Consider the following 72,089-nt stretch of genomic DNA (forward strand, 5'->3'; position numbering starts at 1 on the left):
TCAGACTCAGCAACGCTACTACCGTCTCACCGATCAGCTAACATGGGAACCAGTGGCCGAGGTGTCACATGACCACTACAGCACTCCCCTGTCGCTTATATCGGTCTCGGGATCGAAGATATTTGTTGTCAAAGCAGACATTGCTGTAAACGTCGCCAAGAACTTGCTGATTATCAAAGAAGGTCACACCTTCGATACCAGCACGAATGTAATTGAAAAATTTGCAGCTGTTACCTATGTGCCTTCTCCTGTGAGAGTGATGGTGAGGGAAGGAACTATCTACATCATCGACGGGGATGGATGGATGCGGGGGTACAACAAAGAGAAGAGCCAGTGGGAGTTCCCTGTTCAGGTCGATCTGTCGGACATCCGATGGTGTCGGGCGTCCAGCATCGAAGGCCACTTCCCATGTCTGTCCCACGTTTCAACAGGAGCGGGGGGATGCGTTTGGGAGCTGTCAAGCTTTCAACATCACGCTACGGCACTGTTGGAGGTTGGAGTTGGAAACGGGGGAGGCCTCCACACCAGGATTCACATCCCGCCTCCGTATAAATACTTCGCTATCGCCACCGCTGGGAAAGTGTCCAACTCTGTTCTCAAATGTCTCAGTCGAAGTCACTTTGTGCATGATTAGATGTGAATCAGTGTCTGCAGCTCAGTGTCTTCCCGAGGCAACAGAGTTTACTGACTATAAAAGTCCAGTTTCCACCCTTGCCAAACGAGGCTGAAATTATGGAGTTATGTTGTGGTTGGACTAACGAGTCTACACATAGACCAAACAAAATCATGTAACGAAATCGACATACGGTTCATACAGATTTCGGTAGATTGCATGTGTACTGACAACAGATATTTTCCAAATCTTTTCCTGTTTTTAATCAAGGTGCTCTTTTGATTTGATGCAGTTTGAGAAGTAAGACCTGTTTTATTACATAACGGGTCTTTATTATTGATCAGATTGTCTTCATTGTCAACATTTTTTTTTAAGTTAATGAAAGTGATATGAGAGGTGGAATCTGATTGGTCACTAGGAGGGACATAGAAGGGACATAACTCGTAGTAGCCTCTGGTGGCGCTAGGATCGAGACCAGAAATTCCAGCCAAGTTTGGCAAGGATGGAAACTGGACTTTTACAGTCAGTTAACTCCCTTGCCTCGGGAAAATGGCAGCTCAGTAATGTGGTTCATATTGCATAAGATTGGCTATGTGCAATACTTGTATATACGGTGCTGGATGGCAAATATGCGTGTCTGGAAACTGATCATACATGTAATAGATCTTCAAGCTCCCCTCAGGAGGTTATGTTTCCAAAAATATGACAAACCGTATTCGACGTAATAAGGGCCCAGAGCGCTTTCAAAACTAGGAAAAGGGGGCTCTTATTAGAATATAATTTTGGTGAGAGAAAAAAACAGAGTTGAAAGATTGCAAATTTTGTGGTTTATGCTGACAGCCTGAAATGATACAAAAGAAGAATATGAGCGTATTATATACATGATAGATATATTTTCCAGAATTTAATTGCCCATAATTAACAGGTCTTGTGTACATTGATCAATGGGATCAAAGGTCCATATTACGTCGAATACGGTACTGTGAATCATGAAATTAATGTCTAACCAAATTAATACGAGTGCGACCCTAGCCTAAAGTTTGTAATGAAATTTCTGAACACTTTTTAACAAATGGCTACACTAAGACTGTAGATACAGTATTCCATGATAGATGATAGCCGGAAGAAGGAAGAAATTGTTTGCTTTCCTCACAGTCTGTCCTTGAAATGTGATCTTCCAATAAGGTACAGTAAACTACGGTTATAACGAACTCAAAGGGACCACTAATTCTAGTTTGTTATAACCGTAATTCGTTATAAGCATATATACAGCATAACTACAGCATATAGTCGGGACTAAAAAGTTAGTTCGTTATATCCGTTAGTTCGTTATAAGCGTGTTCGTTATAACCGTAGTTTACTGTATATTTAAATGAGCTAGGTCCGGTCAACTAAGATTATGGGGGCTCTAAGTGGTGTCACAAGTGTTTTGATTGTAGTGAGCAGTGTTATGTATTCACCAACTCCTGTACTGGACATTTTCACTACCTGGGTTAGCAGTGTTTTGTTTTAAAATTCATAAATTACTTGACATAGTGGCTGAAAACAAAGACGCCATCATACAAAAAGACCTTAAAAAATGGTACTTGTTGTTACCCTGCCTGGCTCTTGGCATTAAGGGGATAAAGCAAGGCCTGGTCGGCTCAGAGTCAGTATACTGTGTCTGAGTGAGGTGTTAAACTGCGGCATGGTATCTCAGTGACCTGGCACTATGAAATTGGCATCAGTCCGGACTAGTACAAGCAGACACGCACACACATGCATACACATCGCTGTATAAGTGCAATAAACTTGGACGCGATGTTAAACCCCATTTCACCTCACCTCACCTCACCTCACCTCACCTCGCCACGAAATTTACATAGGATTATAAGATATGGCTCCCAAACTATTATACAAGACCATTTACTTTGACCCTATTGCCAGTCATTTGTTAAAACTGAAATTGCTTTGGGTGAATTAGTCCTGCACCATGACTGTGGAATAGATTTATTTTATGAAAAATAAATATATCTAGAAACATATACAAAAGTCAAGTCTAGCCAGCTCTAGCTAGCTCTATTCCACATATGAAATCAGCATAGGGAATCCTTTTTTTTTCATTTTCAGAGTCAAGAAGGATATATCCATAAAATTGTGTCTACCTTGTCAAGAAGGATATTGTGTAATATAAGATTTCCTAGACTAAATGTTAGCCTATGGTTGAATTAACTTTGTATTATAAGCAATTCAGAACATTACCTGTGTTTGAAATAGCTGCTTGACCAGTGTCCAGCTCTGAATGTGTGTATATATACCAATGTTAGTGAAACATTCATTGCTAACACAGTACATATACCAGTGTTAGTGAAACATTCATTGCTAACACAGTTCATATACCAGTGTTAGTGAAACATTCATTGCTAACACAGTTCATATACCAGTGTTAGTGAAACATTCATTGCTAACACAGTACATATACCAGTGTTAGTGAAACATTCATTGCTAACACAGTACATATACCAATGTTAGTGAATCATTCATTGCTAACACAGTACATATACCAGTGTTAGTGAAACATAAATGCTGTAGATTTTTCCAGAAATGTTGCACTTTCAAACTTTGTTATAATGTATATTCTTCATTGTTAATATGGCCATCTACTTGTTTGTAAATCTATTTTTGGTATGTAGACATTATCTAATATACCTTTCTTTTTGCACGAAGTGATTTTGTTTCATGGTCAGTAGTCTTGGGCGGTGTTTGTATACATCCTGACCAAGTGGGTCACGTAATTTTCGTAAAAGGTGAGTTTGCTTGTCGTAAAAGGCGACTAACGCGATCGTCAGGCTCGCTGTCATCGATCCCAATTGCATGGATCGATGCTCATGATATCAATCACTGGATTGTCTGGTCCAGACTCGATTATTTTACAGACCGCTGTCATATAGCTGGAATATTGCTGAGTGCGGCGTTAAACAAAAAACCAACCAACGTGATTTGACAAAATTAAATGAGAGGCCTTTTTTTCATATGTATAGGTGTGTTGACTTCTATTGTGTACATAGTTTTAGATTGGCTTTATTTGAATATATAATCAAAAACACAGATTGATTTTGAGAATTAAAATAAACCAACCAGCCATGCAGGTTACAGATTACAAATTTCTTAATGAGTGACTGTGTGAGTTAGTCATAGCAGAGACCATAACATTTATTATATGGTCTCTGGTGATATTGCCCAATATCAAGTACGATTTCATAGTGTTTTCGTGTTAAGTATATGTATGATCTGATTACCGTATTCACTGTAATATACGTCACAGGCACTTATAAAATTCATTGGGGTTGGGGAGTGCTTATTAAAGCAATACACAAGTTAAATTTGTTTCCAGAGATCAAGCGAGGATGGATATACCAAAACACATTTGGTAATTGTCAGTTAGCAATTATATACCCCTTCAGTGATTTCGTTTTGTGTCCAATATAGGGGGCACGGGTGGCCCAGTCGTCTAAGGCGCCGCAATTCGCTCTGCAGAGTTGCGTCCCTTAGGCACGCCAGAAACCTATGATTGTGGGTTCGAATCCCGGTTCGCCCCGATTATGTTTCTAGGTTTGTCAGCACCATACCCGTGCTTGTGGGTTTCACCGAGGTGGTAAACGTCTGAGACCTGCATCACTTCGGGCTTTCCTCCCACATTAAGCTGACACGCCGCGATATAACTGGAATACTGTTAAAAGCGGTGTTAAACACAACTCACTCACTCACTCACTCACTTGTGTCCAATATATGTAATATATACAAGACTACATAGAATGTCATGTAACTTTTCAGTCTGATATGGGGTACTTATTTACATATAACTTACAGATCAGTCTAGAAGTTGGTAAAGGGGTTGATTATTGGAATTGGGCGTTTAATATGGTGAATACGGTATGTTATATGTGATGTGAGTTATGACAGACTTGTGAAGAAGAGATTTTATAAACTATAGAAGTTACAGATATGAACAGGTTTTATTCATCTTATTGTCATGAACACAAATGTTGTACAATGATCAAGCCTTTCACTGCCCTGCTATATGCTCTCTATGCACTTCACTGTCACATGCATCTTATGTTAGAGTAGTGATAGAAATTAACCTTGTGAGCCTAATAGCCTGAATGTCTGTAACATGGAACAACACCAAGATTCCAATTTCTACGATATGTGAAGGCAGACTAACATTATATCTTTAAGATAAAAATATTTTAAGATTTGATTTTGTTAATTGTATTTTGATATAAAAGCATGATAATAGGAGGGAACCAAGAGTCACTTCATTTTCAGAAACTATATTTCTAGACTTGCCAAACTATTGTAGATTTTTTATTGGATATATTTTCTGTAGGTGTTGAATGATGTTGAAAGGAGGCTGGGTGAGGCGGATGTTCCGGGGCTAGCAGGCTTGTGGCACTTTCTGTCATTGTGGCATAATTGCCAGGTTTGTGAAGTTTTCAAGAGTGGGAATGTCAGCTGCTAGCTCGGATGGAGTCATGATACTTGACCCATGATACGATACACCATCCATTTTTGTATCGTGATACACCACCGTTTTTGTATTATGATCATGATGATACACCATACGTTTTTGTTTCATGATACACCATATGTTTTTGTATCATGATACACCATACGTTTTTGTATCATGTTACACCATTCATTTTTGTATTATGATACACCATACGTTTTTGTATCATGATACACCATTCATTTTTGTATCATGATACACCATTCATTTTTGTATCATGATACACCATTCATTTTTGTATCATGATACACCATACGTTTTTGTATCATGATACACCATACGTTTTTGTTTCATGATACACCATACGTTTTTGTATCATGATACACCATACGTTTTGTATCATGATACACCATTCATTTTTGTATCACGATACACCATTAATTTTTGTATCATGATACACCATACGTTTTTGTTTCATGATACACCATACGTTTTTGTATCATGATACACCATACGTTTTGTATCATGATACAACATACGTTTTTGTATAACTAAAACAATACATTTTGTATCATGATACACCATTCATTTTTGTATCATGATACACCATACAAGTGTTAGCGTTGTCTAGTTCTGTTTTACAACGAAGAAATTCATAATCAATTAATGACATGCATAACACGCTATCATGAGGTTGATGAGGCTGATTGCAGTGCATGTTGTAGGGGTTTTTCAATGTGGGATGTCATACTAAAAGGGGGACAAGGTTTGGAAAAATTGGCAGCCCTGAAACAAATGTCTCAATTTCAGTACTACTGTATTGGATGTAATAAGAGCCCCGGGCGCTCTCAAAATTAGAAATAGGGGCCTATTATGAGATATTACTTTGGTGGGAAAAAAAGATAAATTTTGTGGTTTATGCTGACAGCCTGAAATGTTTATGTACGACAGATATTTTTTCAGAATTGGATTGCCCATAATTGAGGGTGCATATAACACACAATGGCGTATTATACGCGAATAAATAAGTCTTGTGTACATTGATCAATCGCAAGGGGTGCTAGTCAATATATTAGCAATATCGCCGTGGGCACTTATTAGAGCGGAGCGCTTATTACGTCGAATACAGTAATTACAAAGTCCTCACTAGCATAGCCCCTCTTTTAGTAAAGCAGTTTTTGTCCAATTAGATATAGATGGTTGATAATGCCTTTAGTACATTTATACCCTGATACGAAGGTACTGCAGATAGTACATGCAGAGAATCGTGATATTTGGACTTCCACCGACAGGCTACGCTTATGTAAGATAGAGCACAAAGACTGTACACATTGGAACAACATGCTTCACTTTGACTTATATATATATTTCTAAGAGATTATAGATTCCATGCACTGTGGCCAAGTTGTCTCACTGTAACGATTTGCGTCCCTTGGCTGTAGCAGGATCTGCTGGTTGTGGATTGTAATCCTAGATTCAATCCTTAGTTTCTCGGCACCAGACCTGGGCTTCCAGAATCCACAAATAGTGTCCTACTTTTGCAACCTGCATGACTTTGCAGGCCTGAAGGAAGAAAGTACCTGCCACACCCCCACCTCTTGAGGCCTGCGCCTACAGGCCTGCATTTGAATTTCCTCCGACTGTAGATTTAAGGATTGAGTTTGATCGGTATGAGTCAGCTTTATTTCAGGTGCAAACCTGACATTGTTTCATTTTGTTTTTGCTGTGAATGTCTATACACGGTGTGTTTTTAATTCTTACACTTTTGAAGATTTGTGTGTTTATGTAATCATATTTTACAATGTTTAAATATTTTTTTATACCACATGTCTATGTTCTGGTCAGGTGATTATTTATGAAATAATTTTTTTTTATGAAGGAATGTTTCAAAGAATAAGAGTGAGTGAGTATGGTTTTATGCCGCTTTAAGCAATATTCTGGCAATATCACAATCTCATTAAAATCTCGCTACCGGTAGACAAAGATCTGGAGACATCCCATTAGAGGTCACGTCAGAACGACCTTTCATCCGACTAATCAGAGCGTCACTTACCAGATTATGAAAGTGACAGTCGGAATGTGAGTTCTAATCATGCAACCTCTAAAACTTTAACACGGGGTATTCTGAACGATAGTTACAGGTTTAAGGACTGAACCCACACAATCTAGACCATCTATTAGCCATTCCCGAATGTTCTTTTGTACAGGTTTCAAATTTGAAATCAAGAATTTGTCAAAATTTGTTTCGAACAGTAGTCGTCAATTTGAAATTAGTGCCGTAAAGCACGAGAAAGCTGCCTTCTGATTGGTCATTCCTTTGGTCGGTCAAAGTTCGCACAAGGTCCGTCTGACGTGACCCGTAAAGGGATGTCCTCAGATCTTTGTTTAGCAGTAGCGAGAACTTAGATCTGATTTTAATGAGATTGGGCAATATCACGGCGGAGGATACCAGAAATGGGCTTCACACATATCCCCAATGTAGGGAATCAAACCTAGGTCTTTGGCATGAGAGGCATCAAGACACAAGAGGTAACAATAGCAGACAGCAACATGTTACGCTGGAGACGATAATGGAACTAGGACAATGCAGGAGAACAATATGGCTGTTTTGAATGACTAAAATGAAAATATGTGAATAATGCTGTGTAGTTCTACATGATCTGGATTATTACATAATTAATCAAAGGTTTTCGAAACTAAGATCATTAGGGTCAAACACAAACTGAAGCGATGAAGCTCCTAAGTCGAACAACATGCCTGAAGAGGAACATGGTTTAGAAAAACGTGTATTAAAACACATTAATACTGTATGTCAACAATGGCTCAATGACATTTCAATGGCTTATAACCTTTAAGAGACTCTAACAAATGTTAGTATAATTATTTTGGAACATGGAGTGAGTTGTATGCACACCAAATATCCTCATATTTGTAGAAGTGAAACGTTTAGTGTTAATCAGGCATTTATCACAAATATGTGCATGCATGTTGAGTTGAAGGAAAGACATTTTGTGTCACCATGGTTACTGCTACCATGGTAACTGTTGATAACATGTCGAATTATCAGGTTATTCATGATACTGATATTTTTTTTCTGTTGAATTGTATATAGGAAAAGAGAAAGGTATATTTCAGTGTTTTGTAGGCACATTATAATTATGTAGACACTGCCTTTTGAGAAAGCACAGATAGAAAAATGGCTCATGATTTAACTCTGTTATGATGTATGGAAGATTAGATTAATGTTCTTTCAATTGATGTTGATATATTGAAATGATATTTTAAATTTTTTAACATTGGGAATCCCACAATGATTGATATTTTGTATAAGCTTGTGGAATTGAATGTGAGGAAATTTTCTTAGCCAAAGTGAGTGAGTGAGTGAGTGAGTGAGTGAATTGGGTTTAACACAGCTTTTAACAGTATTCCAGTTATATCACGACGTGTCAGCTTAATGTGGGAGGAAAGCCCGAAGTGATGTAGGTCTCAGACGTTTACCACTTCGGTGAAACCCATGAGCACAGTATGGTGCTTACAAACTTTGAAATATAATTGGAGTGAACCGGGATTCGAACTCACAATCATATTTTTCTGGCGTGCCCAAGGAACGCAACTCTGCACAGCGAATCTTGGCGCCGACATGGCAAGATTAGGATTAAATTTCTTTTTTTAGTAGTAAATATAAATCTGAAATGTTATTGGTAAATATTAATTCAGAAAATGAAGATATTATGAAATATTAGCTATGTATTGTATCTAAAACATGTTGATTTATTCAATAGTGAGTAAGTGAGTGAGTGAGTATGGTTTTACGCAGGTTTTAGCAATATTCCAGCAATATCATGGCGGGTGACACCAGAAATTGGCTTCACACATTGTACCCATGTTGGTAATCGAACCCGGGTCTTTGGCATGACTAGCGAACGCTTTAACCACTAGGCTACCCGACCGACCCGATTTTTTCAATATCAGATCATATGTTTATGAATGCATGTGAGGATGTAAGTTCAACTAAATGTTTGGCTTTATAAGCCTGTTAAGACATTTGCTAGCCAATAAGTGTGGTTGGTTGAAAGAAAAATAACTAGATCTGTCAAGCTCAATTTTTTTTTTATTCAGCACGAATTTTGGGGCATTATTGGGGCATTATTGGGGTCAGCCGGGTCAGTAGGAAAACATTATTGGTAACAATATTGTTTGAAGTGCAGGAGGTTAATAAGTTTGTATATGTATATGTATTGGGATATGCTTCTGATAAGTCGTTGTTCTCTAAGACTGCAGGGGCCATAGACTACGTCCAGTTTATTACTTGCCCGTGAAGAGATCACCCGTTTAATAAACATACAGCTGTATTACACATTGTGTAATATCAAAACGCGTGCTTGTGTACTCTCGGAACACGTTTCAGGAACAAATATTGAAAGCTCTCAACATCCCTTGGCTTATTCAACGACATTGCGTGTGGAGTTGATAGATCACTGAGAGGAGCTTATGCACACACGATGACCCCAGCAACCTTGTTGCTAGGCTGACGTCACATGGCATTGTTTCGCCGATGGATCTTGCAACAAAATTCCACAAATTACGTCATCGGGTATTGTGACGTTATTGTAAACTTTGAGGTGCCAGGCCCGTTCCACAAGGCGATCGTATTGTAGCGCAACGATAGTCGTTAGTCTAAGTTAAAGTATGTGACTCGTTTCATAAAACTGGTATTACACGGGAGCGAGTTTAGTATTCTATATGTATGCATCGGTCAGTTACTATGTAGGAAGTTGAAACATAGTGACCCGAAGTGTGGAGAATTTGTGTATTGTATTGTATATTTTTAATGGAGTGATGGGGCATTAAAAAATACCGTATTCGACGTAATAAGCGCCCCGCTCTAATTGACATTGGCTGATATATTGGCTGGTGAACAATCCCAATTAGCACCCCTTCAGATTGATCAATGTACACAAGACAAATTTATTCGCTTATAATACGCACTCGTGTGCTATATGCACCCTGAATTATGGGCAATAAAATTCTGGAAAAATAATCTGTCGTACATCAACATTTCAGGCTGTCAGCATAACCATGAAATTTATCTTTCAACACTGTTTTTTTTCACCAAAATAATATTCTAATAAGAGCCCCCTATTTCTCATTTGAGAGCGCCCTGGGCGCTTATTACGTCGATTACAGTATGTTAAATCCAATCCTGAATCCAAAAATTTAAGAATGTACCCTTACTGTCTGTGTGTTAACGAAGTTCAAAAGAGTTTATGTTGGAGGTGTACTTATAATGTGTGGACCTGAAAATTAGTGGTATGGACAGGATTACTGTAAGGGACGTGCAGAGATATGCATGTTATGTTTAATTTATTGTTTTTTATGATACTCAACACTTGTTTGAAATTTACAATGTCTTGTGACGTTTTCTGTTCTATTTCATCCGATTTACTGTGCGTGTTTTTGATTCAGTGTATGATGTGTGTTTGGATCCATACCTAAACTCGGTTCATTCCTCGTAAAGTTTACACCATTCACATGTAGTATTTGTGTTTAGTATTTTGTATTCATCTTTTTGTATTTTTTAACTTTTTTTCCTTCTATCTATAAGTCAATGTGACTTGTACCAGTATGTTTTTTATTCAGTTACATCAATTAGAATTTTGTTTGTTTGTGTTAATGTTGTCAGTGTTAATGTAAGTTGACTTGGAATTGCCTTTTGTTGGTGTGTAGAGAAGCTATGAAACATGTTTCATTTGTTACGGAGGTCAAGGTCTGCAGTGAACAAGGAGTTGTAATCTGTACGCGATACACCACCTCTCTTCCAGAATCGTTTACATTTTTAAGCGATTTTGTATTATGGAAAGTTGTTAAAATAATGTCTGTAACATATTGAAATTATTAGATATTTATACAATTTTGGGTAGGCATATCCTTTTAAAAAAACAGGAGACTTATATCAGGAGTCTGGTAAATGTAGGTATCTAAATTATTATATATCACGACTGTAAGGCAACAAATAGACATCCTAGTCAAGTTAGTTGAGCTGAAGTTTAAGAAGTGACGAAGCTGAAAATTGTAATCATGAGAATTATGTTTGCTACAGTGAATGGGAAATTGATGAATTGCATAATATAATTGGTATATCTTAGAAAGTGAATTAATTGTCATCAATCAAATTTCATCAACAGTCTTATTGTTTCCGGATGAAATGTGAGTGTGATGCTAAATGCTGAAAGGATTCATTCATACCAACAGTGTGGTTTTGATTTTATTGTTGTAACAGGCACACATGATTGTGAAAATGTTTTTTTTATTAATACATGGAGATTAAAAACACTATTCATGATTGCTTAGATGAATAGGAAGTTATGTGAAAGTACATGTTAAAGTCGTGTAGCCATGTGCTTATTGAAATACATCTGACATAACAGAGAGATGTATCCAGTCATGCTTGTATCATTGACCTCCAGGGAAGGCAGTTGTGTCCTCGTTCTATAAACCACTGGTATTCCTGTGATATGACAGTAATATTGCTGTCTGTAACATAACTGTTAAAGTATGCTACAGTATAGCAGAGATCTTGCTGTCTGCAGTATAAAAGTATGCTATAGTATAGCAGAGATCTTGCTGTCTTCAGTATAAAAGTATGCTATAGTATAGCAGAGATCTTGCTGTCTGCAGTGTAAAAGTATGCTTCAGTATAGCAGAAATCTTGCTGTCTGCAGTGTAAAAGTATGCTACAGTATAGCTTTAGTATAGCAGAGATCTTGCTGTCTGCAGTGTAAAAGTATGCTACAGTATAGCAGAGATCTTGCTGTCTGCAGTATAAAAGTATGCTATAGTATAGCTATAGTATAGCAGAGATCTTGCTGTCTTCAGTATAAAAGTATGCTATAGTATAGCAGAGATCTTGCTGTCTGCAGTGTAAAAGAATGCTACAGTATAGCAGAGATCTTGCTGTCTGCAGTGTAAAAGTATGCTACAGTATAGCAGAGATCTTGCTGTCTGCAGTGTAAAAGTATGCTACAGTATAGCTATAGTATAGCAGAGATCTTGCTGTCTGCAGTGTAAAAGTATGCTACAGTATAGCAGAGATCTTGCTGTCTGCAGTGTAAAAGTATGCTACAGTATAGCAGAGATCTTGCTGTCTGCAGTGTAAAAGTATGCTACAGTATAGCAGAGATCTTGCTGTCTGCAGTGTAAAAGTATGCTATAGTATAGCAGAGATCTTGCTGTCTGAAGTGTAAAAGTATGCTATAGTATAGCTATAGTATAGCAGAGATCTTGCTGTCTGAAGTGTAAAAGTATGCTATAGTATAGCAGAGATCTTGCTGTCTGCAGTGTAAAAGTATGCTATAGTATAGCAGAGATCTTGCTGTCTGCAGTGTAAAAGTATGCTACAGTATAGCAGAGATCTTGCTGTCTGCAGTGTAAAAGTATGCTACAGTATAGCTATATTATAGCAGAGATCTTGCTGTCTGCAGTGTAAAAGTATGCTACAGTATAGCTATAGTATAGCAGAGATCTTGCTGTCTGCAGTGTAAAAGTATGCCACAGTATAGCAGAGATCTTGCTGTCTGCTGTGTTAAAGTATGCTACAGTGTAGCTATAGTATAGCAGAGATCTTGCTGTCTGCAGTGTAAAAGTATGCTATAGTATAGCAGAGATCCTGCTGTCTGCAGTGTAAAAGTATGCTACAGTATAGCAGAGATCTTGCTGTCTGCAGTGTAAAAGTATGCTACAGTATAGCTATAGTATAGCAGAGATCTTGCTGTCTGCAGTATAAAAGTATGCTGTAGTATAGCTATAGTATAGCAGAGATCTTGCTGTATGCAGTGTAAAAGTATGCTATAGTATAGCTATAGTATAGCAGAGATCTTGCTGACTGCAGTGTAAAAGTATGCTACAGTATAGCTATAGTATAGCAGAGATCTTGCTGTCTGCAGTGTAAAAGTATGCTGTAGTATAGCTATAGTATAGCAGAGAGCTTGCTGTCTGCAGTGTAAAAGTATGCTATAGTATAGCAGAGATCTTGCTGTCTGCAGTGTAAAAGTATGCTACAGTATAGCTATAGTATAGCAGAGATCTTGCTGTCTGCAGTGTAAAAGTATGCTACTGTATAGCAGAGATCTTGCTGTCTGCAGTGTAAAAGTATGCTATAGTATAGCTATAGTATAGCAGAGATCTTGCTGTCTGCAGTATAAAAGTATGCTATAGTATAGCTTTAGTATAGCAGAGATCTTGCTGTCTGCAGTGTAAAAGTATGCTATAGTATAGCTATAGTATAGCAGAGATCTTGCTGTCTGCAGTATAAGTATGGATGCCATAGGCCTTCCAGATAAAGTTGTAATATTGCCCTCAGCATTAAAAAGTTATTCTAGACCAAGACTATGACTTCAGTGTAGTTTAATGTTGCTGACTATAAAGTATAACCTCCTCCTCTGGCCTTCAGTGATATATCGAGGTATATTCCTGGACTAGCTACACTGATTAGACCAATCCACCTTTATTTCAATTGCCTTATGTGGTATTATACAATATATGCATACTCATTTCATTTTTATATACATGTATAATCATTGGTAGTGTTTGAGACACAAGAATTGTGTACATGTACGGTAACGCAATAATGTAGTGCTTAGAGCTGAGAAACTATATTCAAAAGTAATGTATTGTTGAGATTATGTTTGAATGTATTGACTTTGGAGCCAGAAAGACATAAATTACACAATGACATTTTTTAAATAAATTCTTTGAATTACGATTCCTTGTTGGTTTGTTTTCATGGTAATATCACTCTGTAGATTCTGGGGGCCACGGGTGGCCAGTCGTCTAAGGAGCTGCGATTCGCTGTGCAGAGTTGCGTCCCTTGGGCACACCACAAACCTATGATTGTGGGTTCGAATCCCGGTTCGCCCCAAATTATGTTTCTAGGTTTGTCAGCACCATACCCTTGCTCGTGGGTTTCACCGAAGTGGTAAGCGTCTGAAACCTGCATCACTTCGGGCTTTCCTCCCACATTAAGCTGACAGGCAGTGATATAACTTGAAAACTGTTAAAAGCGGCGTTAAACCAAACTCACTCACTCACTGTAGACAGCTTCTGTAGAAGTTTACTGATGCTGGGGATTCCTCTTCAGTAGCAGCATCTGGGGGTAGAATTGGTCTTCAGCCTCCTATGCTTGTCGTTAGAGGCGACTAAGAGGATCGGGTAATCATGATGTCAATCACTGGATTGTCTGATCCAGACTTGATTATTGAAAGACCACTGTCATATAGCTGGAATATTGCCATGTGGTGTTAAACAACAAACAAACAAATTACACTCTATTATTGTGTGAAGTCTCCCACCTGAAATATATTACCACACTTGCTGTCAATGTAGAAATGAAGTAAGATCAGTATTTAAATTGCCAAATGGGCGGGTCTGTGAAAGAAGTGCTTCTGAATAAATATTTGCTTAGGCGGTAATGCGGTCATCAGCAAAACTATCGCTGTTGGACCAGTCGGAATGAGTGAGTGAGTTGGGTTTAATGTCGCTTTTAACAGTATTCCAGTTATATCACGGCGTGTCAGCTTTATGTGGGAGGAAAGCCCTAAGTGATGAGGTCTCAGATGTTTACCACTTCGGTGAAACCAACAAGCACGGAAAGTGCTGAGAAACCTAGAAACATAGGTTTCTGGCATGCCCAAAGGACTCAACTCTGCACCCGTGCCCCAATCAGAATGAAGATTTCTACAATGTCATGGATATGATGGAAGAATGTTTCACGAACCATTTTCTGTTCCTTGTCCAAGGAAGCTGAAATTAAGGCATTCCATCCACCTCTGCCCAGATTACACACCTTTAAGGCTGGCCAGTACACATTATACTACGAGCATACAGTTGTTGTGTAAAGCAACATCTACACATTCATTACATGATTCCAAACTGCTGAGAACATGAAATGATCTTGTGAACCAAAACAAACAATGGTCTATCTTCAGTTTATTGTCAAAAAGAAAACCAACAATCTGAGCTTACATAGGTTATCAACCACATTATACATGTTAAAAATACCATTTGGATTATCTCATTACAACCTCTAAGAATATCATATGTACATAACTGTTGCTTCTCGAAAGCAACAGCAACAGTAACAATCATATACATTTAACTTCATCAAAATATCAACAATGATATGCCGGTACAGGACAAGTGAAGTGGATGTTCTAAAATTGGATCAAAACCTGACATGGTTAGCAAGACACAATGACAACTACAATGCTAAGTAAGGATAACATATATATGGATGACGTCACTCCCAACTGTGATAAACAAGTTTTTCATCCATATATCTTATCCATACTCCAACTTTTAAATGCCTCTCATAGAAACTACAATGTTACCATTCTAGTTGAAATCAAAACAGTCATTGTGTGTACCAGTGGAGAGCGAATGAGCTTAATGTCGCTTGAACATGTATTTCCATGTCACAGCGTCAGCTTAATGTCGCTTGAACATGTATTTCCATGATGTCACAGCGTCAGCTTAATGTCGCTTTAACATGTATTTAAGTGATGTCACCACGTCAACTTAAAGTGAGAGGAATTCCCAAAGTGATGCAGGTCCTGGACGTTTACTATTTTGGTGAAACAAACGAGCAGGGGTATGGTGCTGACAAACATAAAATCATATCAGGGAGCCTCTTGGATTCAAACCCAAATTTTGAAGAGTCGCATCCCTCAGGAATCCCTAACCCAAGTCTGAAATGGGGTACAACAGCAGAGAGATGAAGACCTGTTCTAACCCAGGTCTCCGTGGGCTGCAACAGCATATATCTGAGGACCTCTTCTAACCCAGATGTCTTTGGGCTACACCAACAGAGAGCTTGAGGACCTATTTTAACCGAGGTCTCCTTGGGCTGCAACAGCATATATCTGAGGACCTATTTTAACCGAGGTCTCCTTGGGTTGCAACAGCATATATCTGAGGACCTATTCTAACCCAGGTCTTCTTGGGCTGCAACAGCATATATCTGAGGACCTATTCTAACCCAGGTCTCCTTGGGCTACAACAACATATATCTGGAGACCTATTCTAACCTAGGTCTCCTTGGGCTGCAGCAAAATATATCTGAGGACCTATTCTAACCCAGGTCTCCTTGGGCTGCAGCAATATATATCTGAGGACCTATTCTAACCCATGTCTCCTTGGGCTACAACAACATATATCTGGGGACCTATTCTAACCCAGGTCTCCTTGGGCTGCAACAGCATATATCTGAGGACCTATTCTAACCCAGATGTCTTTTGGCTACAACAACAGAGCGCTTGAGGACCTATTTTAACCGAGGTCTCCTTGGGCTGCAACAAAGTATATCTGAGGACCTATTCTAACCCATGTCTCTTTGGGCTACAACAACATATATCTGAGGACCTATTCTAACCCATGTCTCCTTGGGCTACAACAGCATATATCTGAGGACCTATTCTAACCCAGGTCTTATTGGGCTGCAACAGCATATATCTGAGGACCTATTCTAACCCTGGTCTCCTTGGGCTACAACAACATATATCTGGGGATCTATTCTAACCTAGGTCTCCTTCGGCTGCAGCAAAATATATCTGAGGACCTATTCTAACCCAGGTCTCCTTGGGCTACAACAAAATATATCTGAGGACCTCTTCTAACCCAGGTCTCCTAGGGCTGCAGCAAAATATATCTGATGACTATTCTAACCCAGGTCTCCTTGGGCTGCAGCAAAATATATCTGAGGACCTATTCTAACCCAGGTTACCTTGGGCTGCAGCAAAATATATCTGAGGACCTATTCTAACCCAGGTCTCCTTGGGCTGCAGCAAAATATATCTGAGGACCTATTCTAACCCAGGTCTCCTTGGGCTACAACAACATATATCTGAGGACCCATTCTAACCCAGATGTCTTTGGGCTACAACAACATATATCTGAGGACCTATTCTAACCCATGTCTCCTTGGGCTACAACAGCATATATCTGAGGACCTATTCTAACCCAGGTCTTATTGGGCTACAACAACATATATCTGAGGACCCATTCTAACCCAGATGTCTTTGGGCTACAACAACAGAGCGCTTGAGGACCTATTTTAACCCAGGTCTCCTTGGGCTGCAGCAAAATATATCTGAGGACCTATTCTAACCTAGGTCTCCTTGGGCTGCAGCAAAATATATCTGGGGACCTATTCTAACCCAGGGCTCCTTGGGCTGCAACAGCATATATCTGAGGACCTATTCTAACCCAGATGTCTTTGGGCTACAACAACAGAGCGCTTGACGACCTATTTTAACCGAGGTCTCCTTGGGCTGCAACAAAATATATCTGAGGACCTATTCTAACCCAGGTCTCCTTGGGCTGCAACAGTATATATCTGAGTACCTATTCTAACCCAGGTCTTCTTGGGCTGCAACAGCATATATCTGAGGACCTATTCTAACCTAGGTCTCCTTCGGCTGCAGCAAAATATATCTGAGGACCTATTCTAACCCAGGTCTCCTTGGACTACAACAACATATATCTGGGGGACCTATTCTAACCCAGGTCGGTTTGGGCTACAACAACATATACCTGGGGACCTATTCATACCCAGGTCTCCTTGGGCTGCAACAAAATATATCTGAGGACCTATTCTAACCCAGGTCTCCTTGGGCTGCAACAGCATATATCTGAGGACCTATTCTAACCCAAGTCTCCTTGGGCTACAACCTATATCTGAGGACCTATTCTTACCCAGGTCTCCTTGGGCTACAACAACATATATCTGAAGATCTACTCTAACCCAGGTCTACTTGGGCTACAACAACATATATCTGGGGACCTATTCTAACCCAGGTCTCCTTGGGATGCAACAGCATATAAATGAGGACCTATTCTAACCCAGGTCTCCTTGGGCAACAACATATATCTGAGGACCTATTCTAACCCAGGTCTCCTTTGGCTGCAACAACATATATCTGGGGACCTATTCTAACCCTGGTTTATATGAGTCTGTTTGTTTTGTTTGTTTGTTGTTTAACGCTGCACTCAGCAATATTCCAACTATATGACAGGGTCTGTAAATAATTGAGTCTGGACCAGACAATCCAGTGATTGACAGCATGAGCATCAATCTATGCAATTGGGATACAATGACATTCATCAGCCATGTCAACAAGTCTTTACAACTCAGTCCTGTTAGTTGCTTCTTACAACAAGCATGGTTTGTTGGAGACTAATGCAAACCTGAATCTTCAAGAGTTTATGCAAGTGTGGACGTGACTAGTGTTATAAGACAGTGTATTTTATTGTTAAAGAATGGTTGTTACAATCTAATCAAAATCAGATCTTAGTTCTCGCTACCGAGGCATCTGAGGACATCCCCTTACGGGTCACATCAGACCGACCTTGCGCGAACTTTGACTGCCCAATGGCAGCTTTCTCGTGCTTTACGGCACTAATTTCAAAATGACGACTGCGCTTCGAAACATATTTTGACAAATTCTCGATTACAAATTTGAAACCTGAACAACAGAACATTCTGGAATGGCTAATAGATGGTCTAGATTGTATGGATTCAGTCGTTAAACCCGTAACTATCATTCGGAGTTAAATTTTTCGAGGTTGCATGATTAGAAATCACATTCTGACTGTCACTTTCATAATCTGGTAAGCGATGCTCCGATTGGTCGGATGAAAGGTCGTTCTGACATGACCCCTAATGGGATGTCCTCAGATCTTTGTTTAGCGGTAGCGAGAACTAAGATCTGATTTTAATGAGATTGTGGTTGTCACATTGTTTCTGTTGAGATTTGGTAGAAGCTCATTGCAATGTATTTGGTCAAAGATTAGATGTCAAGAATGTCATGAATGTAGTACTACTTTATTTAGATGCTTGTGTGACGTGTAATCTTCCTGAAGACTGAGATAAAGCATTATAGGAACATATGGAATATTCTATGTTGTGATGGCACTGTGTGGAAATTTCCAGCAGTTAGTGAGACTGTGTGGGGACATTTGTTGACAACTTTGGCAATGACCCACAAACAAGAAGACTACCTGATCCACACTGACGTGGTGGGAAACAAGTCTCAGAGACAATGCCAAAGTACAGATAAGAGGCTGATTAAATGAGAATAAAAATCAAATAGTGCTTAATATACATTAAATATATTTGGCACATCAAGTACTGAAAACAAAGAAATAATAAAACACAATATATCCACAGACAGTTGTTGCACAATATATCCACAGGCAGTTGTTGTACAATATAATCTTATGAACAGACAGTTGTTGCACAATATATCAACAGACAGTTGTACAATATATCAACAGACAGTTGTTGCACAATATATCCACACCACAGTTGTTGCACAATATATCCACAGACAGTTGTTGCACAATATATCCACAGACAGTTGTTGCACAATATATCCACAGGCAGTTGTTGCACAATATAATCTTATGAACAGACAGTTGTTGCACAATATATCAACAGACAGTTGTTGCACAATATAGGAGATCCACAGTTGCACAATATATTAACAGACAGTTGTTGCACAATATATCAAAAGACAGTTGTTGTACAATATATCAACAGACTGTTGTTGCACAATATATTAACAGACAGTTGTTGCACAATATATCAAAAGACAGTTGTTGTACAATATAACAACAGACTGTCGTTGCACAATATATCAACAGACAGTTGTTGCACAATATATCCACAGTTGCACAATATATCAACAGACAGTTGTTGCACAATATATCAACAGACAGTTGTTGCACAATATATCAAAAGACAGTTGTTGCACAATATATCAAAAGACAGTTGTTGCACAATATATCAAAAGACAGTTGTTGTACAATATATCAACAGCCAGTTGTTGAACAATATATATACAGACAATTGTTGCACAATATATCAACAACCTGTCATTACACACTAATTCTCCAGACAGCACACTATTTTTCCAGACAGCACATCATGTCAACAGACTGTTGTTGCACAATACAACCAATTAGTTGGCATTCAACAAATAGTTTCAAGAACAATATATCAATAAACTGATGTAGTGTAACCATGGTAACACAGATTATGTTTAGAAATATAAGCATAAACTCTGCTTATAGAAATAACTCTCCAGGAAAATACCAGTACATATACAAAAGTATAATATATTTTTTTTAAATATGGTCTAAGTAGGGAGACTGCTTTTCACATTACTTTGAACTACTTTGAAATAATTTTCATCTGAATTTATGATGAAAGAAGTGTGAAACAACATACCTTTTAGATGTAATGTGGGATGGGTAAACAAAGTATGTGACATTCGTGACCAACTCGTGTTATTCCGGGACAAGCCGAATAGCGACTCGTGCCCCCCTCGTGGCCATTTTGGGGACTGGGTTCCGTCTAAGCACAAACGGGCATAGCTAAAAGAATTGTCAACTCGTTGTGTAATGATTCACAAATATTTCACCATATATCATATATATTCCAGATGCTACTGACAACACTTACATTATTATACAGTATGGTTGAACACATTTAAATGTATCTTGGATATATTTTTAAATGCAAGACATATGTAAAATCAAACATTATTCCTGAGGGATTATATGACCGAAGTGATTAAAGTCAAATGCGCATTCCGATTGGTTTGTCATATTTTCTCATATAACATTCATGGACAGGGGGCCGAGTCTTCTTGCAGGTTACAGAAAGACGCGAGTGGTGACGAATGAGGTGTCTGCAGGCTATAGTAATGGCCATGACATTTGGCTTGGGGCAAGGGCAGATAATCATCCTGTAGTTAGGAGAAGTTTTATTTGTATATACGCCTTTACTGGCTCTGTGAATTTTGTTTGAAGGTAATATGTGTTGATTGGCTGCTGACTTTATTACACTAGGCAGTCACATGACATATGTGATCACAGATGATGGCGGAATGTGGTGTATACAAACCTATGAAGTATAAACGATCATTATGACCTGATCATAAACATGAAGAACGTGTACAATCTTGCAGGAAACACTGTAAACAGCGTGCACCCTGTAATGATTGTTTTCTATGTGTTTTTTTTTAATGTCGCTCTCAGCAATATTCTCGCTATATGACGGCGGTCCGTAAATAATCGAGTCTGGACCATACAATCCAATGATCGATATCATGAGCATCGATCCACACAATTGGGATCGATGACATCCATCAACCAAGTTAGCGAGTCTGACCACCCAATCCCGTAAGTGGCATCTTAAGACAAGCATAGTCACCTTTTACGACAAGCATGGTTCTACCCAGGATCTTCATGCGACTTATATTTATGTCCAAAGCCATGCAGTGGCCAGTAGGGTACAACTGTGAATCATCCTACACAACAATGAACTCTTCAGCCACTCTTATATTGAAACACAAAACATATACACAAACATACCCTGATTGAGACATAAATCACAGTACACATTCAACACTGAAATATGTTTATAAATTTAAATTGTAAATAACAATCAATAACGAAATAACAAACAATATTTGTTCTAAAAGAACAAAAAAAACATTAATTGTTTTTATTTCTTAAATGACAAATTGTTTTTGTCATTCTTAACAAGCTAAAAACAAATAGTGTCGGATAAAGCTGAATGTTGGATTAATGTGTGTCAGATTAACAAGACTTGACTGTACATGTGGTTGAATTGGATTTCATCCCTGGACACGAAGATGAGTGACTAAAACTTGGTAACAGGAGGTGAAAAACACTAACTGTAAAAAGGAGGATTTTTTAATGCTTTGATTGACATGAAAGGTGTTTGAAAGTAAGAAAGTAAGGGTATTGTGTTTAAAACTTGTAACACTCCCCCCCCCCCACCCCCCCCACAAAAAAAAGTATTATGATACTGGTCCCCCTGGTCTGCCCACGTCCCTTCCAAAATGTTCAAGTTCACCCTTCAATATCAGGATGTTCAGAAAACCTCAAATAATGAGAGTTCTATTTTTTAAAAATAAACATTATTCAGTGATTGGTCATTTATTATAGAAAGGTGTGTCAGGAAAAAATGTTACATGTATTTTAGGGGCCCAGGAAAAAATGAGTCAGCCCACTTCCCTCCTCCCATAATACATGACCAGTCCCTAATGGCAGTCTAAGTCAATCCATCACCAGGGTCAATTTGATGAAAGGCCCACATCTTCAAAGACAGTGGGGCATATTAACATTGTGCTGCATGGGCAAGTGTGGGTGTACCTCGGGAATATTTGATATTTTCAGATAAAGGGCCCACGTCAGGAAATTCCTACGGTATAAATTCCTGTATCACCAACAACAAAAAATGCAACTGAAAATATATAAGGCTAACAATGTGTATATCAATATCTGGTTTAGCCAACATTTTGTCAATACAGCAAGTATCCACATGATACTTTTTGAACAAAATGCAGTTTAAAATGCAATCCAAATACCATAAAGGGATTACTACAATGACTTAGCAAACTAAAGAAATTTGAAATATTTCCTACGTTTCACGGAAACAATAGGTGAAAAACAATCATAGCAAAAAACTTCTTACACATTCGTTCTTTCACAATACACATGATGGATTAAAAGGATTTTTTGTCAAAATTCAAAGTAGGTGTTCGACAAAGTAAATAAAAAACTTCCAAATCACAAATTCTTTCACAACCTCATTTTGGGCATTTCATCCCCAAACAAATAGTGAAGGAAATCCAGACTTCATGACTGTCTGGGTCTTAGCTACCCCAGGTCAACTCACCAGGGTCAACGACCCTACTCACATCTCAACACCGGGTTACAACCCCAGGGCACAAGGCCCAAGCTGCAGCAACCCCAGGGCACAAGGCCCGGGCTGCAGCAACCCCAGGGCACAAGGCCCAGGCTGCAGCAACCCCAGGGCACAAGGCCCGGGCTGCAGCAACCCCAAGGCACAAGGCCCGGGCTGCAGCAACCCCAGGGCACAAGGCCTGGGCTGCAGCAACCCCAGGGCACTAGGCACGGGCTACAGCAACCCCAAGGCACAAGGCCCGGGCTACAGCAACCCCAAGGCACAAGGCCCGGCTGCAGCAACCCCAGGGCACTAGGCCCGGGCTACAGCAACCCCAAGGCACAAGGCCCGGGCTACAGCAACCCCAAAGCACAAGGCCCGGGCTGCAGCAACCCCAAGGCCCGGGCTACAGCAACCCCAAGGCACAAGGCCCGGGCTACAGCAACCCCAAGGCACAAGGCCCGGGGTACAGCAACCCCAAGGCACGGGCTGCAGCAACCCCAGGGCACAAGGCCCGAGCTACTGCAACCCCAGGGCACAAGGCCCGGGCTACAGCAACCCCAAGGCACAAGGCCCGGGCTGCAGCAACCCCAAGGCACAAGGCCTGGGCTGCAGCAACCCCAAGGCACGGGCTGCAGCAACCCCAGGGCACAAGGCCCGGGCTACTGCAACCCCAGGGCACAAGGCCCAGGCTACAGCAACCCCAGGGCACTAGGCACGGGCTACAGCAACCCCAAGGCACAAAGCCCGGGCTGCAGCAACCTCAGGGCACAAGGCCCGGGCTACAGCAACCCCAAGGCACATGGCCCAGGCTGCAGCAACCCCAGGGCACAAGGCCCGAGCTACTGCAACCCCAGGGCACCAGGTTGTGGTTTCATCTCCCTCCAAAATCAATTCATTAACTCCCACAGAGCTACCAGGAGTCCAGGACAGCCCACTGGATGTTTATGACCCAAAAGGAGAAAAGGGACCCCATGGGTGCTAGGATATAATTGGGCTATGATGACATAAAGATGTTTGATGGCAACTTACATCAGTGAAGATCGCCATATGTCATGTCTTGTTTCAAAGTAATAAATATGATTTGAAGCTTGTGAATTGTATTTTTGTGATCCGAAGATGCTGTATTCTTACAATATAATGAAAAGTCAAAATGTGATTTTTCAACCACAAGGTCCTTTATCTCTTGGTTGGTCACATACATATTCACATATTCAGGTATTTCTTTGTCATGTTGTTTGTGTAGAGGCACAAACTCAGCATTAATGAATCAAAACAAACAAGTTTCAAGTTGGAGGACACGGAGCTGTAGTGTTGGTATTTAATGGGTCAGACAATAGTTTCAGTGGATTCCATCATTTTCGTAAACAGCCCAAAATATTTCCAGTGAATTCAAGGAGAGCATCGGGGATTTTTTGTCAGTGTTTTAGTCACCCAGTATCAGAAACCAATATAGTTTCATCCTCCAGAAAGCTATAAATTATATCTCCTTCATCTTCCCTGGACAACACTGAGAAGCGCAGTTGGTCCTAAGACAAATGGTAAAAATGTCATGTATTTTTTCTCAAATTTCATTTTTTTACAATCAATTTTGTTTTGAAACAACCATTTTTATAAAAGGACTTGTATAACTTAAATATTTGAATGAGTATAACAAGAGCAACATATGGTTCATGGACCTATCGTCATGTTTCCGATACATATCAATATGTACTGTGTTCTGCAATATTTCACAATACAATTTTAACTGGAGATACCCATCTCTAGGAATCAATAAAAAAAATTCACAGAAGACAACAAAAATATTAATCAATCAAACAGCAGTGTTTAAGGCCAATATGTACATGTACCACACCGTCTTCTTTATCAGCAACAAAAGTGTTTAAGGCCAATATGTACATGTACCACACTGTCTTCTTTAACAGCAACAAAAGTGTTTAAGGCCAATATGTACATGTACCACACTGTCTTCTTTATCAGCAACAAAAGTGTTTAAGGCCAATATGTACATGTACCACACTGTCTTCTTTAACAGCAACAAAAGTGTTTAAGGCCAATATGTACATGTACCACACTGTCTTCTTTATCAGCAACAAAAGTGTTTAAGGCCAATATGTACATGTACCACACTGTCTTCTTTAACAGCAACAAAAGTGTTTAAGGCCAATATGTACATGTACCACACTGTCTTCTTTATCAGCAACAAAAGTGTTTAAGGCCAATATGTACATGTACCACACTGTCTTCTTTATCAGCAACAAAAGTGTTTAAGGCCAATATGTACATGTACCACACTGTCTTCTTTAACAGCAACAAAAGTGTTTAAGGCCAATATGTACATGTACCACACTGTCTTCTTTATCAGCAACAAAAGTGTTTAAGGCCAATATGTACATGTACCACACTGTCTTCTTTAACAGCAACAAAAGTGTTTAAGGCCAATATGTACATGTACCACACTGTCTTCTTTATCAGCAACAAAAGTGTTTAAGGCCAATATGTCCATGTACCACACTGTCTTCTTTATCAGCAACAAAAGTGTTTAAGGCCAATATGTACATGTACCACACTGTCTTCTTTATCAGCAACAAAAGTGTTTAAGGCCAATATGTACATGTACCACACTGTCTTCTTTATCAGCAACAAAAGTGTTTAAGGCCAATATGTACATGTACCACACTGTCTTCTTTAACAGCAACAAAAGTGTTTAAGGCCAATATGTACATGTACCACACTGTCTTCTTTAACAGCAACAAAAGTGTTTAAGGCCAATATGTACATGTACCACACTGTCTTCTTTATCAGCAACAAAAGTGTTTAAGGCCAATATGTACATGTACCACACTGTCTTCTTTAACAGCAACAAAAGTGTTGAAGGCCAATATGTACATGTACCACACTGTCTTCTTTAACAGCAACAAAAGTGTTTAAGGCCAATATGTACATGTACCACACTGTCTTCTTTAACAGCAACAAAAGTGTTTAAGGCCAATATGTACATGTACCACACTGTCTTCTTTATCAGCAAACAAAAGTGTTTAAGGCCAATATGTTCATGTACCACACTGTCTTCTTTAACAGCAACAAAAGTGTTTATGGCCAATATGTTCATGTACAGCACTGTCTTCTTTACAACTACATGGTATCTACACGGAATGGTATCTCAGTGGGCTAGCACTAAAAATCGGCATCAGTCAGGACTAGTAAAAGCAGCCACACACACACACGTGCATGCACTTCGCTATATAAGTGCAATAATCTTGGACGCGATGTTAAGCCCCATTTCACCTCACCTTCAATGTAGAGCTAGGTGACCTGTAGGTTAAATCATGCTTAATTCAACATTTGAAACCTCACACTGTGTCTTTGAAAGGCATTTAGAAGTGATACACACACATAAGGAGAATTTATGGATGTCAACTTCTTTATTATGAGGAACATAACATTTAGGAGTACATGCTTACTCCATCATAAATCCTTTTCCTCCTGTGTTTGATTCCAAGTTATATTTAGTGTGGTTAAGTCTACAGGTGACCTGGCTCTATATACAAAACACAGTAGGTTTATCTCCTAATTTGATGTACACAACACTTAACATTAACCATCATTGGAAAACCTATTTGGTTCCAAATAACAGGTATCAAATATTTAATTTCACCGGATGGATGAAAAAACAACCTTTATATAATTAACAAATATAGGATTTGAAAATATTTCCCCAAAAATATAAAAGCAGTTACTTTAAAATCTGATCGGCAGATACAAAAAGCTGACTCATCAGAATCGGGAATCATCTACAGCAATAAGCTAATGGTCATGAGGATGCCAACTGTCATGATAATGATAATAAGTTGACTGACAGACATAAACAATGTTCTATATTTGTCATGAGCATAATATTGCAAACATGGATCGCATTCCGAATGTACATTGTAAATAGGACAGCCACCGGGTGATCATAGTTATTTTGAGCCAATCATATTAGATCGTCCATCTATAACCTTAGGGCCAGGGCACAGTCAAAGCTTTACTAATTGTTTTACTTGTGCTATTACATTCAAAGCACCTTCAAATGTTGAAACCGTGAGTGAGTGAGTATGGTTTTACGCCACTTTTAGCAATATTCCAGCAATATCATGTCCGGGGACACAAGAAATGGGCTTCACACATTGTACCCATGTCGGGAATCGAACCCGGGTCTTCGGCATGACGAGCAAACGCTTTAACCACTAGGCTACCTGACCGCCCCTGAAACCATGAGTCTGTGAGGACCTAATACACAAGTATTAGAGAAGGACTATATACAAATTTCATCTGTTTAAGAAGCACATGGACACATATTGCCGATTAAGGTCACATTCTGCCCATATAGTTTGTCATACATTGTTTAACCACCTTTGACTAGTGTCACCAGTTACCTCCCCTTCATTGAGGCCATGAACCTATTGCACAAAGCAAACTGAGCTCTATGATCATCGTAAGTCTAAGTTAAAGTATGAGAGTTACGATCGCCTTAGATCATGATTGTGGAATCACTTGTGGAATGGGGCCCTGGACTGATAGATATGGGTGCAAGATCTCGCCACATTTTCTGTTTTCCAGAGTGAATGTTTTTTAGCGTATTGTGAGGGAAGATGTTTCTCCTACCCACCTATATTCCTGATAAAGAGCATAATGCATTCTTAGTAAAATCCTTCTCATAAAGACTGGTTCCTGACATTATTTGCGTTGCATCCCCTTTATTGTGCAGCAATCTATTTTTAGCCGGCTCAGGATTGCCCTTCTGTTTCGAACAAGATATACATCATTCTGTGTAGTAAATGATAAATCAAGGCTTTTGCCTTCCCAGTAAAACAGAAATAAAAAAATGATTATATATAAAATTGGAAATGTAATCTGACACATACAAATAACAGAGTAAAAAAGGTGACCAATGTATATCATGTATATATTAACTAATGTTACGGTCATTATCTGACGTGGATGACAACTGGTACAATGATAACAAGAGTTTGCCACTAACGTGGCTATATCCCCGGCCCCTGTTGCCGAATTTTTGACATAATTAAATCTTAACAAACCCTAAACTTTTTTAACCGAGGTGGAACTTGTCATGGAAATTGTAAAAAAAAGAAGAGTTTGGAACCTAAGTCCATCTTGTTGCCATGGAAATGTAAAAAACAAAAATTTCTAAATAGCAAAAGGCACCAGTTCAGCATGTATCTGACAGACCTGTAAAGGTTCATGAAAAAATATTGAACGGTTTATGAGTTATGCTCCGGAAATGAACCCTACCCTCACAGAACCTAAGTCCATCTTGTTGCCATGGAAACGTAGAAAATAAAAATTTCTAAAATTTCTAAATAGCAAAAGGCACAAGTTTCTGAGTTATGCTCCGGAAACAAAACGTGACGGACGGACAGATCCCGTTCCTATATCCCCCGCCAACTTTGTTGGGCGGGGGATAACAAGTTGGCGACAAGCTGAGGTGGCACTTGGCGACACTTGGTGACACTTGTTGAAGAGCTAGGAACAGCTGACATCATTGTGCTGGAGACTCCACATACAACAAAGTCTTCAAGAATAATGTTGAACGTTCTGAAAATATCAAACAGGACCATCCATCAATAATCACACAGGTTAGTTTCAATACAATAGATTCATACAAAATGTAAGGTATGCTACATCTTACACTCTACTGAAAACACATCCACATTTACATAATTAAAAACATACACACAAATTTAGAAACAATGATTTCTCAGTATCTTGCATGAGTCTCTTACTTTTTCTCCATGTTGTGTGTCTTCATCACCTCCCATCTCCATACAAACCTCCCATCCCCACACAAACCTCCCATGCCCACACAAACCTCCCATGCCCACACAAACCTCCCATCCCCACACAAACCTCCCATGTCCACACAAACCTCCCATCCCCAAACAAACATCCCATGTCCACACAAACCTCCCATCCCCATACAAACCTCCCATCCCCACACAAACCTCCCATCCTCACACAAACCTCCCCCACATTATTTCAGCACCAAGCTCCTCACAGCGATAGCCCGTTCACCAAGCACTCTATACTATCACTGCCACCAGTTAAAACTCCCCACTGTGATAGGTGGCCACAACCATCTATCTCAGACCTAGACAGTACTCCTGCTCAAAAATCAACTTTGTTTCTGGGATGCATCGGCTGATTTTATATCTCGTCCCTACCATTTTGGAGAAGGGAATTCAAGCACACTTGCACAGACATTTTGCATTATTTGTTTCGGGAATGTTCAGTTTGAGTGATCTGATCATGCAATTGTGTTCATTCATTTAAGAAATGTACTTCGAAAGGGCAAAGCCATGACACTTTTAACTACAGCAATACGAAAAAAATAGGGTGGTCGTTACCTTCTTACCTTACCAACCAACAAGTAAACAGTGTCAGAAATAGCGGCCTGCCCACTTGCCAAATCCCAGTGACTCTTACATTGGGCTCGTAACACTTACATAAAGCATGCCTGACTGTCTAGTTGAAAACTATCCAATACATATTTATTTCTATGAATCTAGTCAATCAGGGCGACATTTATTGTCAAAGTCTGTTGCAATTTTGTTTTCATTTCTTTGTAGTTTATTGGAAACCTACGCGAAGTTGTAAACTTTTCCTATACACTGATAATGACTGATATGCCTGTACATCATGTATTAGTGATGTGCGTGAAAGTTTAAGAACTACCACAAATGTCGGACAAACGCACAGTACCAAGCAGCCAATCAGCTTCAAGGTTGTCTAATGGTCTCACACAAAATCCATTCAGGTTAACACAAATATGTAGGCTGCAGTCATAAAGTTGGACCGGTAAAATATGATGAAGAGTTCAGTGACTACGTCGGGTAGATTTCTGATTTGATCAGGCTGCATTTCTATACACAGGAAAATACCTGGGGTACCAACGTTAGAAATTGGCACCAGTCCTGTAGTCTTTGCCAATCTAGTTTCTACTGCTGGGTACCTTTGTTAAGTTGGTTTGTTGTTTAACGCTGCACTCAGCAATGTTCCAGCTATATGATGGCGGTCTGTAAATAATCGAGTCTGGACAAGACAATCCAGTGATTGATATCATGAGCATCGATCCACAAAATTGGGATTGATGACATGCATCAACCAAGTCAGCCAGTCTGACCACCCCATCCTGTTAGTCACCTCTTATGACAGGTATAGCCGCCTTTTACAGCAAGCACTGGTTGCTGAAGAGCTATTCTACCCTGGATCTTCACAGGTCCTTTCTTAAGTACCCTGTATGACACCCCCTTCATCATGTTCATCTGAACTTACCCATAAATCTGAGAAAAACTTTAGGCTTGGATTTCCACTTGACACAAATGAAGTAGACCGGGATCCCTGCTGCAACGATCGCGAGACACAAGCCGAGTTCCAGCGGCTTCTGGTAGATGGACAGGCAGATCAGCACTGTAGACAACATCAGCTCCAGTATCGGCAAGATGATCGGCATCTGCAACAAAGACACTTGTGGATGTCAGTTGACATTGGCGGAATGTGGCTCTCTTCATCACTAATCAGTGTCGGTCACCACCAGGCCCAGTGGTGTGAGGTATTTGAAGTAGCTATGGAGGTTCGGGGCAATGAAAGATCTTTTTAGTAGGGCAAACTGAACTGGCTCAGCAATACATAACAGGCCCTATAATATATGTCAGTGGACTCCAGTGGAATGTCTTGAATCCGGAATAGTCTTGGAAGCAGGCATGAATTCAGGGTTTTCTATTTGGTGTCCAATATGCACTTGATAAGAAGATAAGACACAAGTCAGGTCGTAAATGGCCTCGAATCGCCCTCTTTTGAGTCTAAATTCCACTCACTGCCACGAACAGCACTTGACATTTTACTCATGATTCAGTCATTTGCTGCGACTGATAATCCACAGCTCCAGATAACTTTTTGAGCAATTGAGTTTTTGCTCTCGGGTTTCTATTTTAATTGGGTTATTACATTTTCCTTTGGGTAACCAATATTTTGTCACTCATCCATTCATCACTCTATTGAGTTTTTCCCACAATTAGTGAACATTTAAAGATTTAAAAAAATTGAAATAATGTTTTAGATGTATATAACTGTTCTAAATGTATAGGCTTGACTCGGAAAGTAAATTTGCTCATATTTGTGTTTCGGAAATTAGCTCCTTTGTACGCATGATGGATAAACGTTATTGGGTATTTTCGCGTGCTGTTTTTATACATTTGGGTTTTTCATTTAATGCATGCGTTTCTGTGCGTATGATAATTGAAAGTAATTGGGTTGTTGATATTTATGGGGGGTATTTGACGCAAATACGCTGCTTATCTGTAGCTCTGTAATCACAACAAAAATACTTACGATCTCTACGGCCACGTAACAATAGCCATGGAGCTGCAGCACAACATTCCAACATTCCCTGGTGTCCCTGTGCAGGGCCTACCTCAGCAATCACATCACTAACTATGCTAACAGCCTAGGGCTGGCTCAAAAAATTGATAATCGAAATTATCATCGATGGGAAGAAATATTAACGATTATCAATATGGAGATTGTGTTATCAATAATATCTGACATAAACTATTGTGAGGAAATAAAGTTTAAATCTACCGAAAAAGTCTTTTTATTGTCAATCATGTCAATTGCCTAAGATGGAAAGCAAGTGCTTTTGTTACATCTTAAATGTCCACAAAGTAATCCCTGCATAAATGTGCCACCACAAACCTGTGACGTGGAATATGTTGATTTCTTTCGTACTTTTTCCCAATTTCCTCAGTTACTTCTCCGGTATTTATCGATAATTGATCGATATTTTGTTAACGATTATCTATCTCCATGATCTATATTGATCGCAGCCCTGTAAGCCCAAAAGGCTTTTGAACTAAACTTAGGATTGCAATACCTAGCAGATTGAGTGTCTGAGTATACCAATGTCATGGGGTGATGTTCATGTTGTCGACCAATGGTTGTCCAATCTAGACTAGATTGCTTCCAGGCTGGCGTCTGATCTAGTTGCAATCCAACATATCTATGACTTTTATCGTCTGACCTTTTCGACCTCGGAGGTGTTTGGGACAATTTGCACTTACCTTGATTGGCCTTTTGGCTGTTGGTTTCTTCCAGCGCAGGTACAGAAGAACTATCAGGACAGAGGACACCATCATACACGTATAGAGGCTCATTGCATCAATCAGCCTAACAACAGACCCAGAGAATAACATGGCCAGTGCTGGAATACTCTGAAATGTAACAGACATGGTTCTGTACTCCCCAGGGAGCTGAGAATGCAAATTGAATGTTCACTTATTCATTGAGTGGGGAAATAATGTCTTGCTTATAGAGAACAAACCTCTGTGTTTTGGAATATTGACATTTTAAACAGATTAGGAGACATAATTCTTAAAGAATATAAAAACATATTATTCATCAGTGAGTGAGTATGGTTTTACGCCGTATTTAGCAACATTCCAACAATATCTAGGTGGGGGACACCAGAAATAGGCTTCACACATCGTACCCACGTCGGGGTTCAAATATTATTCATGACGTATTTAATTGAACTAAATTTTCAAAAGTCATTGCATGAGAACCAATTCTTTTATTTGTTTAAGCCTAATAGAACAACCCATCTACATATCCGAGTGTACTTCTCTGTGATTTTATCACATCACCAAACATAAATGGACACCTTGATTGCCATATTGTTAGTGACACCATAGTCAGCTCCTTGTTATAACACCCAGTACAATCACCACGCCTTAATTATACTTAATTTGCTTCTCTTCCGCTAATCTCATTTGCTCATCACTATATTGGTATCGTTGTACATTCATCCGTGAAGATCCGGGGTAGAATAGGTCTTCAGCAACCCATGCTTGCCGTAAAAGGCGACTATGCTAGTCAGTAAAAGGCGACTAACGGGATCGTGTGGTCAGGCTCGCTGACTCGGTTGATACATTTCACCGTCCCAATTCCGTGAATCGACGCTCATGATATTAATCACTGGATTGTCTGGTCCAGACTCGATTATATACAGACCGCCACAATACAGCTGGAATATTGCTGAGTGCAGCGTTAAACAACAAACCAAACCAACATTAATCCTACTTGTGTAAACATAGCATTATGTGTACATAGATCATGTATATCAACTCTATATACTTCCTCAGTATTCACCTGATGAAATGGCAAGAGGTAGCTCTGAAATGTCGTTCCAAAGAATAAAAGAACTTGCTATCCATAAAAAAGAGTCATGTATTCATATTATTTCATGTTCACTATCCTATATTATTATTCAAGCATATGGACACAACTATCTTGAATCTCTAAGTCCAATCTAATCTAATGGAATTTCCGACAAGAAACTTGAACAGGAATCAAACCATGCATCAGGCAGTTTTCAGCTCCCTGACTACAGTCTGTTAAACATGGGAACTGTCACAGTCACAGTGAGATGAAATTGGGTTTAATGTCGCGTCCAACATTATTGCACTTATATAGCGACGTGCATGCACGTGTGTGTGTGTGTGTGGCTGCTTGTACTAGTCTGGACTGATGTCGATTTATAGTGCTAGCTGACTGAGATACCATGCCACAGTTTAACATGAATATCCCACTCAGACACAGTATACTGACTTAAAGCCGACCAGTCCTTGTTTTAGCCCCTTAATGACGAGCGCCAGACTGGGTAACAACAAGTACCATCTTTTAACGTCTTTTGGTATGATGCGGCCGGGGATAGAACCCCGAACCTTCCGCTCTCCGGGCAGACGCTCTACCACTAGACCACGGAGGCGGTCCTGTGACAGTCATAGCTGTAGAGATTTGGTTTATTATGGTGATACCGGATTCTCCGGGTGATTCGATATGTGTGTCCCGGTTAACTGATCCAAGGGACGTAACTCTGTATACCTTATGAATAAACGCACATAGTGCGAAACTGTGAGCAGAGATGGGCTCGTGTTGTCTCTCACTAGTTACTGAGATGAACAGTTTATTGAATGAAGCTTGAATACAACAATACCAGTAACATGGCTTTGTAAGTGGAAATCTGGGTAGGTTCATTGACTTTGTCTTGCTGTAAAAGGTGACTATGCTTGTCGTAAAAGGTGACTATGCTTGTCATAAAAGGCGACTAACGTGATCGGGTGGTCAGGCTCGCTGACTTGTATGATGCATGTCATCGATCCCAATTGCATGAATCGATGCTCATGATATCAATCACTGGACTGTCTGGTCCAGACTCTGTTATTTACAGACCGCCGACATATACCTGGAATATTGCTGAGTGTGGCGTTAAACAACAAACCAACCAACCAACCAATCATTGACTTCGTCATACAACATGCAACCTGAAAACCACCATTTGCAAACTCACAACAAAGAACGTCGCTGGCCACGGCGTGAGGTACTTCCTGTTGATCATACCCATCAGGCCTGGCATATGGCCATTACACCCAGCTGCAAACACCATCCTGGAAACAGGAACACATAGCTGAAATACAACACCCAGCTGCAAACACCATCCTGGAAACATGAACACATAGCTGAAATACAACACCCAGCTGCAAACACCATCCTGGAAACAGGAACACATAGCTGAAATACAACACCAAGCTGCAAACACCATCCTGGAAACATGAACACATAGCTGAAATACAACACCCAGCTGCAAACACCATCCTGGAAACATGAACACATAGCTGAAATACAACACCCAGCTGCAAACACCATCCTGGAAACAGGAACACATAGCTGCAATACAACATCCAGCTGCAAACACCATCCTGGAAACAGGAACACATAGCTGAAATACAACATCAAGCTGCAAACACCATCCTGGAAACAGGAACACATAGCTGAAATACAACACCCAGCTGCAAACACCATCCTGGAAACAGGAACACATAGCTGCAATACAACATCCAGCTGCAAACACCATCCTGGAAACAGGAACACATAGCTGAAATACAACACCCAGCTGCAAACACCATCCTGGAAACAGGAACACATAGCTGAAATACAACATCAAGCTGCAAACACCATCCTGGAAACAGGAACACATAGCTGAAATACAACACCCTCCTGCAAACATCATCCTGGAAACAGGAACACATAGCTGCAATACAACATCCAGCTGCAAACACCATCCTGGAAACATGAACACATAGCTGAAATACAACACCAAGCTGCAAACACCATCCTGGAAACATGAACACATAGCTGAAATACAACACCCAGCTGCAAACACCATCCTGGAAACAGGAACACATAGCTGAAATACAACATCCAGCTGCAAACACCATCCTGGAAACAGGAACACATAGCTGAAATACAACATCCTCATGATAATAATGCCAGCCTGATTGTAATAACTCAAGCAGCAAATGGATAAATATGCATTTTAAAAAAAATAAAGCCGTGCATAATGTGATCATTAAAATTAAAACTACCGGATCAATATGTCAGGTGAAGCGTAAACACTACGTTGAATAAATTAATGTGATAAATAATAATCTAGGTTAGGTGTACAAAGGTTAAATCTACAGGTAACCTAGCTCTGCATTTAACACATGATTGGTCCATCTCCTAAATGTACTGGGCAGCTGAGCTAGCCTCCAGCACGTAGGTTAGCCTACCTGGGTTGTCCGAGGATGAGGACATTGAGGGAGCTGACACAGGAAAGAGCCACCAGCACCGAGATGACCACGGATAGAGTTGGGTGCAGGCGATACCCAAATGTCTACAACAACAAACAAGTCAACTGCCATACTTATAAGGTATAATACATGGAGAACTATTTATTTTGAAAGTCAGGGTTCGGGTGAACCAGTCACTCAACAACACCAATAGACTCGAGAATCACTAGGTAAAGGCAGATACTTTTAATGCCAACAGGATTAGGATCTCTGGTGTTGGCACACAGCGATACTTACAACAGCAATAGCATTAGACTCGAGGAGCTATGGCTTAGGTAAAGGCAGATACTTTTAACGGCAACAAGATTAGGATCTCTGGTGTTGGCACACAGCGATACTTACAACAGCAACAGCATTAGACTCGAGGAACTTTGGCTTAGGTAAAGGCAGATACTTTAACAGCAACAGGATTAGGATCTCTGGTGTTGGCACACAGCGATACTTACAACAGCTACAGCATTAGACTCGAGGAACTGTGGCTTAGGTAAAGGCAAATACCTTCAACAGCAACAGGATTAGGATCTTTGGTGTTGGAACACAGCGATACTTACAACAGCAACAGCATTAGACTCGAGGAGCTATGGCTTAGGTTAAGGCAGATACTTTTAACGGCAACAGGATTAGGATCTCTGGTGTTGGCACACAGCGATACTTACAACAGCAACAGCATTAGACTCGAGGAACTATGGCTTAGGTAAGGCAGATACCTTTAACAGCAACAGGATGAGGATCTCTGGTATTGGAACGTAGCAATACTTACAACAGCAACAGCATTAGACTCGAGGAACTCTGGCATGGACAGCACCACACAGTAAGAGAAGTTTGTGACAGTGTACAGGATGATCACAGTTATAAAAGTCAGACTCAGGGATCTTGGCACATTTCTGCAATGAAAGGGACATGAAACTTAGATCAAACCAACTTTAGTCCAAGCTACTTGCTTCAGTGGCTAATGATCAAGCTGCCTCACCTGATGGGGTCCTTCACCTCTTCCATCAAGATGGTGATCACCTGCCTGCAACATCAGCAAAGACTTTTCAATTATATTTCAATCAGATATTCAAATATTAAGGTACAGAACAGGGCTGTGATCAGTCCAAATTTACTTCCCAGGTACCCTACCACCCTACCCCATCTTCCCGGATAAGAAAGATATAAAAGTCCAGTTTCCACCCTTGCCGAACTTGGCTGGAATTTCTGGGCTTGATCGTAGTGCCACCAGTGGCTATTATGAGTTATGTCCCTTCTATGTCCCTCCTATTCACTCATATCACTTGCATTTTCTTCAAACAAAATGGCGGCACCCAGTCGAGATGATCTGATCGATAATCAAGATCTTATATTGTAATACAGTAAACTATGGTTATAACAAACACACTTATAACAAACTGACGGATATAACGAACTATTTTTTTAGTCCTGTCTATTTGCTGTATATATTCCGTACATTTGCTTATAACGAACTACGGTTATTACGAATTAAAATAAGTGGTCCCTTTGAGTTGGTTATAACCGTAGTTTACTGTAAAACGGGTCTTAACGTGCGAAGTGAATCAAGTCACATGAGCACCTTGATTGAAAACAAGTAATGACAAGAGTTCTTTTTGTCGCTTGTGTATCGTGTCCCAAGACGATATTATCGTGATGTACTTGATGCACTCCTGAATTGGCTGCACAATATTGACAATGATGTGTTACACTATCTGGTAATAAATAGTGTTCATTGTATATCTTGGGACTAATGTTTGTAATCTATTTCATCTATTTTATTCAAACTTTCATTCAATAATGTTTACGTTAATTACGATGAATCGTGTGTCCCTCTGATACTTAAAACTGACGTTTACCCTGTTCCATGGGGTCCGCTTTACCACATTCCGTGACTGTGGCAAACTCACATTCTGCACAACAACGACGATCATATTACCACCATTGAAGCCTTGAAACAAACCTCAGTTCATAGAAAATGGGTACATACATCATTACTGCTATACTTTGACTCATTAAAAGTCATACTTGTTGAAATTTGACTATTATATGTCGTCATATTGTTTTTACCATATGAAGTAGCCAGGCTGCCAGTGGTAGCAACTAACATTTTTAGTCCACTGGTCCTTATAATGATAACATGCATCAAAACCCTTAAAAATGGCAAATGTCCACTAGTCCTTATGATACCTTAACTATTGGGCAATTTGGCAAGGAGTACATGACTAGTGCCAATTTCTACCACTGACTGCATGAAACCTCAAAGGTGACTGGTCACACGGCTCCATACGAAAAAAGTGTTCGACAATATAACCAAGTGCTACCTCATAACCCTGGTTATGGTTATTATTATTTTAAATATATATAGTAAAACCTGCAATTAAAATAACACCATATAAGGATACATTTTTATAGTTTCAGATACTGTTTTTTCTGATCATTGCATCACAATATTTTTTTTTATATTATTGGGTATGTTTTAACTTAATAACTGGTAGATTGGGAGAAAACGTGGGTACATCTTTTTGCTATTTCCGTCTTAGTTTATACAACAATTACACAAGGTAATCTTAATCCCAGCATATAAAACAGTGCCTAGCATAAGAATTAATACATTAAAAATGGTAAATCATTATGTCTAGAGATGTTAAATTTTACATTTTCATTGACAAAGTTTGTTATCTCTTGTTTGTTTATCTGAAGCAATACGATGAAGTTTTTTTTTGCCAACAGCAAAATAATTTGATGAATATGTCATACTGTTCCTTTGTATGGCTACACACTTGGCTGAGGAAAAGGTGGTAACATTTAGTTCTTGTGTATAATACACACCCTAATTTTAAAGTCCCAAAAGTAAGAAAATGTGTATTAAACAGAAATATATACGGTAAGCAAAAGTGTTATGATGCAATCAGTGTTATGATGTCAGCTACAGTGTTCATTGACTCACCAACCTCCATATGAGAAGTAGCCAGACACGAGGCCGAGAGCAATGTTTCCCGGGTCTGTGGTAGTTCCTTCCCAGAACAGAGGCAGTTGTTCCCTGTATCTCTCTGAAACACAAACTCACTGATGTTCATGATGCCAAGACAGGAAGGGTTTAATACAGAGGTTATAAGTTCAGGCGTTTTTCAAGGACCAACTTTCAAAGAACCTTCAAGCAGACATTCACACATAAACTTCAAGCCCGTGTTCCAGGACAACCTTCATACAGACTTAGGGACATGAACTTCAGGTACCTTTCAAGGACAACTTTCATACAGATTTCAGGTTTAGAAACTAACAGTTTTTGTCAATTAGTCCTTATAATGATAACATATAGCAAAACCCTTAAAATGGGCCAATTTCTACTAGTCCTTAGGATACCTTTACTATTGGGCAGTTTGGTAAGGACTATAGGACTAGTGCCAATTTCTAACGCTGGATTTAAGGACATGGACATCAGGCACCTTTCAAGGACAACCTTCATGCAGATTTAGGCACATGAACTTCAGATACCTTTCCAATCTCATTAAAATCAGATCTTAGTTCTCGCTGCCACTAAACAAAGATCTAAGGACATCCTATTAGGGGTCACGTCAGAACGAGCTTTCATCCGACCAATCAGAGTGTCCCTTACCAGATCATGAAAGCGACAGTCGGAATGTGAATCCTAATCATGCAACCTCGATAACTGTAAAACAGGGTATTCCGAACGATAGTTACGGGCTAAACGACTAAATCTATACAATCTAGACCATATATTAGCCATTTGAGAATTTGTCAAAATATGTTTCGAAGCGTAGTCGCCAGTTTGAAATTAGTGCCGTAAAGAACGAGAAAGCTGCCTTCTGATTGGCTAATGTTGACTTCTTGTCAGTAATTCCATTGGTCGGTCAGAGTTCGCGAAAAGGTCGGTCTGATGTGACCCGTAATGGGATGTCCTCAGATCTTTGTTTAGCGGCAGCGAGAACTTAGATCTGATTTTAATGAGATTGGATACCTTTCAAGGACAACCTTCTTACAGATTTAAAGACATGAACTACAGATAACTTTCAAGGACAACATTGATACAGACTTAGGGACATAAACTTCTGTCACCTTCCAAGGACAACCATCATACAGATTTGATATGACATTCTCTGTGGACATTCTGGTTAAGAATATAAGTCCTTGTCTCCCTGTGGAGATTCTGGGTAAGATTATAGGTCCTGAGTAACCTATACTTGACTACACTGGATTGTCTGGACCAGACTTGATTATTTACAGACCACTGTCACAGAGCTGGGATATTGCGGCACTACACAAACTACTGTCACAGAGCTGGGATACTGCGGCACTACACAAACTAACATGAAGATGACACACATCTGAGGGGAGTGACATTCACTCCAAGACTTACTGTCACTCAGCTTGTACATTCCCCCGATGATGATGATGAGCATGGCTATCACCTTTAATGAACTCAGGACGGACTGAAACTTGGTGACGACCTTCATGTAGAGGCAGTTCAGGAACATCAGAATCACTGAAACATGCAGGAAGACCCTTGAAACATATACAAGACAGTGCAGGCGTGATAGTCTGGCATACAGACCCTGAAACAAAAATATCCAATACAATGAAGAAAGTCTCAGGTTTCTTTTTATGATAATTAAAGATAATTAAACAACTGTTTATTTCTGTAAAACATGTTCATTTCAGAGACTAGATGGTAGTCAAAAAGCATGATTTAACATTCTTTAATGTAGCAGTCAGCAATATTCCTGCTATATCACAAGACTGCCTCCGTGGTCTAGTGGTAGAGCGTCTGCCCGGAGAGCGGAAGGTCCGGGGTTTGATCCCCGGCAGCGTCATACCAAAAGACGTTAAAAGATGGTACTTGCTCTTACCCTGTCTGGCGCTCGGCATTAAGGGGCTAAAACAAGGACCGGTGGGCTCGGAGTCAATATATTGTGTCGCAGTGGGGTATTCATGTTATACTGCGGCATCGTTATATAAGTGCAACAATCTTGGACGTGTTATTAAACACAATTTCACCTCACCTCACCTGCTATATCACAGTGCTTGTTAGTAATCAAGATTGAATATAACCATCATAGGCAATGGGAAGACTCAAGACACTGAGTAAGTGAGTGAGTGAGTTGTGTTTGACTCTGCTTTTAACATTATTCGAGTTATATCACGGCGTGTCAGCTTATTGCCTGAAGTGATGCAGGTCTCAGACGTTTACCACTTTGGTGAAACCCACGAGCACGGGTATGGTGCTGACAAACCTAGAAACATAATCGGGGCAAACCGGGATTCGAACCCACAATCATAGGTTTCTGGCGTGCCCAAGGAACGCAACTCTGCAGAGCGAATCGTGGCAGCCCGGAAGATCATTGAAACATACACAAGGTTGTGTAACGAGTAAACACGTGAATGTTGTTTTAGGATGCAGTCAGTAATATTCCATAATTTTAACACCCACCACCAATATTCCAGCTATATGACGGCGGTCTGTAAATAATCGAGTCTGGACCAGACAATCCAGTGATTGATATCATGAGCATCAATCCACGCAATTGGGAGCGATGACATGCATTTATGGAGGTATAAACGTAGAAACCGGTGTTTAAACTGTGGTTATCTGCAATAGTGCAAAGTGCACACACAAGATTTTATGGTTATATCTCCATAAATATGATAAATGCAAATATATTTAACGTCCGAGACCTGCATTACTTTGGGCTTTCCTCCCACATTAAGCTGATATACCGTGATTAAACTGGAATACTGTTCAAAGCGGCATAAAACCCAACTCACTCGTACGCAATAATTGCATAGACTTACCACAAGTGAATGCAAGTGTACCAATGTGGAGAAAAAAACACTTATTTCAAAACATGTGTATGTTTAACTCTGCACTCGGCAATATTCTGGCTACATCATAATCAAGTCTGGACCAAACAAGCCAGTGATTGTTATTATGAGCAATGACCCATGAAGTTGGAGTTTTGAAGACACAAAATCACCCAAGTCACTGAATCTGACCACCCAATCCATTTGGTCGAATTTCCGACCAGCATAGGTTGCTAGGGACTAGGGTGAGTGAGTGAGTGAGTATGGTTTTACGCCGCTTTTAGCAATATTCCAGCAATATCATGGCGGGGGACACCAGAAATGGGCTTCACACATTGTACCCATGTCGGGAATCGAACTCAGGTCTAAGGCTTGACGAGCGAACGCTTTAACCACAAGGCTACCCGACTGCCCACTAGGGACTAGGGATGGGTATTGGATGTTTAAAGTGTATCCCAAAATTGTACAATCCACAAGTCCGTATTGCGATCTAACATATCACAATATATGGCATAATTAAAAATTCAGAAGCAATTTGAAACATCAACATGATCAATGCAGGAGTTCAAAAATGGAACAAAACAGACGCTGGAACAATAAATACGCAGGGTTGCACGTTCTGGGAAAGTGATGACTTGGTGTTACATCACTGCCACAGAAGGACTCCAGAATGAGAAAATTACGAAAACATTTCGAAGGTACATGTATTTGGCAAGTGTATAACATTAAACACATGATAAGAATTGCTATTTGAAATCAACCAATATGCCGAGGATTAATTCATGATACTGTGATATATATCGTGGAAAGAATAAACCTCAATTTACCGCGCACCCTTAGGGACCAATAACGTGGAATCACCATGGGGTTGAGAACACTTGTAGAATGTACCACTTTCATTATTCGTCCACTGTCTGGCTTTCATGGAGGATTCCATCTTGTGAGTCTTGGCCCACCAAAGATTTGACGCCCAGGAATTACGGATCTGGGCGAACATAGTGAATGAATCGTGTAAGACCCTAGCCTTAAGCACGTATTGCACCTTTGGCGTTGTGAGTGAGTGAGTGAGTTTGGTATTATGTCTCTGTCAGCTATAATCCAGCAATATCATGAAGGGGACACTAAAAACGGATTTCACACATTGTACCCATGTGGGGAATCGAACCGGGGCCTTCGAAGTAATAGCAGGTTATTTTGTTTGTTACTCATTGTCATTTTGGAGTTTAATTGTTAATGTCGTTACACAGTGTCTCACGTGACTAACCACGGGTCCAGGTAGTCGTGTGGTTCCCGTGTCCTACTGAGGACCCACCCGACCCGAGTACCCGAGTTACCCGTCACTGCCCTTAAAGACATTGACTACACTGAAGTTAACCTGTTCAGATCACATAATCAGGAAAATGTTGTCAAGTTGGTTGTAAAATACAATGGATGTTGTTAATGTTACTGTTGACTGTGAAGCAATGGGATGTCATATCACCGCATAGCGCTTCAACCGACCAATCACCTCTATCAGAATGAAGAATCCCCAACATGTGCAAATATTGGTTAGTTTTTACACTAAATGTATCAACAGTTATTGGTAATATTCTCAGCTGATATCAGCATCACACCAAATTTAAACTATTTATGAAGAATGCAAAGACATAGTGTATAGCTGCGTAATACCACTCAGAATATATATATGTGATAATGGTTATTAGGAATGATAATGGAAAAAATATTCCACCTCATGGCTACATTCATATCAATAACTGAGTGTTAATACAACTGAGTATTAAAAACATAGCTGAACACGAGATCTTTCATTTGCTTATTAAAATTGTAATAATGGGTTCAATTCATTACAATAGTTACATTCATATCAGTGAGTGAGTGAGTGAGTGAGTGAGTGAGTGAGTGAGTGAGTGAGTGAGTGAGGTTTAACGTTGCTTTTAACAGTATTCCAGTTATATCACCACGTGTCAGCTTAATGTGGGAGGAAAGCCAGGAGTGATGCAGGTCTCAGATGTTTACCACTTCGGTGAAACCCACGGGCACGGGTACTGACAAACCTAGAAACATAATCGGGGCAAACCGGGATTCGAACCCACAATCATAGGTTTGTGGCATGCCCAAGGGACGCAATTCTGCACAGCGAATCACAGCACATTAGACGACTGGACCACCCCTACATTTATATCAATACTGAAGTGTAAATATTGTAGCATAAAACATATAGCGAAACACTAGATCTTTCATTTGCTTATTTATTTCGTAATCAAATATCCTTGTGGAAACACAAACGTGCATACATTATATTAAATATACTTGGAGTACACCAGACCAGTTCAGCTCACGACCTTATCATATGTACATACAATCTAGGAATGTAGGTCACCATGTGACTACAGGTCATCATGGACAACGTATGTCAAATGATGAAGATATTCCAAGAGGGTACACATACTACAGACAGGCTGCCACTGCCACGCCATACTATTCATCATGTTAACGAAGCATCCCACATCCTCATGCCCTTCAGCACTTACTGTAGTCCAGACCCTCACTGAATCCTATCTCCTTGACAAAGGCAAAGAGCAGATATGCCAATTTCAGGCAATAATGGTACTCTCATCAGAATCAGTGCAATGTCTGCCAATCATGACAAAAGGACAATCAATAGGAATCAGATCAATGAGAACTCAAGAACAGACATGTCCACAAATGATTTCAGTGGTCCTAGCTTGTCTTGGCATAGAGATTTATCACGGATGCCCAACTATGCAAGTGGCAGCCAAATTGGGAAAAAATATTATGACCAATCAGATTCAACCTCTATCACTTGCATTTGCTTCAAACAAAATGTTGGCCCCGAGTGAGACGATCTGATCAATAATCAAGTTTTATATTGTAATAAAACAGGTCTTTCTTAGTGAGGTGCATCAAATCAAATGAGCACCTTGAAAAATTACATGTAACGATTTGGAAAATATCTGCTGATGCTAAGTTGATGGTACACATGCTTTGCGAATCCTGCAAATGACCGAAATCTGCACATCAGTTTACCCACCGAATTTTGATTGTGTTATGAGATTTTGATTGGACTATGCATAGAGTCGTTAGAACAGCCAAAACATAACTCCATAATTCAAGTCTAGTTCGGCGAGGGTGGAAACTGGACTTTACAGTCAGTTAACTCCCTTGCCTTGGGAAGATGGATTAAATATAGTAATATGACAGATTGGGTCTTCCTTAACTTCTTTGGAGTAGTATATTTGGCTGGGATTTTGTTAGCGACACAATATGTTTTTGACTACTGCTACAACTTGAACAAGATTTATTTGCAAGTTTGTAAACGAGAAAGAAAAGACTACTAAAGCCGTAGTTGAATTAATTATTTAAGTGAAGTATTTTCACCACTGTTTACCTCTTAATCATTACACGATTGGTCAGTCATCAGCACTCTGCAGCAAAATAATTTAGTCCTATTAACAAGGTAATAAATCCATTTATTTTTGGAAATGTAGAACACTTTCTGAAACAATGAAAAGCCCCCGTTTGTGATGCTGGGATGAAGACATCAAACTACAAAGCCTCAAAGTTATTCATCCTCATAATTCTGTCACCTGGGAGTGACAACAGTTGATGTGACCATACACTTATGATTCTAGCTGTGAACTCAACCATCCTGAGTGTTCCTAGTTTATAACACACATAGCCCATCACTCACACTTGCCAGGGATGGAGAGTGAGGACATGAGTTTGTATGTGCTTGAATGTGCTTGAATAGCAGCACATCTGACCTCTGTTCCAATAGCTGTTTTTTTTCATTTAAAAGGAGCACTTCAAAAGTTAAATGTAGGAAAACATTAATTTCTTACATTTGGTGACATAATTATGAAATATTTATTTGCTCAACATGCTGAAAGTAATTTTCCCAAAGAAAAAGGATACAAATATTCTACAATATATAAACTTTATCAAAACACCAGAACTTGTGGCGCAACACCAATGATGCCAATACACCAAGGAAGATTTTTTAACAGGAATAATCTTTCATGTGTTTCAATCCATGATCGTAATAATTTTAGAGTACAAACACAGCACCAAGGGCTGTTTTTTCGCACAACTTGAACTGTAAAAACACTGAAACGTTTATTTTGTCGGATGAAATATTTGCAGACATGTTAACCCACCACCACTGAATTTATGGAATTGAGATTATTATCCGAAATATAAACTGTTGAACCACTCCCTTCAATACAAGTATATCCTGATAACAGACACCAGCAAGTAGACTTTGCACAACAGTTCCGCCTGTACTAGGGCTGGGACGAGTACCTCGGGTACCCGGGTCGGGCGGGTACTGAGTAGGACCCGGGTACCCACAGGACTACCTGGACCCGTGGTTAGTCACGTGATACCGTATTCGACGTAATAAGCGCCCAGGGGCTCTCAAAATTAGGAATAGGGGGCTCTTATTAGAATATTATTTTGGTGAAAAAAAACAGAGTTGAAAGATAAATTTTATGGTTTAAGCTGACAACCTGAAATGTTTATGTACGACAGATATATTTTTCCAGAATTAAATTGCCCATAATTAAGGGTGCTTATAACACACGAGTGTGCATCATACGCGAATGAATAAGTCTTGTGTACATTGATCAGTTGGAAGGGGTGCTAATTGGGATTGTTCACTTGCCAATATATTAACAAATATCGCCCTGAGCGCTTATTGGAGCGGGGCGCTTATTACGTCGAATACGGTATATTGTTTATTGACAACAAAATATCTAAAACTCTATGGTTACACTACAAGTCACTATTGTTCGCATTTCTTTCGGACCATGCACCCGTTCCTGATGACATTTATAGGTTTGAATAAACGTAAAAACTTCAGTCAACTTCAGTGTATACATGACCAGATTGTTTTATATGTGTATCTAAATACATTTTACCAGGGCTACGGTCAAACTATTCCCAATCAGACTTTTTACACCCAAGTCTTGAGATATATAGCGGGTATCTGGGTAGGGTCGGGTAATAGTGTAGTGGGTACTAGGGCTGGGACGAGTCCGAATTTACTACCTGGGTACCAACCCCCCTATTACCCGACCCTACCCGGGTACAACCTCTTGGTCTCAAGAGATAGGTACAAAATGTCTGATTGGGCATTTTTTTACTTTAGCACTGCCAAAACGTATTTAGATACATGTATTAAACAATCTGGTCATGCAAACACTGAAGTTGTTTATCTTTATTCAGTTATGTGAAAAGTCAGAAGAAATGGGTGCATAGTCAGAAAGAAATGCGAATATTTGTTACTTGTAGTGTAACCATAGAGTTCTAGATATTTTTGGTCATTAAACAATATATCACATGACGAGTAACTCGGGTCCGAGTAGTCCTGTGGGTACGCGGGTCAGGTGGATACTGAGTAGGACCCGGGTACCCACAGGACTACTCGGACCCGAGTTACCCGTCCCAGCCCTAGTGGGTACCCTGGTAGTAAATTTGGACTCGTCCCAGCCCTACCTTGTACCACATAGGCTGTAGGTTTCGTGGGCCTTAAGTTGGAATAGTTTCTGTTTACCCATACTGCCCACTTTACATATTCGGATAATTCCCGGGACTTGAGTGAGCACTGAATGAGCACTAGGTCAGGGTAACACTGCCGGAACACCTAATCCATGACAACAACCATCACCTGTATCAGACGTACTGAACATGCTGGTGTTGGATTGTTTGTTTGTTGTTTAACGCTGCACTCAGTAATATTCCGTCTGTAAATAATCGAGTCTGGACCAGACAATCCAGTGATTGACATTGCATCGATCCATGCAATTGGGTAACGATGACATACATCAACCAAGTCAGCAAGCCTGACCAGCGATCCCGTAGGTCGCTTCTTATGACAAGCATAGTCGTTTTTTACGGCAAGCATGGTTTGCTGAAAACCTGTTCTAGTGAGTGAGTATGGTTTTATGCCGCTTTTAGAAATATTCTTGCAACATCATGGCGGGGGACACCACAAATGGGCTTAACACATTGTACCCATGTCGGGAATCAAACCCGGGTTTTCGGCGTGACGAGCGAACACTTTAACCACTAGGCTACCAGACTGCCCCAAGACCTGTTCTAACCTGGATCTTCACAGGTGCCTGTTATTGGAATCCCCAATTCATCACAAATAATTATTTTAAATAATCAAAAATACAAACTGTGCGGATCTCCTTTAATCTATATGAAACATGTGGAAAATTTCCATCAACATAAAAGTACCAAATTAGACGTAATTGAAACACCTGTTTTCAACGTGTTCAAGGATGAGACAATGGCGAGCTGTTTTGGTGCATGCCCATTTATCTACTGTTGGTGATGATTAACAGGTTTTAATGAGGCATACATATCTGTGCACAGATAATGAAATGGGATGTGTATCAGAATATAGTCCTAAACCACAAGTATGTGCCGTCGGTGAGGTGGTGGATGTCAGTCTAAACAAACACATGCTATCTGTGTTCTCAGTAGCATTGAGTTATACAACCACTGATACTGATACCATGTCAACTTAAACAATGTTGATGTATCCAACCTCTTTTGTCATGAGGACAAGAGGTTTGACCTACTTTCAGAATATTAGAAAATAAAATCCAAATGGAGCCCAGAATAATGCTATGGCAATATAGACTTGCCAAATCACTCTGGATTTGAGTTGGTTATTTTCTTACTTATTCTCTCTTGGGTCTGAGATACATTATGTATTGACAATGCTTAGCAGACATCATGGTTATAATTTAGAATTATCTTAAACAATTAGGAGATAAACATACTGTATTTTCAATGTAGAGGAAGGTAGGTTTCCTGTAGATTTAACCACCCTAAATTGAATTTGGAACCGAATGTGCAGCTTAGGTAGCTGGCAAGTTATGATGAAAGACTTGCATGTTTTGTCCCCCCACTCCTCTTATACAGGAGTGGACTCCACTGGGGACCAGTCATTTTGACATGAGCAACTCATATTTCTTTAAAAAATATAGAATACTGCTAATGAGATCATTCAGAAGCAATTACACATTTCAGTCTGGTTTATGATCAACTTACAAGAACCAAAAACAAAAATGTGTCAGTCTCCTCATATATTTCTCCTCCATTATACTATTTCCACTTTTTATTTGTTCTGCCTTATATTTCTTCAGGGTTTACATAGGATTTCATACTAAGTGCACTAGGCAGGCAACTGGGAAACACTGTTATTCAGGTCAAAACCAGGAGGCATCTTACAGTGCATTGTATGCATTTATGTTAGTAAGCCTCGTCGTCTTTTTCACATAGGAAGCGTGTGGAGACGCGTTGTTTGTGTGTCAAATGCAGACATTTGTAATCCATCGACAGGCAGTCACGCCTTCAAGTGACTCTCTCTCAGGCCGTCTTTCACTGCTTGTTCGGAGGGCCGTCTCTCGTACGCATAAAGGGGCTGTGGGAAGACTTGTTTAGCAGTTGCGAGCAGTTTGAGGAAAGTAGATATGTTTCAAGGCGCTGGCACACAGGTGTGCGTTCGTGTGCCCGAAAAAGTATATATATGTTGTTACACTACGACGAATAAGCTTTAAGAAAATACTGAAAGTATGTTTCTGAAAAATATACACATAGGAGAAAATCGCTGTCCAAAATCCCCAAATTTGACTCTAATTATTTACTTTTCAATATTTTATGTCATTCGATACCAAGCATTACTCATTATTTCACAGAAATACTCCAGAAAGGGTGTCCATAGGTAGCAAGTCTACGAGGAGTAAGATTCAAATAAATAACAAAAAATATATCTGTAAAATATGTACATAGGAAAATATCGCTGTCCCAAAAGGGCTAGCTTAGGTCACATTTCTGATTTAAACATTTTTATTATCACATAAATATGATAATAGATTAAAAACTTTAGTGAATCGCTTATGTTAAGCTCACATTTCCCACTTTTGTCTCCACATTTGACCGTTTAATTGATTATATTTTACATTTTGTGTCATTCGATAATAGGTATATAAAAGTCAACGACAGTAAGTATGTTTGTTTTATCATTCACATACACTAAGACGAAAATGGCCGTCCAGAAAGGGCTAAGTTTGCCCCTCATTTCAAGTTTTCTACTATTCAAAATATCGCATAGCGGGTGGCCGTCTCTCATGCGCTTAATGACTTTGCGATGCCGGGAACGCAATCCTGGTCATGGCATTCATGTCGCTAGCTATCTGGCTGTTGTTAACAAATTTGATATTCACCATCTTTTCTTCAAGAAAATATCAATAGACAAAAAACTTGATGCTTGATAAATACCCCAATTACAAGAAGATAATGTGCCGTTGAATATATGGCCAGAGTAATAATATTTCAGTACAAACTAAATTAAATCTGAGGCGCGTCGTTTGGAAATAAGCAGTATTTTTGCTGTGTTTTCCAACAATTTTACTTCCACCTAAAAATATATTACCCACTGCAATATTGTTTTCCTAATACGTGATCAAAAATACATTTCCTCCTTGTTCTAACCACGAAACTACGCGCTAAATAAATATCGTGCATATCATACGTACCATTCTGATTCAGACACATTTAGTGTAACAAGACGGATGTTCCGAATGAACATGTTAGTCAGGCATCGGTTACCTCCCTTTATCGGCTTGTCGACCAGTCACTTGTACGCGAGACGGTTTGCGCTGTTTCGAAGAAAGTAAACATGTTTCAACGCGATGGAAAATGGATGTGCGTTGGTGTGCGTGAAATAATTTATATATTTTGTAGCTCTACGAGAATAAGCTTTTAGAAAACACTACATGTTATTAATTAGTTTCTGAAAAATATGTACATAGGAGAAAATCACTGTCAAAAACATTTTGCTTGATTTTTGCACATTTTTCTCTCAATTTGACCGTTTATTATTTTTCTTATGACATTTTTTTCATGTCATTTGATAACTAGTATAATGATCAATAACTGTACTTAATTTTATTTAATTATTTTCACAAATAACGCTTGTAGAGACATTTTTGTGCAACATGCAGAAATCCATGGTCCACTGACAGGCCGTCACGCATACGAGTGACCCCCTCTCAGGTGGTCACTTGTATGCGAGACGTGAGAGTCGTCTCGCGTACACGTTACGTCCCCTACTGTTTATGGGTCCTTTACTCAATGAAATGCAAGTCACCATGGCTAAGTTATGACCCCAAACAGTAATATGTCTGCCATGGCAGCCATATTGAAAAGCAAGTCTGAACATCTTGAACAAACTGGGGTAGTATGATTGATGGGAACAAGCAGGTGAAGTTTCAACTTCATCAGTGCAGAGATTTCTGAGCAACATATACTCACAGCCAAAAGAAACCAAATACCAAACATGGTTAATATATGAAGAATTTCTCATATGTAAGAGATATTAGATTGGTTCGATGCACAAACGAACATACTGTTATGCTGCGTGAACCAATGCTCACATCTGACGTCATAGATCCAGGACTCAAGATGCACCATTTGTCTTGTGCAGGATTAGCGTGTAAAGTTTGGAAATCACGTGCAGAATATCGTGATGAGAATAAAGACACTGTGGTAACACTTGACTGATTGTTTGTTTTGTCATCAAGTGGTAAACACTGGAAACATCAGTCCTCAACGTACATACTGCTCTATATGTTTCTGTGGCTCATGTTTCATTTGGTGGTGAGTATATGTCTACGATGGACACTAGACAAACAGGCCAGAACATAAGCCTCTCAGTCACAATACCTGGTTACTGGGGGCAACACCTGTTATGTTGAAGATTTCAGAAGCCAGATGTCAACTTCTGAAAAATCAATTACTTTAACACCTTCAGTATGTTTACAATTTATTTTTGTAAGGCTTGAATCCTTTTTTATTTCAGCAGTTTTTAATGTTTTCAGCTTGCTACATGAAATCTCATGAGGCTACAAAATGGATTATTAAATAAGCTTCATGCACATAATTTCGAGATAGAGTTATGTTTTTGCATTCATGACATTCCTAGCGGCAGTAATTTTTGTGTAGTTTATAACAATACGGGGGGGATCGCCATACGATATATATCCCGATAATATGAGTGCAATACAATTTGTATCCCGTTTCAGTACTTCTATTTCATAAATTGATATTCTTTTTGTTGTAGATGAATCACAATCCTTAATCATTTGGTTTAAAATTTAAGAAATCAAAGATGGGATCTTAAAAGACAGAAAAATATAGGCTCAAGGGCATAACATGATATAACATTTAGACTAAGTTTTCCTATCATAATTAGATCCACATCAATTGATCAAGTGCTTTTATGAGTTATCATGGTGTAATATTTATTCATAATTTCAAATAATTGTTTGATAGATGCTAGCCTAAGGTAGCATCTATCTAAAAAGCTGTAACTGAAACTACTGATATTTTATATATGCATTTTACCTGATGACAAGTATTACTTGCTAAACTATAATTATATGAAATGATATATAGATATTACACCATGATAACTCATAAAAGCACTTGATGGGGATCTAATTATTATAGGAAAACGTAGTATAATTGTTATATCACTCTGACATGATAGCATTGTGAAATTTGTGCCACTTATTGCCAGACCGGGAAATACTACAGAATCTGTTTTGTTCAACATTTCAAAACTGTTATTATTCTCATCTTAACACCAAAATAACTTGTAATATACTGTATGAATCGCAATAGAGGCTTTAATGGATGTCAGCTTTTGAAAGATGGCTGATTGTGTTTGGATTTAGTTAATAATAATAAGAAGAATATTAACTTTCAACACGTTTAAATTGTATATTAAAATAAAATGACTGTAAATTATTCTAAATTATGTCTTATCAAAATAAAATGAAAGTAAACTATTCTCATGAGGTAGTTTACAAATGGTGTTAATGTATTATTGTGAAACAAATATGATTTCTAAGTGTGATCTTCAAATTTAAACATGTCATTTATGATTTTAACTGTGTGATCACATCCTGACGTAAGTGTAATCCAGGAAATAATTAAGCATCTGATGGATCTCCATCATGGTATATAATATAGAAGACAAACAAACTTGCTTATGCTGCAAAGTCATGCGTAAACTTGGTCAGTGTTTTCAGACAATAGGTCTTTTTATCCAAATGTGTAAACATGGTAAACATGGTAAATATAATGAGATAATGGGTACAGTATTACTCATAGAACTCAATGAAATTAAATTGTAAATTATTTCGTGTAAATGTGAGGAGAGGAGAGGAGAGGACAGGTGAAATGGGGCTTAATGTTCTGTTCAAGATTATTGCACTTATACAGCGATGTGCATTCACGTGTTTTGTGGCTGCTTGTACTAGTCCAGACTTGGATTATAGCGCTAGCCCACTGAGATACCAAGCCACAGATTAACATGGATACACGTACCACTCGGACACATTATAGGGACTCCGAGCCAGGCAGTCCTTGCTTTATAGCTTTAGGGGCGGTCGGGTAGCCTTGTGGTTTAAGCATTCACTCGTCACGCCTAAGACCCGGATTCGATTCCCGACATGGGTACAATATGTGAAGCCCATTTATGGTGTCCCCCGCCGTAATATTGCTGGAATATTGCTAAAAGCGGCGTAAAACCATACTCACTCACTCACTTTATAGCTTTAATACAGAGTGCTAGGTAAGGTAACTTTGAACACCTTTAGGTTCGACCCAGCCAGGGGATCTAACCACCAACTTTCTGCTCTGGGCAGATCTCCTGAAGCCTCCTGTTACATCTATGACCTTATGATAACACGATCGTATTTTCTCCACTGTAATTTAGGGAGTATTCGGTCAAACAATATCGGCCTCTATTCCTTCACTGGAAGTTATGGGGGTCATACATTTACGTTTATACCTTTATGTCTTCACTGTAAGTTATATGGACCATACATTTATGTTAATACCAGACCCTGCCTCTATGTCTTCACTGTAAGTTATAGGGACCATACATTTAGGTTAATACCAGACCCTGCCTCTATGTCTTCACTGTAAGTTATAGGGACCATACATTTAGGTTAATACCAGACCCTGCCTCTATGTCTTCACTGTAAGTTATAGGGACCATACATTTAGGTTAATACCAGACCCGGCCTCTATGTCTTCACTGTAGGTTATAGGGACCATACATTTACACAGAGTATGGACCTAAGCCACGATATCTTCAGTGTAAAGGGGCCGTCACACCATGACGTTCTGGTCAACGTTCTCTGAACATTTCAATCATTCAATTTTTGAGCGTTCTAGAATGAGGATGACACATCTGGCGTGTGATTAACGTGTGCCTAACGCATGACAAGCGTTTGTCTAACGCACGAGAAGCGTGTAACAGCGACCAAGTAAGATACCCCTGAAAACCATTAGCGTGTGCTAACGTGCCACTGGCGCGCGATGAACGATTTGTCAACGTTAGACGAGCGCGTTGAGCGTGTGACTAACGTGTGAATAACGACAGAATAGCGTCTTGCTGGCGTGTTATTTTTACGGTGCGCTAGGGGACCGTTCAGCGGTCGTTGACAGGTCGCCAGTGAGTCGTTCAATGCAAAGCAAACGATTAGTAACAACCAAGTAACGCTAGAGTAACGACTGACTAACGATAGCCGAACGCGTGCAACGCTCGGCGAACGTTAGTAAAACGTTCCACGAACATTCTTAAACGTTCTTCAGCGTTTAAATTAAACGTTGAAGAACGCTGGTCTCAGTGAGAACTTTTGTGCATGTTCAAAACTTTTTTTCCGGACCAGCATTCTCCGCCAATTCCCGGCGATCACCGACGCTCACTAACGTTCACACAACGCTCTTCTGGCGCTATCCCAGCGACCATGGGCGACTACCAACGTTTCCTCAAACGTCAAAACGCTGACCAGAACGTCATGGTGTGACGGCCCCATAAGTGAGGAGCCATTCATTCACCCGAATTCATCCTGTGTGGTCACCTGTTACAAATCATGTCAGTTTTTGTCAACTGAAGGGAGACGACCCTTTAACTTTCGCCATAACAAGTACTAAGGATGCAATGAATTCACTATTAGGCGAATATGATTTGTATCACAAATATAGTGTTACGAATATGAATATTTATTCACGAATACTATAACAAGTCAGCAGTTGATATATTATTTATGATATTCAGTGAAACAATAACAAAATGAATTATTTGACAATTAATTATTAATTTATTATACAGTGATATACCTGATATACTGCGCTTATCCAGGTATGAGTATCTGCTCAAATGCGACAGTGACCAGTGACTAAAACACCGTCAAATTAAATATAAAAAGAGTGTTGTCTTTGAAGAAATCTATGAATATGTTCTCAAGGATATTTTAAGGGTTAAGGGTCATAAATATTTGATACTAGTGACCATAAATAATGAATGGATACGGTTTGATTCACCGTGAATCGTAACAGCCCTCACAAGTACCCATCTGCGTGAAAACAGCTTTACTTAAATATGGCATATGCGTGATTTGACTTCTAACTTACATATTTTCACAAGGCCAATGAGCAAAAATCATTGTCTAATTCAATGGACTGTTTTAACATTTGACGAGCATGACAAGAACTCATTGTCTTTCCTGCATACTGTTCAGAGTCCGCCAGGTGTTTGCTTGTTGTATAACGCCACACTCAGCAATATTCCAGCTATATGACATTGGTCTGTAAATAGTAAAGTCTGGACGAAACAATCAAGTGATTGACATCATGAGCATTGATCTATACAAATGGATTACGAATACATGCAGCGATTAACCAAGTAAGCGAGCCTGACTACCAAAAGACGTAAATAGATTGTATATACGTCTTTGGAGGACCCAAACCCGTTAGTCGCCTCTTACCACGAGCATGGGTTGCTGAAGACCAATTCTAACCTGGTTCGTCACTTGACAGAGGAATCACTGTACTTTGAATGGAAGTTGATTTGAAGTATTACCTAATAATGCAGCAGCAAGCAGCTTCACTCCCATATCTGGAGGTGTGCAGCCAGGGAAAGCTAGTTTGATGATATAGAGGGACGCTGTGTATCCCCCAAGTGCCCATGCCGGTGCCATTATCATCCACAGAAATCCCCACAAGACCACAAACCCCGGAAGAGAACCAAACACTTGCATGACGTAGAAGTACGGCCCGCCAGCCTTTGGCAGCAAGAGCCCGACCTCTGTAAAACAGCCTGACAGTCCAAAGTTTACCAATCCTGACACAACCCACAGAACCAAGGCAAAGCCTGGAGACCCTGCATAATACAGGATAGCCGTGGACGCTATGAATATGCCATTTCCTCCTGTGTTGGCTATCAACATTGTCGTAGCTGAGAACAAACCAATTGATCTTTTGAGTTTCGGCTCTTCTTGATTTTCTACCGTAACCTTGACAGAAGATTTTCTTCTTTTCACATCACTTTTGTCTGTGATCATTGCATGATTACTGTCCGGGAAGTCGGTACCGTTAGTTGTTGGTTCTGTCATGGTTAATCTTATACTTCTTCGTTAGATGTGAAACCAGGACATTCCAGTGTTCATACAAGTTCTCGCACTTAGCTACAGGTGTTCCCCGCTAAAAAAGTCAGATGGTTGTGAAAACTTCATATATGACATTGGCAGCGATTCGCAGTTTATAGATTTTCACTCCCTGGGGTTTCAATATTGTGGTGGCTGTGGGTGTGATATTGATGTCTCCACATCGCACGATCAGGGAGCCACAGCAAACTGTTTGTAACTGGGACAATATGCTGTCTATAAATATAACTGTGCTGCGATTACGAAGTTGGGCTGTCACATGACCCGCCACGATCACGTGATCCCGTGATTTGGCGTACATAGGACCAGTCATTGTGTTGTCGAGCCAAATGTGAGATTAGATAAAACGTAAATGTCCCCAGGATTAACAACGTCCTGATATGGAATAAGATACGCGGGCTTTCATGTACTGATTTTTACATGGGTTAGCGATCGTACATCACATGATACAAAAATAACATTTTGTATGTCATATATACAAGTAAGAACATTCGTCACCACTCTCCCCTTTCTGTAACTTGCAAGAACTTTAGAAGACTCGTACCCCTATCGATGAATGTTATGTGCGAAAATACGACAAACCAATCAGAATGCGCGTGTGATTTCAAGTTCTTCGTCAAAGAATCTCTCAGAAATATTTTTTTGAATGTACATATGTCTTGCATCTAAAAATATACCCAAGGCCAAAGACGTCTATATACGTCTTTGCCAAGACACAGTTAAATGTGTTCAATCATACTGTTTAATTCCGCATGTCCCGATGTGCTTTAGATTGCATCTGAAATTATATAATATATGGGGAAATATATGTGAACCATTACGCAACGAGTTGACAATTTTTTTTAAGTATGCCCGTTTACGCTCAGACGGCACCCGTTCGCAAAAATGGCTATGAGAGGGGCACGAGTCCCTATTCGGATTGACCAGAATAACACGAGTTGGTCACGAATGAAGTAAGAAAACTTCATGGATAACAACTTCCGGTTTATTGCATTTTGATGTAAATTCTTACACCACTAAAAACTGCTATAAACCAGAAGTTGCTATCCACAAAGTTGTACGTTCTCTTACATTCTCACCAACTTCTAGAATGCTTGGCGGCTGGGTAGCCTCGTGGTTAAATCGTTCGCTCGTCATGCTGAAGACCCGGGTTCGATTCCCCGGAGAGACGAAACTCCCCGCATGCACATTTCTGGTGTGCCCCGCCGCGGTATTGCTGGAATATTGCTAAACGCGGCGTAAAACGACAACTCATTTACTCACTCTAGAATGCCAATCAAACAGTCACCTACAAATAGATTTGGTACTGGCTACTAAATAACATTATTACCTACACTTACATTTAGGAGTATTTATTCTAAGATGCTTTGCTAAAAGATCCAAGGTGCCGACTGTGCTTTATCCTGCGATATAAAATAGTATGGGTGGCTATTCGGTCTACAAATAGAAAGTTAAAAGGATAAAAGTACGCAATAAAGGTCAAATATAAAGAATACAAAACTAAATGTTACTAATAAAGGTCAAAATATAAAACAAACGGACGCCGTTAAAAAAAATACGAAGCTGAAATGAAAGTCAAACAAGTGCGCAAAATTAGTCAAATTATACAAATAAAGTATTAAATGTTTCTAATAAAGGTCAACATATAAAACAAACGGACGCCGGTTAAACAAATACAAGGTTGAAATTAAAGTCAAACATACGCAATATTAATAGTCAAATGTTACGAAAAGACATCATAAAAAAACAAAGAACAATGTGTACGAAAAAATGTGAGTGAGCACGAAAGGACGTTTACAATAAAGAACGCCAAATGGCGCTGCAATTTGTAAAACATTCCGAGTTTAATCGGCTTGTTTCGCCGTGTACATTTGATAACTGCATGCCGAAGTTCTCGATGGATTAGGGATTAAGTGGGGGACCGTATCAGCTAAAATGTTCTCACCTGTACAGTGGGCACTGCGGTGATAAGTATTAAGTGATAAGTGTTCACTCTTGTGAAATTTGTTCACTACTTTATTATTATATGAAATTATTGGTGTCAACCAGTTACATAAATATACGTGATGAATCCTACAAATTGGCAGCGCAGTCATGGCAAACGCACAAGTAGCATTAAGTTACATTCCTAACGGTCAAGGCGGGGAGAATTTCGTATATGGTGGATATAAATTCAGGGTTAAAAATAGGAAAGAAGATAGAGTCTACTAGCGATGCTGTATGAAAACCTGTCACGCCACACTCCAAGAAAGCGAAAGTACAGACAATTTGATGACAGACTGCAGATAGAGAAGCGCCACCTGCATAATGGCACCAAGACCATTCAACAGTTTGTTGATTCTGTGCATATCATGAAACTAAGGAAATAACATGCATATGTATCATGATTTTGTACACCTAATTTGTACACATAATTAGGCTTGGATTGTTGTACAATATGTTTTTATTTTGCCAATAATAAATCATTATTTACTTTCTTGTGTATGCTTTTTTCAATATACTAGTATATTCATGGGTCTATACATGCACTGTTGCATAGTGGGCACTGCAACCCTGATGGTGATACGCCCTAATCCCTTAATCCTTTGTTGTTATAAGATCCAAATTCAAAAGTGGGCACAGAGGGGGTAAACCAACATTGTATATGTACACTCATCAACATAGGTCTGCCAGTACTCTTCTATGTGTATAATGTTTATAATAAGGAAAATGTATATAACTCCACTAATATTTGATAGTTTTACCAATATTTAGTGCCATAAAGGAATATATATCGTGTTATGTAGTTGTTAGCATGTTGTGAATAGTACCACTGCATTCCTCGTCCTTGAAAATGTAGGATTCGCCACCGGAATCAAGATCCTAGGTGGCCCAGAACCTGAGCTACTGGTAAAATAACCGTTGGCGGTCATTGTTGCCTTAGGGAAAATATCTGATGGACCAATAGCTTAGATTTCTTCCTCAGGGCATGATCTGCCAGTGTGCCAAAGCTCATTCTTGTGTCATAGTTCCAAAATACGTCATATGTTCTTCTATTTTTCATAAATAATTTTGACTTTATAAAATAATACTAAACAACATATTTTGTGTATATTACTCAATAATTTGTGTACTAAAAGTCTATTTCAGTCGGTGATGATATACGCCGGTCTTCATTCACAAGTTTTGGTTGATAAGCATTATGTATTAAGCGTTAAGACTACATGCGTGTACCGCACGAAGTCTATTATCAGTCGGTGTTGCAACTGATATACGCCTGCATTCATTCCCAAGATTTAGTCTATAAGCGTTATGTGCTAATCGTTAAGACTACAGGTCCTGCGAGAGAAATAAACATTACTCTATGATAACGAGCTCCCCGAGAAAACTTATGTAATTTTAGTCACGTCTGCATACTCATGTCCTTCAAAACTGCGAGGTAATCTCTAAAATTCATAAAGTCAGCACGTTAGATTAGCAACATTCAAGATAACTGAAAATGCGACCATATCATGACCTAAGGGCATCGGTGGTATAAATAACAGTCTTTATTCAGGGTACCTCAACAACACTACAGACCACCCTAAATCTTAAATCCACAAAATAAAGTAGAAAAATTCAAAGCCTTAGACATATACCTAATTAAAACAGGACTAATTAGTCACATAAGAAACCCCTAAAACCCCCCTCCTGGGTTGCACAAACTCACTTTTCCCCTTTTCGGAAACACATTAAAAGGCCTGACCGGGCCCGTGTGCGACATACGCTTGCAGTCGGAAAGCGTACGTTAAATCTCCAATATAAGTAAGTAAGTAAGTAAGTAAGTAAGTAAGGGGTACCTCACTGATGAGATACACGGTTGTTTTAAGGTGTGCGGTCCCACGCTAATTCCCCGACAACTAATTCTAGGAATTATAATCAGCCTAGACCAAACATAAACCTTTTAAAGGTTATTATAGGTCATAAGGTTTATTATACTTGTATCACCAAAGGCACAATTCCCCCATATATTTCACGAAGCTGTCGGACTCTATGGTGAACTTGCTACTTCGAAGTTATGATTTTGTCTCTGCACAATCGCTTTCCAGTGGTTTACAATCAGTGTCTCATAAATATGCTTTTATTCTTCTTGGGTATATTTGCATCCAAAGGTCACCACGTGAACTATTTGCTCATATAAATATGTTACCAAGTGTTATGAATGAAATATTGGAAAGTACAGCATTGTTCTCTCACATGTCACGTTTCGAAAACATGTGTAACTCCGCCAATATAAAATATGTAGATGGTTTTACAACAATTTAGTTAATCGGAAGCTACATATATATGTTGTTATGTGGTTGCTAGCGTGCTGTGAATAATACCACTGCATTCCTTATCCTTGAAAATGCAGGATGAGCCCCCGGAATCTAGGTCCTAGGTGGCATGGAACTTGATGTAATAACAACCGTTGCACAACCAGATATGTTTTTTAAAACTAGGAGACAATTTTTGTTTGTTAGAAATAACATTGTAAGAATGTAATTTTTGTGGCCTACATTTTCTTATTTTCCCCTGCAATGTGAAGCGTAATTATATTTTTCAAGAATTTTCGGAAACAATATTTTTTTCGATAATATCCCAGACCCAAATGGTCGCCCCCTTACAACTATGTGGTATCGCTAAGATCGTTTTATTAACCCGGTCAGGCGCATTTATTTACACGTGATGTGTAGTTGTGCCGACAGACGTATGGTTGTTGACATACTTCTAACAGTTACTTTCTAGGGGAAGATATCAACAGATATAACACGACTACTTGCTAACAACTATCCAGGAATTGGGTACATTCGTGTGTGTATCATATGATTTTTCAAATCGCTCTCGCTTTGGCAATACAAATGTTCTGACAATCCCTTCATAATACACATTCACTCATGTGATGCAAAGTACAGGGCAGCGTGAACCCGTGAAGATCAGGGTTAGAATAGGTTTTCAGCAACCCAAGCTTGTTCTGAGAGGCGACTATATGTATGCTTGTTCTAAGAGGCGACAAACGGGATCGGTGGTTAGGCTTTCTGGCACCTGCTACTAGGCCAAGAGTCCACGATGGCATATGTGGCAAACACCGCCGTCGGACAAAATATGAGCTACCGATGCCAAATGTGGCAAATACAGATAGAAACTACGTTGCCAATCCCATGTTGCAATTATGGATGCCGAACATATCGGCGTAGGCCTAGTAGTCGTTAAGCTGGAACCTTTGGATTCTCCAGTTGAAAAGCCGCGGCATTCGTGACCAACTCGTGTTATTCCGGGACAAGCCGAATAGCCTCTTGCAGGTTACGGAAAGGTGGCGAGTGGTGACGAATTAAGCCGCGGAAGACCAGGTTTCCATAAAGAAACAGTTTATCCTGATCATCAACTCAGGCTCCGCTAGACCGCTTGAATCAGTGATCATTGTCAGTGTAAATTGTTTTTTCTTTCCTCTTTGTCGTCTATTGATAAATTAGCTGATAAGTTTTTATTATTACTTTATTCTTGTTTAATGAAACCTGGTCACACGATAACAGCTCCATGATAACCAGCCAACCAGACAATGTGCCATTTAAAATGCATTATTAATTTGCATGCTGTTACATAGTCAGCCAGCCACTACAATAATTGATCGTTTTCACCATAACATTTCAGTTTACGTGAAAGCCCACTATGCCATACTTTACCAAACGCTTTTGAAATATCACAGAATACCATACAGGAGACCTTTTTGTTATCGACTGCGTTACTCCCAATTGAAACTGGCCGATGGTATAACCTCAATAGGGAAGATAGTCTTTGCTCTCTTTGTAAAAATAAAATTGGTGATGAATTCCATTTTATACTAGAATCCCATGAATTGGATCATTTAAGAAATAAATATTTCCCATTATATTATTGTAAATATCCAAATACTGAAATATTTGTTTCACTTATGACTTGTTCTTATAAACCTCTCCTCCTACGACTAGCCCTGTACGTAAAATATGGACTGTGTATGCTCCACTAACTATTGTCTCATATCTTTGTATATATGTCACTCTTGTCAACTTCTTTATGTCACCTAGGTGACCTACATCTTCTTCTACTTATTCTTCTTCTTCTACTTCTTCCTCTACTTCTCCTTCTTCTTCTACTTCTTCTTCTTCTACTTCTTCTTCTACATCTTTTTCTACTTCTTCTTCTGCTACTTCTTCTTCTACTTCTTCTTCTTCTTCTTCTACTTCTTCTTCTACTTCTTCTTCTTCACACATGATTATAAATAATTCTACCAGTTGGTGGACGGTCGAGTGACCGGCTTGATGTCCTGATTGGTAGTTGTACAAGGAATCCCCGTGAACATAACTGTGCAAGTGGTTGAACACAACTCGTCCCGAAACAGAGGAAGAAGAAGTTTATTTAAGTGTCTAATACCGCTGTACACGATGAAACGGGCATAAAAACATAAAATATGCAAGCAATACCCGGCCATACAGGCTATAAGACACTAAATATCACTAACACCATCGCGGCTAGGGATTTCTATAGAGGTATGCACTGCATCAGAAAAGTTAACTGATCGACGTTTGAGAACTGTGGGAAGAGTGGATCCAGTAGAGTAGCATCCTTCCAAAGGTTATATCGAATATCTGAGTAAAATGGACATTTTGTCAGAAAGAGAACTTCGTCTTCTATTACTTTAGAGTTGCAATATCTACACTGTCTTTCCTAATACCGCTAATCAAGGATACTGGTCTGTAGTTTGAGGATAGTGTTCGATCACCTTTTTTGAAAAGTGGCATCACATGAGCTAATTTCAATTGGCTTGGATAGGTAAGCGTTCTCAATGAAATATTAAATAAAAAACAATAAACTTCACTTACATAATTATGTTACAGTGTGCTTTAGAACTTATGCGACATGGGCCAGAAATTTATTCAAATGGAGATAGTTTATAATATCACTTATTTCATTTTCGTTTATTCCTGGTGTGCTAAATGTTTTATCTGTACGCTTTTTCACTTATGACAGTCTCGCCTTACTTTCATCATCATCAGCAATGGATGCAAAATACTTGTTTAACCGATTTGCTACATCTATATCTGGGTATGTATTTAGGCTGCCGTCTGTATCATACCTGCCCAGTGGGACAATAGATTATGTCTTGCCTGTATCTTAACTACATATAGCAACAATTTAGAAGATTTGTATAACTCTAAAATGAAATGGTCTAAATTGGAGTAAAACATTTCCTTTGCATAATATATCATATTATTTACTTTATTTCCTTGTTTTCCGAACAGTGTTCTGTTTTAAGTTGTATTTCTTGCAATCTTAAGTAACCTATTTCTTTTCCTCATTGCTTTCCATAATTCAGAATTAAACCATGGTTTATCATTCTGGGGGACACCGCAAATGGGCTTCGCATATTGTACCCATGTGTGGAATCGAACCCGGATCTTCGGCGTGACGAGCGAACGCTTTAACCACTAGGCTACCCCATCGGCCCTATTTGCCATCACAAAACATCATTATTAGATATCATCTAAATGCGTTTCAGTGAAACAAACTAGAAAGTAGAAACAATAGACACTTAGAAGATTTATTGCTACACTTCTTGTGTTGAGGAGAAACATAGACACAAATTTCTGGTGCTGTTATTTTCACGCTTCATTGGGCCCGGGTTGAGCTCCATGTCCCCGCAAGCTGTAGACATAGACGCAGTTTTACACATCTTTTATCACGTTACATGCCACATATTAATAATAGGAAATTGGGAAATAAGTGAATATTACAACTGACGTTCCAGTATCTTTAACCTGCCAAAGGTCAAACCGATAACGCAGATCGGACAGGACCAGCATCTGGTCAGAAAGAGTTAGGCTAACAAGTGTAAGGAGTTTATATCTTTGTCTGTATCTACAGCTGTTTATCGTCCACCTTTTATCAAATCAACCGTACCACGTGTACATTTGTGGCATACTAGCAACTGGTAAGCTATTATTCTTACTAATAGTCACTCAGAAACACCTCATCAATGCCTCCGGGGCGGCCGCGTAGCCTAGTGGTTAAGCGTTCGCTCTTCCCGCCAAAGACCCGGGTTCGATTCCCGACATGGGTACATTGTGTGAAGCCCATTTCTGGTGTTCCCTGCCTTGATATTGCTGAAATATTGCTAAAAGCGACGTAAAACCACACTCACTCACTCACTCACTCAATGCCGCAATGGTCGTCTACAGCGGTACCCCAGCGTGGCGAGCTGATTCCCAGCACTCGCCTTTTAATAGAGACAACACCAGCAATAAACCAATTTTTGTCTAGCCTGCTTGCGTGTGTAAAATACAGACACATAGAATATATGCGCATGCTGTCATTTCGTTTATTAATATAACAGACATTGTGTGTAACTCATTCAAGACATTTTTTTTTATCAAATTTCTTTTCCAAACTGCCGTATTATAGAATTGTAGCTTGCTGTGCTCGTACATGATTGTTATTTAACATGGAAACCCCGATCGCCACACGACGATGTACAGTGTTTTTTTGTTTGTACATGTTTGTTGTTTAACGCAGCAATATTCCAGCTATTAACTGATTGATATCATGAGCATCGATCTACGCAATTTGGATACGATGACATGCATCAACCAAGCCAGCGAGCCTGATCACCCGTTCCCGTTAGTCGCCCCCTTCGACGAGAAGAGTCGCCTTTTACGACAAGAATGGGTTGCTGAAGACCTATTCTACCCCGGAACTTCACGGGTATTGTATATTGTCACTACCCATATGGCAGATTCATTTTTGAAGTAGGGACTTTTTGTGTGGCGACATAATACACGGGGGTATATCTGGAACGTGAACTTGTATACTTAAAGCATATACAACGTGATAAAAGGTCGAGTGAACAGAGACAAGGCTACAACTGCGTGTTGTTTGATGGTTATAGTTTGTGAGTGAGTGAGTATGGGTTTACGCCGCTTTTAGCAATATTCCAGCAATATCACGGCGGGGGACACCAGAAATGGGCTTCACACATTGTACGCATGTCGGGAATCGAACCCGGGTCTTCGGCGTGACGAGCGAACGCTTTAACCACTAGGCTACCCGACCACCCCTATAGTTTGTGCGTGAGGATAGGCACAAAGGATCAGTAGGACATAACACCAGACTATTATAACAAGAGCACAATGTATTTGATGGTTCTAATGTACAGGTGTTGTACACCATCCGATCTGTAGTCTTGTCGTGGAAGGAGATACTACTAGTGTACACGATAGTGTTAATATACAGGTATGATACGCTCAATTTCGCTCGTCGGACAACAGAACTATTGTCTATTTTCATAAAATTGGTGTACACGAGAGCTAGTTTAGTATTCTCTATAATAATGATGCGGAATGTGTTCGTGTGAGCATGCTTCGTGAAGCACAGTTACCTTTTCCTGTTAATGTGTACAATTCAAGTGACACCTGTACTCAACTACTTGGAAATGCTGACTGCATGGCGACATGTAGTGCAGTGGTGTGTTAATGAGAAGTATATATTTTAAAACTCTTTGGTGTATGTATAATAGGCGTTAAAAGTTACATTCACCTGACCGGATTTGCAAAAATGAATTAGGTGATATTTCAAGTGAACAATGTCAACGTCGGCAGAATCGTGCATTCAACATCATCTCCAAAGTTTGGTTTAACATGTCTTCCAACTTCCATAAATCACGAGCCGTCATATAGCTGGAGTATTGCTGTGTGCGGCGTTAAACAACAAGCAAGCAAGCAAGCAAGCAAGCAAGCAAGCAAACAAACAAACAAACAAACAAACAAACAAAAATCATGATATACACAAAGAAAAAAGTTAAGCACACCCTAATATATTTTATTATTGTTTGGTCCCAATATTTGTAACAGTCATGAAAGATATAATTACGGGAAAGAATGATGTTTCCTCGAGATGATGTAATCAGTCATGCGTGACGAAAGCTCACGTGCCATGCATGGTATGCCCATGATGCATGCTACCCTCGAGTATCTCTAAAAGCAGTATATCCAAACGTTAAAATTGCTTTCTTTAGCTCGGTTTTAAACAGTTATTCCATGACATTGTGTGATCATGCCACGAAGGCGATTATCAAACACCACAAGATGTCAAGTAATCAGCATTACATAACGCAGGACTGTCTTGTAATGCCATTGGTCATAATTTGGGGTATCATCACACTGCCGTAAGCCGTTTAGTCGAGAAACATGCTCAGACCGGTGATGTACAGGACCGTCCCAGATCCGGTTGACCTCCCGTGGCGACACATCGTGAAGACAGGGACCTTCTTCGTCTCATACGCCGAGAACCCTTTTTGACAAGTACTCGTCTGAAACAGCTGTGGCTGCCCAATCGTTGTTTCTGCACCAGAACCGCCAGGGGCCGACTGAAAGCAGCATGAGTGAGGGCTGGACGAGTCATGAAGCGTCCCTTGTTGAGAGATCACCACAAAGCTGCTCCTTTAGCATGGTGTATTGCGCGACAGAACTGGAATCTGAGAGTCAGGAGTCAGACGAAAGTCGCTTTCTGCTTCACGTCACTGATGCAACAACGTAAGTTTGGAGGCACCTGAACGCGGCCTACACCCCCAGGAACATTAAACCGACTGTTGCATACGGCGGGGGCTCGATAATAGTTTGGGGGTGTATCTCTCATGATTGCAGGTTGGATTTGGTCACCATAAGGGGCAACTAAACAGGGGCTCAGTACATCCGGGACGTTTTGAGGCCAGTCGTCGTTCCTCACTTTGACAACCACCCTCTTGCTACTCGACCTCAGTACATTGATGACAATAACAGGCCTCATCATTCGCATGCAGTCGTGGATTACATGAGGGCCAGTGCAATAACGACTCTACCAGGGCCAGCAATGAGCCCATATTTGAGCCCCTTGAACATATTTGGGATATTCTGGGGCGGCGCATACAGGCACGAGATCCTCCTGTACAAGATTTACGCCAATTGGAAGCAGCATTGCATCAGGAGTAGTTGCTGTTGACCCAACAACAGATCCAACGTCTGACTGCAGGCATGAGACGTAGGGTGGAATGCGTCATCCGGGCACGTGGCGATTATACCCGCTACTGATCTGTTTCACGTGTCATGTCAAGTGGAGACTTAAAGGAACATTTTCACATGAAACATCAAACGTAACTCGTTTACTTAATCCTGAAGCTCCATACTTTATTTAGGTATTGTCTAAGGTCAAAAACAGTACCTGTTACCATGATGTTTTTGTCAATAAATTTCAATCACAATTCACCAATATCATCTTTAGTGAAGCTACCTACATCTTTGACGATCAGGGAAACGTCACCTCGTACTTCCTATCGTGTCTGTCCATGACGATGGAGTATCAGACAGCTTTCTCACGGAAGACGTCTTGACGGCCCATCTGGAAAATCTCCGGACGTACAGAAACTTCTTTCAGTGGTATTGGATCAGACCACAACTGTATTTTCCTCACAGTCGGCAGCGCTCCCTCTTGCTTCTACGAAGTCTACATATACCGTCTTTTTCCTTCATCGTCCTCGTCTGCTGCGCTGATCATGTCAAGCTTTTCCCACCTAAGGACATCGGCTCTTCTCCTGGGGATCAGTTGTCACTGGATTGCCTCTCAGACTCGTCGGACCCTACCCTCGATCAACACTCGCGTTTATCTCGTCCTCTGGAATGCTCTTATGAGGATCGACGATCCTCCGATAAGGATCAGTTTGCGAAGACTCACAGTTCAGTCGCAAAACTCGAATGGATTGACAATCTAGGGGTCTCTCAGACAGTTATGGCCACTGTATTCTTGGATGTAAAGGGTTTGACCCTTGTTGATTACTTAGAAAGTCAAAAGACCGGTGCCTACTCTGCTGATTTGCTTCATTGCCTGAAAGATTATATCAACTGATGGTGTTCTACTTTTCACGACCATGCCCCTTCTCACACCTCTCGACTTGCAATGGCTGCTGTACAACATGTGGGTTCAAAGAGCTTCCTCACCCGACTGCTGCTGATGATGGTGATGTCGGAGATTTAACGAGCGCTTCCGGAGGACCCGATTTTTCACTCGAAGCTGTTTGCCTTATTCCAGCCAAATCAAGGTACAAGAATGGGATTCGCATATTGTATTTATGTGGGTAATCAAATCAGATAGACACTGACCACTAAGCTAGTCATCGCCGTTTGAAAAGATGATGCTACTAGTGTGCAGAAACATCCATGCTACAATGATAAGTCATTTCATAATACCATTAACATCCAATCTCATTAAAAATCAGATCTGAGGACACCCCATTACAGGTCACTTTACAATGACCTTTCGTGAACTTTGACCTACCAACGAAGGTACTAACAAGAAATGGATATTGGCTGATCAGAAAGCAGTTATCTCGACCTTTACAACACCAGTTTCAAACTGGCGACTTCCATTCCAGACTATACTTTGAAAAATATTTTGACAAAGTTCTCGTTTTAAAATATGGATGGAATGTGTAAAAGATACCGAGATTTATGGCAGTACTTCCCATGGGCTCTGCATTTTTATGAAATAAGTCGTGCAACCCCCAAAGGTCGATCGGAATACCCCGTGTTGACCTTTTCAAAGTAGTATGAGAAACCACATTCCTACTGTCACATTCCTACTGTCACATTCCTACTGTCACATTCCGATCTGGTACGCGACGCACTGGTCGGATGAAAGGTCGTTCTGACGTGACCTGTTTTAGGATGTCCTCAGACCTTTGTTTAGCGCTTGCCAGGACTCAGATCTGTTTTTTATGAAATTACTCAACATCCAATCTCCACGTCATTGCCAATGGCACTGCACACTCATGAAGGCTGGACATCGGTACAATGGTAGTTCTGGAACAGGAATGTTTTAAATCTCCACTGAAGGTGCTTACTGACGAGGATTCCTTAACGGTGGGGGCGAGGGAGAGGAATATTGTTCCAAAGAAAGGTTGTGAAGGATAAAAGTTTATAGCGGAAAGATTTCAGTCGAATTGATTGTATAATGAGCGATCTTGATGGAATGTATTTCACCAAAGAACATGCAAGGGGAAACAATGATTGCGATTTTGTTGTGAATTTCAATTTCCATACACACATTTAGTCAACTTCCGAAAAAGAAAACTTCGTATCATTCATAGAAAGTATTTAAATGTCCAAGTGAAAGTGCTTAAATCACACGCTCCGTAATGAGCTTCCAAAACAAACCTATTTGGGGGCGTGGCCTAAAGCGACAGGCGCAGACATATTTTGGGGGCGTGGCCCTAAGCGACCGGCGCAGCGATGACAGCTGTTTTCATTAGCTGATATGTTTGCCGCCTTTATCTATCGTGTGATTCTTATCCGTTATACATTTACTGGGGCGGTCGGGTAGCCTAGTGGTTAAGCGAATCGCTCGTCACGCCGAAGACCCGGGTTCGATTCCCGACATGGGTACAATGTGTGAAGCCCATTTCTAGTGTCCCCCGCCGTGATATTGCTGGAATATTGCTAAAAGCGGTGTAAAACAATACTCACTCACTTTACATTTACTGTTTGTTCTATTTCTGTTAATCATACCCAAAATAGCAACATTGCATACATGGTTGAAAGTGTGAAACGACCTTTGATCTTGACATTGTGAATAATCAAAATAACAATTAACAATCGGTAACTAGCGTTTTATAACTGTGTTATTTTTTATAACACCCTGATCGGGTAATAAAACACCAGCTGTCCTCAGCCCTAATCCACACATTAAATGCCCGTCAGGGATTAATCCCCTGAGCAAACAACTGAAGGCATCTTCGGTGTTCTGACTAAGGTGACATACGTTGTGGACACGGTAATAAAATGGATATGCACACAGAAAAAACAAAACAAATAATGTATTGAAATATCCGAGGCAGGAGCAAGCAACTGCACGTTGGCCCGATCGTCAGGATTGGTGAAATTATTGAATCCCTTCAATGACGGGATTTTTCGTTTGGAGGACGATTTCACCTGTCCTTGTTATATCACCTGTTTTATGATATTTCCGTTTTTCAAATATAATTTTGGTTAAGCATTGTGATTATATATACCCTTAAGTATTAGGGGTACTTCGTATCATATAAAAGGGGGGGCACGGGTGGCCCAGTCGTCTAAGGCGCCGCGATTCGCTGTGAAGAGTTGCGTCCCTTGGACACGCTAGAAACCTATGATTGTGGGTTCGAGTCCCGGTTCGCCCCGATTATGTTTCTAGGTTTGTCAGCACCATACCCGTGCTCGTGGGTTTCACCGAAGTGGTAAACGTCTGAGACCTGCATCACTTCGGGCTTTCCTCCCACATTAAGCTGACACGCCGTGATATAACTGGAATACTGTTAAAAGCGGCGTTAAACCCAACTCACTCACTCACTCACTCACTCATATAAAAGGTATTATGTAACTCCGTCTCCGTTCTATATGGGCCTTTGGCCATACACACAATAAAGCATTGAAGTATCCACCCTCCAAAGGTATCAAAAGATATGAGTGAGCCAACCGCTTGTTGTGTGGCTTGGTTCATCATAACGACTGGCATTGGTTGATTCGGAAAATATAAAACAAGAACGGATCCCGCATTTTTAAAAGGGTGGGGTCCAAAATATCAAAATCCTTTCACAGGTAAATTTGTTTCCTACAACATAATACACTTGATTGTCAAAGGGAGGTAGTGGGACCCCCTTAAGCCCGCTGTGGATTCCGCCTTTTTACAACAACCAATATCTGAGAATCACTTAATTCACTGTGCTTTGGTTTGATATGGCTTCAAGGTATTAACATGATAGTAACGTGTTCTACACATGGCACAAGCACGAGCTAGACATCCCGGTTCTTCACTGCAGTTCTGGGAGATATAAAGTACCAGTTCAATAGTCTTAATTTTTTAAATTTTGAAACATAACCCCCACCACTCCAAAAAAAAAAAAAATGAATTCTGAAAATGTTGAATTTCCCGTACTACTCAAAACCACACTGTCATGGCCTCGTGGAAAGACTGATTGTATTCAATGACAATACCGAACAGCATGTGCCTATTGAGTCCTATTGTGTTACAGTTTACATTACCAGTTGTGCTAAGAGTTAGTTGCTTTTTCTCTCGCTTCGCCCAATCGTCATCACGCGCATGTTTCCTAACCAACAACGAGGAGTGAGTGAGTTTGGTTTAACGCCGCTTTTAACAGTATTCCAGTTATATCACGGCATGTCAGCTTAATGTTGGAGGAAAGCCCGAAGTGATGCAGCTCTAAGACGTTTACCACTTCGGTGAAACCCACGAACACGGGTATGGTGCTGACAAATATAGAAACATAATGGGGGCAACCGGGATTCATAGGTTTCTGGCGTGTTCAAGGGACAAAACTCTGCACAGCGAATCGCGGCGCCTTGACGACTGGGTCACCCGTGCCACCTACAACAAGGACGACTTGGTCACAAATGTCATCCCGCCCTACAGAGATAAGTATGTGGTAAATAGGTTCAGTGAAATAGGATCAGTTTCAGTTTTTACTGACATTAGTGCTTGTCCCCATCGAATATACGTGCATACTGGGTTGGATTTTTGCAGCCTTATACGATAAGAGCAATTCCTTAGCCTGCACGTTGCCCTTATTTAAATCCTAGGTTGAAGATGTATGAGTCATTGGGGGCCGCAAAACAAACAAAGAGGACTGCAGTGTAGAAACTGTCGGATATCCAGGGAGTAGGTTGCGTGCTGCACCAGGGTGCCGTGCTACAAAGGATCTTAGCGATAAGGTGATCGTAACCCATACCTTAACGTGGACTTACGACAATCGTAGCACTAAGGTTGTTGTGTACAACGGCACCCACGACTTGACCCTGATAATGTTTCAGCACAATACCTGTGATAAAGTAGCTAACGTCTAAATAAAAACGACAAGACCGTTTTCATAATCAGAATCATGCGATTATGAATCACTATCAATTATTTAGTATTAACAGATTTCGCGGAAAGAGGAGCATATCCTGTCCCAGTGGCCACATCCATCACAAACACATGCAAAGGCAAGTAAAAATACAAAAAGATGTGCTTTAAAAGCTGAAAGCTTTACTAAGGCCTTGAATGCTGTAACCCTGATCTATTAACT

The 72,089-nt window shown here is 39.9% G+C and overlaps 2 protein-coding genes across 2 annotated transcripts in view; one reads left to right on the forward strand and one right to left on the reverse strand.

The window, feature by feature from the left end:
- LOC139452061 (uncharacterized) overlaps window positions 1-1,711 on the forward strand; it is a 13,889-nt gene extending 12,178 nt beyond the window's left edge. The window contains exon 3 of the mRNA XM_071233367.1: window positions 1-1,711. This exon is cut by the window's left edge and continues 244 nt beyond it. Within this exon, the coding sequence (XP_071089468.1) occupies window positions 1-634 (634 nt within the window). The 3' untranslated portion in view covers window positions 635-1,711.
- Window positions 1,712-28,386: 26,675 nt separating this feature from the next.
- On the reverse strand, window positions 28,387-55,953 carry LOC139452068 (large neutral amino acids transporter small subunit 2-like). The gene is made up of 10 exons (XM_071233381.1): window positions 55,390-55,953; window positions 39,973-40,098; window positions 38,542-38,644; window positions 36,574-36,618; window positions 36,364-36,487; window positions 35,544-35,647; window positions 34,283-34,379; window positions 31,995-32,144; window positions 30,211-30,388; window positions 28,387-28,473 (listed from the first exon to the last, which is right to left on the reverse strand). The coding sequence occupies exons 1-10, from the start codon at window positions 55,919-55,921 to the stop codon at window positions 28,418-28,420; spliced, it is 1,515 nt and encodes a 504-aa protein (XP_071089482.1). The 5' UTR covers window positions 55,922-55,953; the 3' UTR covers window positions 28,387-28,417.
- Window positions 55,954-72,089: the final 16,136 nt, after the last annotated feature.

The sequence above is a fragment of the Haliotis cracherodii genome, unplaced genomic scaffold, assembly GCF_022045235.1.
Source record: "Haliotis cracherodii isolate W230 unplaced genomic scaffold, xgHalCrac1.p SCAF_10, whole genome shotgun sequence".
Classification (NCBI taxonomy): domain Eukaryota; kingdom Metazoa; phylum Mollusca; class Gastropoda; order Lepetellida; family Haliotidae; genus Haliotis; species Haliotis cracherodii.

Excerpts from the sequence above, each read along its gene's own strand:
- LOC139452068 (XM_071233381.1), bottom strand. The coding sequence starts at position 55,921 with ATGACAGAACCAACAACTAACGGTACCGACTTCCCGGACAGTAATCAT. Across the intron at positions 40,099-55,389 it reads GCTTGCTGCTGCATTATTAG|TGATTCTGATGTTCCTGAAC; the intron begins GTAATACTTCAA and ends TGCATGTTTCAG. Across the intron at positions 38,645-39,972 it reads AATGTACAAGCTGAGTGACA|AGAGATACAGGGAACAACTG; the intron begins GTAAGTCTTGGA and ends TTTGTGTTTCAG.